General features: G+C 38.9%; 1 protein-coding gene and 1 long non-coding RNA gene across 2 annotated transcripts; one reads left to right on the forward strand and one right to left on the reverse strand.

The window, feature by feature from the left end:
• Nucleotides 1–22,098: 22,098 nt before the first annotated feature.
• On the reverse strand, nucleotides 22,099–58,064 carry gabra6b (gamma-aminobutyric acid type A receptor subunit alpha6b). The gene is made up of 10 exons (XM_044221993.1): nucleotides 57,829–58,064; nucleotides 57,553–57,677; nucleotides 57,126–57,193; nucleotides 55,926–56,146; nucleotides 54,715–54,797; nucleotides 54,026–54,169; nucleotides 53,432–53,584; nucleotides 46,370–46,647; nucleotides 34,024–34,280; nucleotides 22,099–25,627 (listed from the first exon to the last, which is right to left on the reverse strand). Exons 1-10 carry the CDS (start codon nucleotides 57,915–57,917, stop codon nucleotides 25,615–25,617), a joined length of 1,431 nt encoding a protein of 476 aa, XP_044077928.1. The 5' UTR covers nucleotides 57,918–58,064; the 3' UTR covers nucleotides 22,099–25,614.
• LOC122888069 lies at nucleotides 37,423–38,342 on the forward strand. Its single transcript, XR_006380648.1, has 3 exons — nucleotides 37,423–37,794; nucleotides 37,923–37,975; nucleotides 38,093–38,342. It is a non-coding gene; the product is annotated as an uncharacterized LOC122888069 (long non-coding RNA).
• Nucleotides 58,065–59,969: the final 1,905 nt, after the last annotated feature.

A 59,969-nucleotide genomic window follows, 5' to 3' on the forward strand; every position in this document is an offset into this window, starting at 1 on the left:
CTTTTTGTGGACAAAAACCTTAGAGATTAGCATGAGCCCCTCACCTCCTGTCAGAAAGAGCTGCCGTAATCCATGACCTTCAGTCAGGCAACTGTTTTGAAGAGCAGGAGAAAGAGGAGTGATGTAGCAGTGTTTCAGATAAACAGCTTGTGGGATGTACAGTTTACTGATGAGGTACACTACAATACCTCTAGTTGTGGAGAGATCAATAACTAGTGAAACATGTGTTCCATAAAGTAAAAGTTCTAATAATTTTTTGAGATGGTCACACACCCAACGCTGGCATATAAATAGCAGCTTTTGCTCCCTAATTTGAATTGATGAGAAAGCCAGGGCCGACCTGCTGCCGACTCAGTGGCAGGCATACAGAATCATAATATACAAACTTCCAGTCTCTGCACAAAAGCTTTTGCTTATGTTATATAGAGGCATCAAAAATAAATTGAGACTGTTAAATAAACACAAAAATCTAATCATAGCTGCTATAAATGATTTCTTGATTGTAGGCACACACTGCAGTACTTATTTCTGTGTTGACATGCATTACCGCCGTAATAGTCTTGTAAACAAGAAAATAACAATTTTTTTCTGCTGTACTGTAAGAAAGATGCAAGGAAATAAGTTGACATAAAAATGCAGCACGGCACAGTAAACACGCAAAATCTATATGAACACATATGGACACAAAATCACCTAGACACTTTCATTACTCACACACGTCTACTATAACACATGTTAACACAAACACACCCTCACTTACACACACTAGGTGATATCATCCATGCTTTGCCGGTCACATCCAAGGTCAAGTGCTTAATGAAGATTGATCTTGGTGTAATGTGGACCTGAATTGACAGCATTGACAGTGTGCCATTGTGTGTGTGTGGGTGTGTGTGTTGGTGTGTGTTTGCATGTAAACATGCATGAGAAAAATCTGGAAAGTGCGAATGAAAGACAAATGTGTGTAAAACAGCCCTTATGAGTTTTTATTTCATACAGAAACTGTATCATAAATTTAAATAAATTTCAGATCAGATGTCATATATTTGTAAACAGTACTTACAGGCTGTATGTTTAGACCACATTAGTTTGACCCAAATACTTTCCGACCCCCACCAAGCCTCCATTCAGCCGCTATAGCTAGTTGACCATGATTGATGAATGGCACTAGACCACATTTGTGAGGGAGAGGTGACTGCTGGAGCTTACAGTGGTAATAAGGTGGAATGGTGGTTGATATGGCTGCAGTGTATGTATTAGTGCCACATACAGTAGAATGTATTGTAGGTTCACGTTCTCTTAAGCAGATCTTATAGGATATGACAGTTTGAGAGTCATGAGAGTCTTGTGGCTTTAATGTGTTTAGAGAGCTCATCATTTTGATGATGTGAATGAAAAAGAGTTACTCTGCTGGTCCTCAATGCATGAAAAACAGCTCTTGCTGTTCAAAATAAGGACGCATATTTAAACTATGACAGGAATGCTCTTAATGGTATTGCTGAAACATCTATTAGCCCATGTAAATCATATAAAGCCATGCTTCATCAAGATTCTGGATGACTGGTCATATTAACATATCTGTAGGGTATTTGTGCACTTTGGTGTGCCTGTGACTCACACTTTTTGCGGCCCACATTTATCACATGTAGCCAAGCTAAAACAGCAACATATTTAACAGACACATGGGCCAAGCAATCAAATCCTTCAATGGAGGAGTTGTGTGTGTGTGTGTGTGTGTGTGTGTGTGTGTGTGTGTGTGTGTGTGTGTGTGTGTGTGTGCACATCCATCCATGCCTATACTGTCTTTGTTAAGATCAAATGTTGCATTTACAAGCACATCAGGGAGAATCACCAAAGTGAGGACATTGTTCAAGATTAGGTCGAGCACAGGAAGCATATGTATCAGTATTAGTTTCAAGATTAAAGGTTAGGAAATGAGACTCAATTAATTCTGTGTTTTAATTGCAAGTAAATGTATGGTTGGGGGTAAGGTTAATTCTAGGGTTTGGGTGTACAGCAACACTACATGACTCAGCGAAATAACATATGTGTGTGTGTGTGTGTGTGTGTGTGTGTGCACATGTGAATTCCTCCGCTTTGAAAACATTGCTAATAATAAAAGAGTTTTTTGTTTAGTGTCTGTCCCAAATTAATTATTTTTAGATTTACCAGCTGAGGAAGAACAAAGTTGTTTTGCTATGGAATATAACACACTTAGACACTTAGATTTGAAATGGCACTAGATGCCCAAGCCTGGGGTGCAGATTTTCTCTCAGAGAGGTGTTATGGTAAGTCTTGGTGTTCTTTTGTCTCTACTGATTCTTGTTTCTTAGAGTTTCAAACAGTTATCAAGCCACTGAAGACATTACATTAGATGCAAGACCTTGTACCTGTTTGCGTGTGTGAAAATGAAGGGAGGAGGAATGAAGAATGAAGGTCCCTTCATATTCTGATCTGGTGTTTTCACTGAGCCATGGTAGAATGATATAACATTAAACTCAGTGTCTTTGGATTTTTCATCTCATTCAAACTGACTTTAATAACATAACTGCTGTAGTATAGCATTTTCTTGGAGCAAAGTAGTTGAGATTAGTTGCTGATAGCAAAATGGGGATTTGTGGGTTTTCTACAACTAGTTAACCATAAAAAATAGGCATTTTGATCCCAACTTCTGATCCCATTTTCTGTGGAAAAGTGCAGAATCTGGTGTTTTTTTAACAATGAGAGACTGATCTAAACTAGTCATTGGATGCATTTTGAAATAAGAATTGTTGCTGCTTTGCCAGTTAGAACAACGCACTTTTAAGGAAATGTACATGTGTGAAAAATGTGTATTCCCTTTTCAAAGGGTGATTGACTCACCATATATCACATTGGCCCTCAAGCCAACACTGTAATCCTCTTCAGTTTTGTCCCCTGTGTCCTATCTGCACCTGTGGCATTTCTCAAGCTATGATTTGGAATTGTCATATTAATGCCTTTTCTGACCTCCAGGGCCAAGACATCAATCTCTGAAGAGGGAATAGAATTGTGTTAGACACCTGGAGCCATTCACTCTGCTAAGATGACCTGTCCACTTTATAGTGATGGCACTTGTTTCAAAATGGGTAGTAAATTCCAGGACACGGGGGTTAGTTTAGCTCCCCAGTTGATGGTCAATGCTTTTCTGAGGCAGTGTTGTTGGAATTTTTCACAGCTACCATATGGTTATGGTGATAATTTGCTCAGGAGTGTTTGGTTACTGATACCTTTTTCAAGCAGATTATGTTTTAAGACAGAGGATCCTAACCCCCAGGCCACAGACTAAAACCAGGCCATGGGTCTTTTCTACTTCCAAACCCTCTGACATTGCTGTAACAAGGTAGGACCCTTGTATCTATTTCTGTAAGGACATCACTGGAGAGGTGGCTGCCCATATTTATTTACATGTTGGCATGCAGCTGATGCTCTCACCTAGAGCTCTTTAAAATGGGCAGTAATGGTTCGGTGTCTTGCTTAATGACAGTGTGACAGAGTGAACACATCGGCTGCTGAGACAAAACATTGGAGTTTTAGATCTACAGACATTTGCTGGAGACAGAGCTGCTCTGGAGGTTAAACCTCTATAAACAAAACCAAATAATTAAAGTTTTCCTGACAAGACCTTTGTCCTAATTCTATAATACATATTAATTCAAAACAGGTTTTGAGTGTGCAATGTGTTCACACCGACAAGTAACAAACTTGCTAAAAACACTTGAGTTTTGACTGTGCTGTTGATGTAAGCTATTGGCCCAAGATGCAATGCACAAGTAAATGCAGCTGGACAGTAGTTAAATCAAATTACAATTGCAGGTGAAACAACTTGCAAAATGTACGGAGCCTCCTAAAGCTCATGGCAAGAATTGTTTTGAGGACTACTTTTGCGTTCCCTCGCAATATTTTGCATTCTTTCGAAATAAATGTTGTGTTCTCTCGCAATACTTTTGCGTTTCCTCACAATACTTTTCTTCTTCCATTCCTTCTGAGCCATATGTCTATTTCCGCTCAGCAGCTCCCACCGCAAAGCCCCAGCATACCAGCTCACTGAATTTTACTTTGAACTGGGCATTTAGATAGGATATGATATAGTACTACAGCTCAATAGGCATATATTGTTATGTAATTAGTGAAAGTAAACTTAAACAAATTCTTAGATCAAGAGGTCTCCCCAGAAGAAAGCAGTACGTTAATATGCAGGATGGTTTCATTCGTGAATAGTTACTGTACTCCTTACTGTACTGTACCCCAGAGGGGTTTCACTGAGGAAAAGGATACGTCTCCAGAGGCAGAATTACAGATGTGCAATTGAATCTACCTAAAAAAGCTGATGTGCTGTATTTTTCACAAAAAAACAACAAACAAGAAGGTGACTAAAACGCTGCACAGAGTCTGTGGTCCTGTCACAGAAAGAGCAGACAGCATTGAACCACTTGCAGAGATGCATCAGGACTGCAGACCAATGCAGGTTGGAAAGCTTTTTGCATTTTTGCACACTGTCCTCTGTTCTTTGCACAAAACAAAATAAAGTAAACTTCTAATGCTGAAACAGGTTTTGGCAGAAGGCCTGTTGCTATAAGTGTGGATCAATAATTGATGTTCCTTCTACATACAGCTCCTACCCAGAAGTTTGATAATGTTCTATCTGATAATTTCTTTGCAATGGACATTATGAGGTGTCCATAAACTTTGCTAGATGTATTAACTTGAGAATATCCACACTACCACTGCACCACTTCCATTCCAAATAGACATATGGCTCAGAAGGAATGGAAGAAGAAAAGTATTATGTAACGTAAAACATATTGCGAGGGAATGCAAAAGTAGTCCTGAAACAAATTCTCGCCGTGACCTATAGGGGGCTCTGTAAGAAAGAGCTTGGAAATATTAAATCTTTGCTGCCTCTTTGTGAACTTTCATAGGTCTTTTTCATGAAAGACATTTTGACATGTCACAGTAGGAAAAGCACAGGTGCAAATAATGAAATGAACAATGGCTGAAGTCCATTTAGCTGCTTCAATTTTAGGGTCAGGCAAAAGATGTGCCTGTAAAGAGAGAGCTGTTAAATACCAAATGGCCAATTAGACTGTACCAAACTGATAGACTTTTGTTTTATTTGTAGTTTAGTTGGTAGTGTTTGTCTTTGTGTTACCCATCTTGTCTCTAAAATGGTCTGATCAGCTATTATATATGTTCTCTTTTGTGTTCAGTTTATTTAGTCAGTTTTGTCTTTGTTAGGTCAGTTTGATCTGTTCAGTTATATTCAGTTTATGTTAAGTTATCATAGCCTGAGTTTATATGTCGAGCTACCGCCTAGCTTCTTTTTGACCATTAATTTGATCTCTAAAAAATGTTTAACTAGAGCTCCACTTTATGCTGAATGCATCAAACCTGTGACCTTTATGTTACCGGGTAGTCTGTCTATGTTAAATTGCCTGGAAGTAATCATTTTCAAGGGATCTATTGTTGGCTGAGGTTTTGTGGGATGACAGCTGTGCTTCTGAGGGCTATGGGAAGAGGAATGTTTTCTTTTGTTTGGGTTGAGTGTCAGGCCTAGATGATATATGCTGATGTGAAATATGTCAACTCAACATTGGCTTGAAGGTTCTCTTTGGAGCAGGTATTTACTTGAGCACTGTCAGCATATTGTACCAGGCTATAAATTGGTTGACGTAGAATACGGCTGCACATGTCCTGATTTGTATTTCTATGGAAAGCAATATCTGACAAGCAGGCCATGAAGACAGAGGATAGAGGGGTTGGACTTTATGAGGCACAGCATCATCATCATCATCATCATCATCATCATCATCATCATCATCATCATCATCATCATCATCATCATCATCATCACCTATTGCTCTATCCTGCATTTATGCACATACCTTATATCCTGCACTTGCTTATTGCACTTCTGGTTAGACCTAAACTGCATTTCGTTGCCGTGTACTTGTACATGTGTAATGACAATAAAGTTGAATCTAATCTAATCTTCTTCATCATCATCATCATTGTTATTGTTGTTTACCAATAAATGCACTGCATCTCTATACTCATTTTTTGTCACGTGTTTCTGCCCTAATCAGTTTCCGTTATCATTTAATGCTTGCTTCCTTCTCTAGCCTCACTTATCTGTTCAGCACACTGACCATGTTCAGATGCCTCCCTTCTCATTTCTTTTCGCTGGCAACACCCTATTTTCTCATTTACAACCTTCATCCATCCATCAATACACCCATCCAGCCAGCCATCCATCCATCCACTTATTTACCCATAGACATTCATCTGTCCATCCAGCCAATCCCTTATCGTCCTCCAACAGTGTCCACTACATCTGCCCCGCACCCCTTACTGTTATATGTCTCTCATCCTTCTGCCTCCGCCTTCACCCCCCCGTGCTAATTTGTCTTCCAATTCACTTTTGCTCAGCCCTCTGCCTTACTAAATTACTCTGGCTCCATTAATTGTTTCCTATTCTTCACTCCTCATGTCTTCTTCACACCATTTTTCAGTCCTTCCTGCTTTCTTTTTTTTCATTTCACAGGAGCGTGATTTTTTTTTCTTCCCCCCACAAAAAGACAGATTTCCCAGTGTCTCTAACTACTTCCTCATAATGCCTCGTCTCTTGTCCTCTTCCTCCACCTTCTCAATTCCTCCCTAACCCCACTCCCCGCAACCTTACCTCTTCCCCTGCCTTGATGCCCTTTTCGGACATTCCCTTGCAGGCCAGATTTTGCCTTCTCCTTCCCTTCTCACACATCTGTTACTTATATCCTTCTCCTTGACTATATCTCTTCTGCTCTACCTTTTCCTCTTCCCTTTGTTCCTTTTGGTGCCTTTTCCCAACTAATGCTTTCACCTTTAACATTTGCCCATGTCTCTGTCTTCCAAATGTCATTCTTCATCATTCCAGTTCATCCCCTCATTACCCCTCTCCTCTACCTTTTTCATGCCACTACCAGCCTCTCTCTTATGTAATATAATGGACACAAACTTCCCCTTCTCATCCCTCCCCCCGCTTTCCTTTTTCTTCAATGTGACATGCCCCCTAGTGTGCACTCAACAGTCTCATTTGGGGTAGATTATTTACAGATTTTATTTCCATGTAATATTAGTAGTACATTTTATGTCTGCAAATACAGTCTAGAAATAAATTCAGACTATAGCTAAATGCACTGGTATATGTGCGCATCTTCATATAAAGTCGTTAAGCAATATTTTTCAGTAACCTAGTTGGGGTACGATTCATATATTAACACATGAAAAAAATTTTTTTGTGAAACTGGTGTTGATTATTGTAAAACTCTATCACAAAATGTTGCCTGTTACGCAGTAGGACACGATTATGACACAAGCAATGTTTTGCCAGGAAAGAAAGCTGTTAATTAATGTGAAAAAAATCAATCATCACTCATACTGTAAACTCAACAGGGATTATTTAGGTTTTGCTTTCAGCTTGGTCATGCAAAACCACCCACCAGTGGGAAACACAGCTTTTATATAAGATTGACTGCATAGCCTGCAGCAAATAGTCAGGAATCAGTGATGTTATTGATTGAGCTTAACTCATTGACTTACACTACAGTAACATTCTTTATGCAGAAACTTTAATCATATGAAGTCTACAAAGTCCTTAGGGATATTGCTAGTCAGAAGCACATTATCATTTTGTTTCCATAGGTAACACGTCAAGAACAAATTAGCATACTGTTTTTCTGCATTGTGGGTGGTACAAAAAACACAATAATCACAAGAAATAAATGTGTGTATATCAGTGTGTTTTTAAGTATAGTTTGTTAAAACACAAACTACTTTTTAAATAATGTAAAAAGCCTACTTTTGGTTTCCCTTAACAATAGTGTTTATGGAACATTGTTCAAATGCTTATATTAAATATACTGGAGCATGCTGTGTAAGAGAAATCAGAGATACTGCCATGTATGTTGCATTATGGTTGATAGAAGTGCATAGACAGAAGTCCCTCACAGATTCTTATCATAACCACAATCTTAACTTTTGCCATGGGCGAACCACTACACAGATCCAGTGTCCAATCCCAGGTAGCAGTACTTCAAGCTTTGTCATGAGTTCCAACACAAGTGGCAGTGTTTTAAGTGGGAAGCCAGTGGGGGATCAGGGCAGTGACAGGGACTGCAAGTTTATAGGAAATTGGGTATATGTATTAAATCAAAGCAGTCATATGAAGCACTTAAATTGCTGTGATTTAATATATCACTGATAATTGTTTTGTGTCTCTCCTGTAACTGATCTGCAGTAGCCTGAATGGTGAAACACAGTCAAACACAAATATGATAATCTTAGGGAAAAAAAGGCAAAAAACTAGATTTTCAATAGGAAGCTTACTTGAATCAGTGGCCCACTATCTGTTATATTCTAAAGACACTGCAAATTATTGTTCTCTCTCTATTTTTGTTCTTTATTTGTTGTTTTTCTTCATGTCATCAGGGTTAGGCAATCAAGAGAAGCTGAAAGTGTCTGGACAGACAAGGAACCCATTCAACCATAACAACCATGCCTTGACCCACGTGACACAACTGTCTGGTCAGGGCTCATCCTTCATTTGAAGGTTTGTTATTCAGTAAGATTTGCTCTTGTGCATTTGTGGCAAGTTTTGCTCAGATATTTCAAATCGACTGCCATCTTGATCACATTCTGTCTTTCTATTGTATTTTTATTTGTAGGGGACAGTAAAATGATTGTGATGACAAAAAAATGTTTTCCTACAAACTGTCCATGGCATTTTGGTTTTCACATTTCCTAGATCTCTGAGCTAAAACCATCCAAACATACATCCACGAATGTATAAATCCATCCATCCATCCAGTCCTCTATCCACCTCTCATCCCTTCATCCAGCCAGCTAGCTATAGCTAGCCATCTGTTATTTTCTCAATTTTTTCCCTTGCTCCTTACGCTCCCTCTATTTCTACCTCTCTCGTCTATTCTCTCTTTCTCTTACTCGCTCTTTCTCTCTCCCAAAGTCCATCCACGATATGAATGCCCCGCTCCAGTGAGCAGTGAGCTTTTTCCCAGACATCCTGACGGAGGGAGACAACCTTGGAAGAAGACTTTATGTAAGCAGTTCATTAGCTTCACGGCTCTGGACCCCCCACACTCACATGATAATCAGAGTGGCTGCCATGGCGAGAAATTACCCAGAAAAATATCCATTTGACACACAGACTGAAAACACTCCAACCGGACATGTTATGCAACTGTGACCCTGGTCTCTTTGCGCTGCAGGAGTGAAGGCATTGTGGGGTAGAAAAGGCCAGTCCCATTGATTAAAAGGACAAATTAAAAGGGCTTTATTTCACTGCCCTTTTAAACTGGCACTTTTTTCACAAGAGACACCTCCTAAACTCAGGTTTGGGAAACCAGCAGTGCGTTATGATACAATTTAATTCCACAACAGAGGGTTGTTACTGCACCTCACCTGCCACTTGCAATGGTAAGCAATGATGCAGTTGTTCTGGTTGAATAGAGCATATGTTGCAGAAATGGCCTGCGCTGATGGGAATGTTGATTGACTCTGGGTGCACTTACTGTGGCAGTCTTTGCAGGAAGATGCTTCATATAAAAGCATCCACTACTTTTTATGTTTAGAATGCCTTCTTTAGTAACACGTTATTTTGCATATTACGATTTACATATATAACATATGACCCTATAAAATATGATGCATTGTTATAGACTGTACTACCAAACAGTAGTTAAAGAAGTTAAAATGAGCTCGCTCTACCTCAACCAACAACAACAGCAAGACATTTAATATATAATAGTCTAATACTCACAGGGGCCATGTTTCTGCATTATGAGTACTTTACCTTTGATTTTCAATGCAGGGATTTTATTTGCAATGCAATATTGTCACAGTATTGTATTGCTGCTTTTACTTGAAAATTGTTGGGTTTTGGGAGGGGAAATGAACCTTATGTTTCACTTAAAAAAAGCAAGGCCCTCCACAGCATTATTCATATTTGCTTTAACACTTTCCCCCCAATATCTCACAATGATATGACAGCATTGAGTTGGTACAACTTCTTTAACCATTATTAACTAAAAGAGGGGGAAGCATAAATAATTCCTGATGATGTATCCAAATTTAAACATTTATTATCTAACTAAAAAATGCATTTTCACAATATGTGCCACCAATACACATTAGAAGTGAAATTGGCAATTGCCGAATTTATGGCAAACAAATGATGCATCATGTTTACCAGCAACTATTTATCTTTGAACCAAGAGCTACTAAATCAACACATTACCACTGCCACTGAATATGTATAAGTGAGCACAGGCACCAGTATAAGGGCTTGAGAACTGTAATATTTTCACCTCACCCCTGGATTCCAAATAATAATAAAATAATATTGTAATTATATTGATGTGTTACCTAATGTGAGATTAGTTGCCTTAGTATTTGTCATAATTAACCCAATTAGGCTACATGAGTCGGAGTTGCATAACCAGACACGTTTACCAGGCATGTTTTGGCACAGCAGCCAGAGACTGGCTACATTGAGACTTACCTCTTTGAGTCTTTTCTCAATGAGGAATGTTTCCTCAAGATAGCTAAGCCAAAGATTGTACTGCAAATATAAAAAAAAACAAGTTAATAACCTCTTGTAAATAGTTAAAGTCCACTTCTCACCGACATGCAGGATAGAGGAAGACAACTGTATCTGACACACACTCTCACGTGTCCTGCTGATACACTCTTGTTTTATGCACAGCTGATTTGGATTTTTGCGATAGAAAAGAAGTGATAGATTTGGTTACAGTTCGTCTAACTGTGAAAGGTAGGATGCTGGAAAATCTTCTAGAATGCAGAATAAAGGAGGGACTGTTTAGGCTAGAAAAGAAATGAAGTGTTTGGATAATATTCAATGACTAATCACTAATTAGAGCCACACGTGCTGTGTTTCTTAAAATGCTCTCCCAAAAAAAATGAAAAATAACGTACCTCCATTTTGTTCTACTTTTCCTGTCACCAAAAAAGGAAGCATTATTTGTTTGCTGTGTAAAATAATAGTCAATGCAATGAATACTGTGTAGGAATGTCTTCTTATGCTGTTTTTGTAGTTTGTGAATACATTCTTCAGAATTGAAACTGCATAGCACAGTATGTTGCTGCTTGAGTGGACATGCAGATCCTGTATGACTATAACAACAGCAGCTGGTATGAGGTGTGGGAGAACCAACTCAAAGTTAGCTGAGGAACAGATGGACCAGCTGGTCTGTTCTGGTGGGTTACCATGGTAATGTGGATTTGACCTTATTTGTGTCTAATATTTCTTCTGCCCCCACACTAAATCCCTTCTTTAATAAGATATACATATATGTCCATATCCATATGCACATGTATTGACATGCATATCCACTTTAACACTCATTACTCAGCCATCAACAAAAAACACACATTTTTACCCATTTTCCCACACACCTATTTCCAGCAGAATAAGGCAGCACCTGCTGTGCTTGGAGTCACTGCTGCCTCTTCTCATTCAACTTGCTTTCTAAACCCAGGGGAGGTCTCCTGTGTTCCTCATTAGCATAGGTTCTGTCCACAGCATGCAGCCTGTCATCAATCTTCCACAAGATATGCAAACTTGGAGCAAAAAAAGAGGAGAAAATCAGATGACAGAAGAGTGTAGGTCAATTTTACAGTAGAGTCTAATGCTGGTTGGCAGACTAGACATGTGTACTTTGTGAATTTCCATGAATTCATTTAATCATATTTAAATATTTGTGTTTAATGTCTACTTTATGTTTCATATAATCCATAGGTTTTTGTGGCTACATGTAAAGCAATGCAACATTGGTTACAGTGTCACCTCTGTCCAGGTAGCCACAGTGTCTATGGCTAGAATGCATGCTAATGATTCATAAATTCATACAGGAGTCATTAAGTACTATTCTTTACACACATAAAGGATTTCTGTGTCCACAACAGCTTGTGATTTAAATTTATAAAGTGAGTGTATTTAAATAAACTGTAGTACTGTTACTGTTTTTGTGCAGTGAACCTGCACCTTAAATCTGAGTTGCTTAACTTTGTTTAGATTCCTACTTTACTGGCTACTGAACTCTCTCTTCCCTGCATCAGTCTGGTCCTTGCTCCTCCCAGTCTCAACCTGCCTTCTTTGTAGCCTATATGCCAAAATGCCACAAAAAGCTAAATGCATTAGGAATTCTAACAGCTATTAAGGCAGTCTTTCCTGCCAGTAAAACTCTTTTTTTCTTGAGTGCATGGAGCCAAAAAGCCCAGTTGATGTATAGAGATGCTTTAATGCAAAAGGTACCTAATATACTGTTGGATGCTATAAATTGTTTATGTAGCTGTTTATATACTATAAGTGCTGTCCAAGTGGATGTGTGTATATCAACATGTTTTTTTTTTCATGCTGTGTATGTTAATATGCTTCTACCAATGTAAAAACAAATACAAAAAAAAATATATGCAAACCATGTTAATAGTTTACATTCTGATATATGGAACATCAGCTTGTTTCTTATTTCATGTGGATTAATGGCTGAGTGCCTCCACAGTACTGTATATCTACAGTATAATCTAGATGCTGAGGTCACACCAAGGTGCTTAATAGCACTGGTTCCTCTGTACTGTAAGTACAGATCTACTTTTCCCATCATCCAGTATGTTCTCCTCTCTCTCTCTCTCTCTCTCTCTCTCTCTCTGTCACTCTCTCTCTTCCCTGCTGTAATCCTCACATGAATGTTGTTTGCCTAAATTGCAGTGTCAGGACAATATTCAGTGTCAGGACTCTGAATGAATGTGGGATTTAGGTGTACAAGTTTGTGGACAGGAGCAGAGTTTAAAACATACATTGTTGGACAGCTGAGCAACCAGCAGTACTGTTTAGTTGTAAGTTGTCGGGTTTGTCAATAATGTTTGAATACAATACAACCATTTAGAGATGAAGAGGTGAATATATGTCGTAAATACAGCCATTGGACAAATTAACAAGGACATATTAATGCAATCCTGTACAATAGCCATGCAATACTAATACTAAAATTCAATTATTATGATTAATATTTAATTATTCACTTTTTTTAGACTGTGTCAGACACTGTGACTCAACTCTGGTCAGTTTGTAGGCCACAGTTTGTGGCAGTGGAGTAATGGATTGTATCTTATTGTAAGGTCAGCCTTTTAATTTGTCCACCAATGTATCCTGTCATGCCTCCAGTGTGAGTCAGCATGTGTGGACGAGGGGTAAGACACAGACACTGTAGGATCACAGAATCAAAAATAACAAAGTCATTTTTTATGTTTTTATTTTTTCTGTTAACACAGTGTAAGTTGAAATTGTAGGCACAACTTCACCCACCAGCAAGATGTCTGGATTTTGCAGGCAACACATATGAACATTTGTCAGGTAATAAAGATCTAACAAGCATTTCTTTGATTGCTTGAGTTGTTTCCCCCAATTTATCCAGATAAAATACCTGATAGCACGGGCTACACTGTGATTAGTGAGGTGAGGTGAGTCCCCACAATGTGACTCTGTTTACAGACTTTTGTCACCATAATGTGATTACACACACACACACACACACATACACACACAAGCACGTATTTTGGGTCGCCCATGTCCAACGCCGTAACTGACTGTGATATTCTCTGAAGTTTCCTCTGCCACCTCCTCCAGCTTGTCAGCTGTCTCACAACCACAAGTGTTTCAGGCTCAATTCATCACATTTTACAGCAAACCTCTCATCAGTTTAATGCAGTCATGACTTGGAAATGACCCGCTGATTTTGTGTCTGCATTTTCTATTCCTGTATGCACCTACACTTCATTTAAAATGTAATTTCCAGGCATTTTGAGTGGACTGTAGACTAAATAAGAGGTAAGGTGTTTCACAGTTTCCTTTGTCTTGTATGTAGCCTAAAACAAACACGGAGAGATGTGTTTGGAGCCAATATGTGTTCATCAGTAATGCCTTGTTTAAATAAGATGGTTTTGATTAGAATTTTGTTGGCTAGTCGCCCAGGCCACAGAATTGCATCTATTAATTTCTACTCATAAAAACTTGTCGTACAAACTGCAGCAACTTCATTATTAAAGTGTAGCCTTCAACTCAGATAAATTTGTTACAAATGCAATTCTGTTACCCTGGTGTACACTGGCTATTTGTAATACTTTAGGTTTAATTAATTGAAAAAGGATTTTGCTAATCTGATATTTGTGAGTTGTACTCTCACAATGAAATGTATGAAACATGAAACTCTGGGGAGCAGATAAATGAAGACTTTCCTCTCTACAACAGTACAGAGTCTTGTGCAAAAGGCATTTGTGAAGATGGTGAGAAACACTGCAAGAACCAAATAACAAGACTGAATGTTGCATACAATGAGAGCTATTGAGTGTCTGGAAAATATTGCTAGGACAAGAGTAACACGAATGAAGAAACAGATGTGTACTCGTGAGTAATGTGTTAGAGGAGAGTACAAGCCTGCAGAAGTTGAGATGTGACCTTTCACCTGCCAGCGTGGGAGACCCAGCCGTTGGTACCCTGCCATTTTCTCTACAAGCTCCAACTGACCTCTTGCGATAAGTCAAACTTGGTTGCTATGGTATCAAGAGGAATTTTAATCATATGCTTGGAGATGTTGCTGTGTAGAGGCTTTAGAGAGACCAGTTTAATGCTGCAAAAGTGAGTAGAACAATGCTTTGTTTAAAGTGGGGCCCAGGTGGTGGTGCATGTTTCTTTACATTTTGTGTAGTGATATTGCAGTGAATACTATTTAGCCATGAATATACGCTATAAGCCAAATTAATTAAATATATATTTCAGCAGTGTTTTTATTGCAGAGATTTTGCACTCTGAACAAATGCGAACAGCATCCAAATTTCTTCCTTCCACGTCTGGTTTAGGCCATGCCCATTTCCGGTGTAGAGCCAAATACAGATCCAAATTCAGATATTATTGTGAAATAAGCAGAGACAAATAGTAGCTAGCGTCACACCCCTTTGTGACAACATGAGGCGCTCAGCCTCTTCTGTACCAGGCCAATATATTTCCATTTGATTCTCTGGGTATTTGCCTGAAAATACAACACTGGCAACACGCACTCAAAACTTTGGAGATGCACTGTATCCTTATAATCTTGTTATTACTATAACTTTCTTATTTGATATTTCTAAGGATTTTTATCTTTTTGAAGTTTAAATTTTAAACTAAATTTGACCAGTTGATCATATTAAGCCACAGGGTATGTGCCACTGTGTTAAAAAAAAAACAATGGAACATTTTTCGCATTGTGACTCTGTTTTTGATCTTACATTAAAATTCTCATGGAGGCTCCTCATCTGTCCAGTGTGGTGTTTCCATTCCAAGAGCATGTGAAACGCTGGAGTGTGTCGAAGGAGGTTGTTCGTCACTGATTCTATGGTTATTTTTAACCATCCCCCATGTGCAGGTCTAATCAGAACAGGATGTTCCTCATCAAATTAACCAGGAAATATATTTTCATGAACTGAGACTTGGTCTGTACATATAGCCTACCGTGATGTTCCAGACTAAGGTCAATTAAACAGGAGGGTTACTGGGGCTAAATTCAGATCAGGATTTTACAATTTTCCCAATAATAGCTTAGAATCAGAAGAGGTTAAGCTCATTAGTTATTTCATAATCGGGCAATAACCTACAGACAAGGTCCCATTTGAAACTAATGAAAAGTCTGTGCTCAATTTTTTTATTTCTTGTTTTCTCCTTTTTATCTTAACCAAAGATATTCCTTTTGACTTTTTGATTAAGATCTAAGTCTTGAGTTTAACTTTATATTGTGTCAGTAACATTTATTTTATATCACGATTGTGTCGAGACTAGAGCTCATGGTTTTCTCATAGATTTAAAATCATCACGTCATGGGAACAGAGTATATCAATTATTTTCCCAAAAACTTTCAGGGAAATCATTTATTCTTGCCATAACCTAAATTTGACTTTTAAACACAGATCTGCAGACAATTAATCAGAAAAGGTCCTGTAGTCTCATTTGTGTATATATATGTATGTAATTATATAAAATATGATAATACAACATAAATTTTGATGTCCATCTTCTTTTAAGGCTGAAAGCCCTCTGCACTCTGAGAAGGCCTGCCTGTCTGATCAAGTCACCTGTGCTCACCTGCACATCTTATTTGTTGTTAAAGTTTGCACCGTACTGGGACTGACATGAATTGAACATAATGAACATAATTCTGTCACAGGGGTGAACTGTTCTGCCATTTTAGCATGAAACATACATGAAAAAACAGCTGCAAACTGAAAGGTTAAGCTTAATCACTGCATTTTAAGTCTATAGTATTTCTGACAGTTGCAGTAATGAATTTTGCCCAACATTTTAGTAAACCACACTCCTCTGAAAATATAAAGTATGGTTACATTTCCATCATGTCATTTCAGTTTTACTTCCTATATTCTACCAGTGTAATCACATTTAGCAGATACCCTTCCTGCTGATGTGTAAGCAGTATTTTCCTCTTGCAGCACCCTAAGATTTTGGAAGTTTTTTACTGGACTTTATTATTTGTAACTTACAGAAGACAATCCACAAATGTGTACCATGATACACAAATATCTCACTAGCCACAGATGTGGATTTTTTTATTTGTGATGTGTAAAGTCATATCCACAAAAATATAGAGCGATTTGCACATATGCATAACTTACTCTGTAAATATGTATTTTAATTTCACATAAAAATAACAGAGGTTTTACAAATGTAAATAGTTTCACCACAACAAATACATGTAAAATGATATTTCCGCATTTGTGGATCCATTAATACACTCAAAATGGGTTTTGCACATTTGTGGACTTTTGTCCAATTTGTCCCGCAGTCAATCGACGCTGGACTCCGCTCTGATTTTCATCTCCATCTAAACTTTTGTGTACAAGTGTATAGTTTACTTTTGAATAGTTTATCACAATGTACTTGTTTTACATTTATATTTAAGTAAATATGAGCCTACCTTTTGAGAATTATGTCTTGTAGTAAACAGTCTTGTATGAACAAAGTATAATTAAAATTATGGCATAAGTGTTGTCTTTGACTTGTTTGTTTCCTAATTTTAAAGACTGCACTAACCCTACTTTTCTGAATTTATTAGACAGTTGTAGCTGTTCTGTTATTTGCCTCTTGCCACTACCATATCCGCATTAATAGAGGCTGGCCAGCTCTGCTGACGGTCCCTATTGAATTAACTGGTGTTATTATTATTGTTGTATTTCTTAATAAAACTGCCTTCCCATGCATTAAAATGCATAAATTTGGCACATAGCTTTATTACCATGCCAAAAGACATCTGCTAAAGTTTTGGGCAAATAGTTTTGATGATAGTGCTACAGCATTAGTCTGAAATTTAAAGTGTTTTAAATTGAATGTATGAATGTTGAATGTATTGTGATACACTATTAAGTACACTGTTTGAATGAACTCAAAGTCAATTTTAATCAATTAGTATTTGTTTGCACTAAAAAAGTAATTTGCGGAGAGTAGCAGGCTGTCAAGTAAGCAGGAGATGATCCTGAAGCACAAGGACACAAACGTTGGTTCAGGCAAAAAATACAAAGAGACCAACTTAGTATTAACTAGGGCCGGAGTTTAAGTGCTGCTGGACTGGAGCTGATGGATGGCAGGTGTGTAGGCAGGCAGGCAGGTACTCAGGCAGGGAGAGACAGGAGCACCACGGCCACAGCACAGACACACATACACAGAGAGAGACAGACAGAGGGGAAGACAGGAGACACGAGGTAAGGGGAGAAAATGTGAGGAAAAGACTGGAGTCAAGGCACTAGCCATGACAAAAATATACTATAAATTAACTGAAATTCAGTATTCCTGAGTACATATATATGCTCACCAATGCGCTTCGATAGCGCTTTGATGCGGACTGAATGAATGAGGAAATGAGACACAGAAACTCAGGGTTTGTTGAAGAGCAGGCTAGGTTCACAGAGTCAGTTGCCGTGGTAACTGATCCAGAGCTTAAGTTACCTTTCTTTCTGGAACTGAAAACCCAGAGTTTCTTTCAGTTTTCACGAAACCCATTATCTGAAACAGGGCCCCAAACTTAAATAAACTTAATGTAAACATCACTTTACATTGTTGTGTTAAGACTATTTACATTTGTAAAATAATTTTTGCATGAAATCAAAATACGTTTTTACAGAGAGAGTTATGGCATTTGCAAATCACTCTCTGTATTTTTGTGGATATGACGTTACACATCACAAATAAAAAAATACATGTTTGTGGATAGTGAGATATTTGTGTATTATGGTACACATTTGTGGATTTTTTTCTACATATTGCTGCGGTAGAAATTGTACAAAAATTCACAAATGTGCAAATGTGTAAATATCACTTTACATGTATATGTTTTGGTGAAACTATTTACATTTGTAAAAACTCTTATCTCTGTGGATATGAGTTTACACATCACAAATAAAAAAATACATATTTGTGGGTAGTGATATTGTGATATTTGTGTATCATGGTACACATTTATGTATTGTCTTCTGTGGGTTACAAATAATAACGTCCAATAAAAACTTCCATATAAGATCGGTTTAATTTCCATGTTTGTGAAGTAAAAAAGTAAAAAAGAAATAACACATTTATGTTGTCATCAACCTAAAGAGCAATCTCTCCCTGTTCAGAATTATTTTGCAACAAGTGACAGTTAGAAAGTCACTCCAGCTTTAATGAGCTTCTTCAGAACTCATTTACATTTCAAACAGTGACACATTGCATAATATCATGCACTAAACATTGAGATTTTCTACTGGGGTCAATAAAAGATAAACTGAATAAGGACCACAACAGCCTCAGTGGATCAACACTCTTCAAAACACACCAGGCCCATGTTTTTCCATATATTCAACAGCTGAAATATGATATGCCTGGTGATAGTTCCATTCAAGATACTCCACATGAAGTGAAACCTCCTAAGCATTGTTTTATGTACTGTACTGCCACTAAGCAGCAAATGGAATTGGAGATCTGTGTGCATGACACCACATTACATCCTTCAGAGGAAAAGGAGATGGAACAAAATTAAATGAGACTCAGCCGGCACCTCCACACAAAACACCACCGCTAGTGTGTCTGTGGCTCTGTCACACAAGGAGAGAAAAAGAGTCTGAGTATGTTTCCCATCTGTGTGACACTCGTTCTGGGTTATTGGGTGGTTTGTGCCGTCGTGTTTTGTTCTCGAGCACCAGCTCGGCATGTCAGGCATGAGAGAGCTGGAGTTGTGCCCCTTTTATTTATTCATCTTTTATCTGAATCCCATACCCCCCTCCATCTTTCTATTATATCTCACTCCTTCTGGTTCTTTCCACTATCCACCTCTCAGTTTATTCCTGACTATCCTCTCACCTCTCCATCTTTGCACCATTCCTCTCACCTTCCTCTTTCTGCCCCCTCCCTCTCTTCCTCATTCTGTCTCTCTATCTTCTTCTCTCCTGGGTTGACAGTGTGGAAAGTTGATGAATCAGTCTGCATGTGACAGTCTGGCATTTGAGTGAATGTGATGTGGTTAATATGGTGCCTGCTGACAGCGCTGTGGAAATCGTTCACAGTGGAGGAGCACTGAGACACAGCTACTCTTTGGCCCAGTTACCCTCAACCACTCTGCTTCTAGTGTGTCTGCGTAGGGGGGAGCATGTGTTCACTTGTGCATGTGTGTGTGTATTTTTGTGTGTGTACAAACAATTTTGCCTGGGGGTCTAAGGTCAGCGGAACAAGCCGCCTTCCTTTTTCTCTGCCCACACATGTCACCCTTGCTCTAACAGGTACTCTTCACCATGACAGTGAAATCCAAGGAGCTCCACTGGATAAATTAAAGTGATACTCACATCCACCTCTTGTCACGGTGCTGGGCTTTAAGGAATCAAAGTAGGTGCTCACAAAACTCATGTTACATGTTTGCTGTGGCTATGATAATTTCTAAAGAGATGGATAACTTTGGGCGTGTTTCACAGTCTAAACTTTTGCCTGCCAAAAACAAATGGCCTGCTTGACTACACAAACTGAACTAAACTGAAAATATTTGATTTACAGTGACACTGTAAATCTAATATTACCTTAACTTGAGCATTACATTAATGTTTTGAGACTTTTTTTTTTGCCTTTGTTGTTTCAGGTATACTAGAATTTGTCATTTTTCAAAGTTTTTGTTTTTGAATTCCATGAAAGGTGGTTTCATTTATGTTTTATTTAGATTATATGAAAAACAAATAACTATCAAAAAAAAAAATTCCCCTGAAGAATCACTATAACACCCTTTCAACTGTACTTATATTCCATTATTTTATTAAATTTAATAAACAAATAGTACAGGTCTTACATACTGAATAGATTTATTCTTAAATGATTAATAAACCTTGAGGCCAAACGTTATGCAACATTATTGAGACAATCTTTATTTTCTTTTTCATATATTTTTGGCGACATTTTTATGCCTTTAATATTGATTTGACAGAAGAGCAGTTACAGGAAATAAGGGGGGAAAGAGATGGGGAATGGCATGCAACAATGGTCCCCAGCCGGACTCGATATTGTGGTTCATGGTTGGCACTTTAAACCCCTAAGCACTGACTGTCCAGCTCAAATTCACTGTGCATGTTTGGTAATTATTGATGAGTTGAATGTCAGTTTTTGCATTGGCATGAATCTGTGTGCCGTGATTTTGTACATATTTGTGCATACATGAGCATCTGTGTGCATCCTCACATATACACACAGCAAGCTATTTCTACATGTCAGTCTTTGTGTGTGTGTATGTGTGTGGTTACTGTGTGCACTCAAACTGTGATTTTCTCCGTGCGTCTGTAAAAACATATGGTGAGTCAGTGTGTAGGAGTTGAGCGCCAGTGTGTCTGCGGGAGAAGGGAGAGTGGATAGGTAGTGATAAAGAGAGGAGAGAGGATTCAGTTTGTGCACCAATAGGTGGCACTCTACCCTTTTGTGATTGGCTACATTGACCCAGACTAAGACAGGTCTGGAAGCACATGCATTTGCTTTCAGAACGAAACAGGAAGTTGGATGATAAAACCTACTTTTTTTTTAGTCCTGTGGGTATTTCTGCCTGCCGGCTGCTCTTAGTGTAGAGGAATGAAAGAGTGAAAGGAGAACGTGACTGTGGGTGGGGGTGGAGGTTACACCACTCTGGATGGATGAATGTAGAGTTAACACTGCAGGGGTTAGAGACACACTTTCCTTTAGGGCTAAATGCATGCCTTCATGGTGTTATAGGTTAAAAAAAAAGAAATAAAAAAAAACTTCAGCTGACTGGTTTGTGAGTTGGCAGGTTTCTTTGCCTGGACAGCTTTTCATGTTCATATAGCTGCGTAAACATGGTTGTTTGTGTGTATGTGTTTGCAGTGCAAAGTGTCACTGAATGTCAACTATCACTCAGTGTCATAAGCTGTAGTTTACTGTAGTGTAACCCATTCACACAGTAGAACATATTGACACTGAATTATATAAATGTGTGAGTCACTGACCAAACCACATCCCTACAGTCCTCTCACAACATCTCATATCACATTATCACTATGATCATTGGGAGCGGTAAAGGAGTCACACAGCAGCATTCATGTGTGAAATTAGGATTACTGGCTTCATACTGTGTGGTTAAAAGTAACAAATGAAACTGTTTAGATTAAACCATTGTGATCTTCTACATGAGGGTAGACTGTAATAATTATTTCACTATCATCTGTTTAGATGAAAAAAGTTCACGTCATATAATGAAAATTGTGGCAATAATAATAAAATGCCCTGCTAAGAAGGGCAAGAGAGATTGCATCACCACAGACTTACAACAAAGATTGTATTTTCAAAATCCCATAATGAGCAGAGCCTCAAAGGCTACTGTAAAAGACTGTATCTCTCACTTTACAGTGGTAGTTTTATACAAAGTGGGAGAGAGAATATATATATATATATATATATATATATATATATATATAATAATCTAGCTTTATTGAACATAGGAATGTACAATCCTGTGGGAAAAGTGAGCATAGGTTCATTTATTAATGGGGATAAAAGACCTGAATATGCAACTATTGTTTTCTGTTGCAATAAAAACAGGTCATCATCATGACAATAAAAAACTAATGGAAAGCAATGTGTACAAGGAGCAAATGTGGAGGAACTAAACTGCTAAAATACAAAAGTTGTCTGTCATTCAAACCAGTATGGTTAATGCAGTGCAGCTGATCATCAAGCAGGGTCATACAGTTGGAATACAAATAGCAACCTACAGAAATACTTAATCATATTCACAAAATATACACATAAATTAACAATGTAGAGCTTTCATTGTCTTCTAAATTGTGTCCACAACTTCTGGCCAAATGAGAGTATAGAAATGAAGAACAAAAAGGATTAACATTGGCTAAATGAAAAAAATCAATAAAGCCCATGCCTCTGGAGTTAAACAAAATGAAGAAAGGGCGTTTTTTGGCCGCAGTCACCATAGCAATAGACTTCTATATTCTATGGAGTTCACAACCTTCTACATTCAACAACCCTAACAAGCACATAAAGGGTTGGAGGTCATGCAAGTGCGGTTCTCAATGTGGTGCGATGGAGTTGAGCAGCTAGGCCGGGGTCAGAGGGCAGATCAGTCGGGTCACTGATAAAAGCAAACGAGCTCAGTCATATAAAAAAAGCACACACACACTCACGCGCACACACATCCATACAAACCCTCTCACTGCAGTTTATTTCTGTTTGACTATTCGACTGGAGTTTATTCTGTAGAAACACACAGTCACCGCTGGAGGTGGGAGGTCGTTGGTGTTCTGAGGCTCCATTGGGGTTGAGCCAGCAGTTCTGTAGCAGTCTGAGTTCACTGGCAGTCAGGTTTTCCCACAATGGAGCCTGGCATACAGGGCAATTGGGGCTGAAATGCCCTGTCTCATCAGCCTCTGCCTCAAAGACAGAGGGGAGGAGGATGATGAATGAAGTAGAGGAAGAGGGAGGATACAAAGACAGTTCATACAATCTGACACCACTGTTCTTTTAGTCCTCTGGTACATGTGGGGAAAAAAACATGCAACAACAGGCCTTAAAATGAACAAATCCTTTGCACTCCATACATTACAACATTAGGCCATGGTTACATGTCATTTCAAAGTCAACTGACCAAAGATTTAAAGTAGGCTACACTCATGAGTCCAAACCTAGCACATAAGATTTTTCCTGTCACAGACTTGCAATTAAAGTTTGCCTTTTTATCTTTTAGTATCCTGACCCTAAACAAACCTTACCGTCACACCCATTGCCATCCGCAGATATAGTAGAAAGCGACAATTTAAAATCCTTGGCATTGGATGTAATCCAAGTTTTTGCAGAATTGTCCAATGTTGATGTTCTTGTCTGGTGATAGAATTGCTTGTTTACAAACAGTTCATGAAAGCTTTGCAACTTCAGAATATGGTTTTAAGCAATAGATCCCAACCTTGGGGGTCCAACCAGAGTCTATATTGCATTTTTTATTGCATTGCATATATTTATTCTATGTTAGTTTTAATCATGCATTGTTTATTTATTATATCAGTGTTGTTGAACTAAGCTCTACCATGCTGGTTTGTTTAACAAATCAAAGTGCTCATAAGAAATACACATAATTATAACAAATGAAGAGCTTCCAATATTAAAACTTTACAATATTAAAGAACCAGGAAATCATGTTACTTCTTGTTCAATAACGTCTATAGATAGGGCCCTCACTATGTGCAAAACTGAATAAGAACACAGGGGCAATTTACACCAATTGTGCAGCTTTTTAACAAAACATTTGTGTGAGAATTATAATCAAAATCAACTAAACAACCAGAGGAAGTGTACAGTTTTCAAGACTACTATAATCTTTTGGCACAGTGTGCAGGTTTGTCATTTCAAAAGGGTGCCAGTGTTGATAAGAGACACTTTTAATGAGAACATCTTCATGGATGATGAATGTCATGAGGAAGCATCCACACATCAGCTTATATTTAGACACCACATAGCTTTAACATGTTACCCTCTCTACTTAATTGGAAACGATGCATAATAATATGCAAATCCACACTAGTGGATTATTAATGAATATGTTTTGGCATTTCGTATAATTGATGATGATAGGTTTAGGTTTCTATTTTTCACTGCTTTTTAAAAATGAAAACCAGAATCTAGAGCTGTCACCTCAAGAAATAATTGTTATGTTAGCAAATAAAGGTCTAAATCTTCTCTGGGGAAAGATGGGTTTTTGCCAGGATACATAAAGACCTTATTGTATGAGATGCTAGCGAGTACATGTGCAGTCTTTTTTTATGAATGTCTGACATAAGACTGCCACACTTTCCATCCATTGTGTTTACATTCATGGTTGGACTGAAGTGTCTTGCATGTCATACATTTTGCACCTCAAACTAATTCCTCTGGATTACATTTAATGTCTGGCAAACTTAAACTTGAACATTTGTTTTCCCCACAAATTTGCAGAGTCTTCTGTTCCTGTAGGCAGGTACTATGTGTTTCTGTTATTTTTCCTAAAAATGTTACCAGATGGATTACAGCTTTGGGCTTTTGCTAGTCATTAAATCATGCACTGATGTTTCAAATTTAGTTTCTGTCTATAGGAAATTTATGGCATATAATCCTGTAATTGTGAAAATTATGGAAAACATAAAGTGTTAAGTGTGTTTGCATGTGCATGTTTCTCCATCCGCAGTGAGTATTCAACCAGGCCAGTGTATCTGTGGAACACACCATAAAAACCCTTTGAAGATTTTTCTTCACATCCTCTGTACTCCATCAGCAGATGGAAATTAAGCCAATGAACCAAAAAATGTTGTTGCAAATGACTGTAGTGGGGGGAAAAAATGAAGAGTGGAATGAAGAGCTGGGAGTGAGAGAGTTCATGTTAGTCAGTCAGTCACACTGGATCCAGTCAGGACAACGGGTACACTCATTCCGTTGAGTGTGTTCTAAATATCAGGGTAGGGAATGTGTCATTTCAAACACATGCAAAATTACTCTCATGTGTGGAAATGCATGCATGTTGCACGCATACAGAAATAAATACATACAACAAAGTAACGGCTCTGCCTCTGGCTCTGCAGCCTAGCTAGCTTAGCTATTACGTCTTGTCCCATCCACTCCGTCAGGGGATACAAGACAGACACTGAAAAAGTGTTCTAATGTGTAATTTTTAAATATTGGGGAAGTGAAATCAAGAAATGAGAGAGACAGAGAGAGATGTAGTACCTGTTTGAAATGGTTCCAGAGCATGGGGCCCACGGGCAGTGAGCTCCCGGATTGAGTTGGCAATAGGAGCTGGTTCATCTGCTCTCAAAACACTCACTTTCCAAGGGAGTACTTAAAAAGAAATACAATGGCGGCATAAAAGAGTGCTTGGCAAACGTCTGTCATCTATTTATTGTGTGTGTATATATATGTGTGTGTGTGTGTGTCCGTGCAGGTGTATGAAAGTGTGTGTGCATGTGTGATTTCCAGGAAGACGAACTCTTGGCTTAGACGGTATCCCTGTAAGACAGAAAGAAGATAACGAAAGGTAGAATTAGTGAAACAATGGCAGCTGTGTAGTATGTGAGAGACAGGGAGAAATACGGGCACCCTGGTATGCTGTCTAGAGTAAATAAAGGTTTTCTCTTCAAATTATGGATTTTATATTTTATCATATTCAAACATACAGATATATGCATACAGACACCTACACACACACCTACTCCATTTAACATCGGTCCACATCTGCCTGCACACAAGCACAAACGCACATTGGTATGATGTAACAGCTTGCTCTGGCTCAGTCTTGCTGTGAAGGTTGGCATCCATTCCAGGCTGAATTTAAAATTTGAATTTATTCAATCCCTGCTGCCAGTGTTGTTCACAAAGACCTTGTGAAACTCGTCTGGGAACCTATGCCAGGTAGTTCACACCTCCACATCCTCTGCCTGATGTGTTAAAGCAGGAGACACTTTTGACAGCGCTGAGAGCCATTTTCAGCCAGAGAACTTACATGGCTGCTGGCAAAAAAATTCCAGCTTTCTGTGTGTTTTTGGCTGGTAGGTAGGTGGGGAGGCATTCTGAGGTAGGTACTGTGTCCATGTGCTTTAAATGGCTAACGTGGGCCTAAAATTCAGTTAAATTCAATTGATTTGCAAGTCAAAACAATTTCTATTCAATTCCTGTTTGCAGTATCCAAATGTGCTGTATGTTTGTGTGTGTGGCTGTGTGCACTGACATTTAATTTTAGTTTAAACTCATGGTTTACTTTATGTTCCAGTCCAAGAATCTTGTACTGCATGTAGTCACTAACTGGTACATTCAAATTAAGTATTTAACATATGTGTATATACACATGTATGTTTTAGATTGTAGGGTGAAAATTTCAGCAGAAAAATAGGGAGTCTGGCCATAAGCTGAATATTGTATGTTGATTTATGTAGCCATTTGTGTCACCACCAATACTGTAACACTATATGGATGACATTGGTACAAATTGGATTCCTGGATTTAAATGGACCATTTAAAACAGCTTCAATACAAATGTGTATGTCTGTGTGACCATGTGCATATGCATTATAACTAACATTGTAATTTTTCCTAATAGTGCGGGAAGCAACAGCTCATATGAAATGGATGAAGCTTACCATTTTAATTTTAGGGTTTAAATCAGCTAACCACAGCTATTTTTCAGTTTTCTGCTACACATGAATGATAATACAATACAAGGTGTCCTGACATGTATATGAAAATGATACACACATTAATAGATACATACAATAATACATACTACAGTAGCTGGAGGCAAAGAATGCCATGACACAAAGTGCTTATACAGTATATGACTACCTACCATAGCTCTTACTAGATCTGTTTCTGTGAGACTTAACTGATGGCGCAATATGAAACAGAAGAATTGCTGAATTCATTACCTGCAGTTTTATTCATCTTATGTACTGATTGTATAAACTGTTAACTGAATCAGAAACAAGTAATTTCTGTAGCCATTCTGTCTGCCACATCCTCTATTCACAAGCTAATCTTTACTGTTGACAGACTTTCAAATATTACTTAATACTTTTGTTTTTATTTTATAAAAAGCCTCACTTGCAAGTGATAACTCATAATTCAGTGTGTTCAGTGTCATGCAACTGCTGACAGACTCATTGTGGCTCTTGCAGAGACTGAACTTGTGACCTTTTGGTTATTGGACCATTTCTCTTGGCCTCTAGCTGAGGCTGCCCTGCTACATTAAGTAAGTAAACAGATGGCCAATATTCATCTATACAGTCAGTAAAGAAGACTGAAAGACTTTTGTTTAGTCCTACAGTGACAAGAGTCCTCTTTGCTCTGAAATGGCTAGATGATTAATGCTGACTAGCTGAGGTAGAGGGACACCACTCTGCTTAGCTTGTTGTGCTGTCCTGTCTTATCAGAGAGGAAGAGGAAGCAGATAACAGGCAGTTCACCATGGGAGGGAGAGATGGGGGAGGGGGACTATAGAGGCAGGGAGGGGGTAGCAGAGAGAGTGTGTCTGAAAGAGTGACACTGAGATAAAGTAGAGAAATAGAGAAAGCAATTGAGTGTGAGGGATAGTAGGAGAGAGAGAAAGAGCATGTATATGTGAAGAGAAAGTCAGGGACAAAGAGCAGTTTTCTTGTGTGATAACAATTTATAAGGATTTGTAATTGTTCACATTTCTACGCATCAGTGTGCACACATGTAAACACAGGCAGATGTGTGAGAAATGCATTCATGCAAGCACACAAAAAGTAGGTGACAAAGGCAGATGTAGCAATTCCCACGAGCCCGCGGAGAGAAATATGATAGATAGGGGATCTTTGTTTATATCGGTCTTCTTCTCTCCCTGTCTGAGTGGCCTGTAATTGAATGATCATTACAGCAAAGTTATGGCTACGGCCCCGCAGTCGAAAAATAGGAATTGAGTTGGAAACAGCATTTAGTGGTTTTGATTTATGAGCAACAATGTGGAAGTTGTTTTTCAAGCCTGGCACTCTGATGGGCAATAAAGAGGAGCAGGGCTTATCACCTGCTGTACCCACTCTGATACACATACACCAGTCAGCCTGCCAGCCAGCCAGCCAGCGACCAGTCAGCCAACCAGCTGGGGCCCTTCATGGAAGGAAGTGTTTTCAGCAAATTTGCTTCCTTCATGTCTCGCCCTGAATAGTGCTATTCATTAAAATAGCCTCCAGTCAGTAGGCACTGCTGCCATTGCACATTTATACACTTGTACGCCTGTATCCTCACAGAAGTAGACACACACACACACACACACACACACACACAGAAATCCACCTTCACACACACTCACACAAACAGAGTTTTCTTCTGGTCCAGCTCATCTTTGCAGGAGGGCCTTCTATAATAAAAGCAAAGCTACAAAGGGAGAAAGGGGCCTGTTGCGTGCACTGCTATCTGCTTTCAGTTAGGACCACTGGAGCTGTATATTTATTTCTCTGGAGTGAAAAGGACTGCTCGCTTTCATTTAATGGATGTGATATTTGGATTAAGGTGGATCTAACTGAGAACCAAGGGGTCAATAGTGTGGGTGGTGCTGCATAAAAACAGCAATGAAATGTGTTAATTGTGGAAGTGTGAATCATTACAATACAGTGGATTGTGATTCAGCTGTGGTCCATACCACTGAGCAGGACTGCTTTCATTTTCACCAGAGCTGGTGTCTACAATGGCTCTGTTCAGACTCAAATGTTCATCGTCATGACATGTGGGCTACTGTTTTAGCTCTGGTTTACACCTACAGTAGTCACTCATATGCATCTTCATCAGCCAGATCTCAGATCTGATTGCAATACATCCTGACTTTACTGGGCTATATGCAAATCAGGGCATGCCATACTCAAGTCCAAAGGGCTTTGGTAATGCACTTGAAGTTTTTGCTCATCATTACAGGCTCACACATCTCCCTCACCCACACAGATGACTGCTCTCTTATCCATATAGATCATTCATTGCATTGACCAGAGATCAGACAGATGCTACAACAGTATGTTACGCCTCCTGTATGTTATGTGTTGAAATCACTGAGCCTATAGTCTGGTCAGTGAAGGTTGACATTTCTTTATTTCTTAATTTATTTTGTGGTAGGCCTGTTGGCAAGATATGGTTGGGTGAAGTTGATTACACTGGGACTTATTTGGTAACAAAGACAAGTAAAAATCCAATTTATTCATTAATATATAAATTGCCATTATGCCAACAAGGACATAGACTTAGGGCTTTTTCACATAGTTTGTTTGCTCTGAATCAGTTGATGAGTTCGTAAACTTGGAGCGCTTTCGCCTTGGTTCGGTTTCTTTTCACACAGAGAAAAATTCAAGCGAACCAAAATACATCACTACAAACCACGTGAGAACGTTCACTCCGCTTATGGTCAGATATGTCGTGCGGGAGCAAGTAATTAAATACAGGAAGAAGGTTCTGTGTTCTGGACTAGTGCATATTTCTGTGAGAGAAACATTGCTTTGCAATTTAATATGGAGCAACAGTTGGCATTTGCTCATAACCGTGAGCAGTAATTGTCTTTGCGATATACTAGGCAAAACTATACCAGCAGAATGCTGAATGTACTTCAAGGAAACGTCTTGAAAACAATATACTGCTTCAAACTTTGCAAAGAAGACATGCTGCCTTCAGATGACTGGGCAGAACAAGGGAGCTAATATTTAGCATGTACAACAACATGCTAACCATCAACATGTTAAACCGAAGATGTGTTCGGTAAACCCGATATGTTAACGGTAATTTATGGTAGTTGGGTCAGATTAAGGTCGGATCACGTTCCCACCACAAATGAACCACTTCAGAGTTCATTTGGGACAGGACCGAGACCACCTCCTCTCAAGCGTCTCGGTGCGGTTGTTTGGTCCGCACCAGAATTCAAATGATAGCTTTGACACCAGCCCAAATGAACCGTACTAACCAGGCAAACTGGTGGGCACTGGGGTTCGTTTTAACCAAACCAAACAGGTGTGAAGGTGCGAAAGCACCGTTAGTTGTTAGATTCTTAGGCTTGTTGGTATGCAGTCATTTTGTGAGTTAAAATTAATTCAGCTGTAAATTCTTCCGCACCATCAGTTTCTGTCCATGTTGACATCTTGACTTTTCCAGTGAAAATGATGTAACCACAATCAATAACAGTGACTGTGGTTGTACTTGTTCTTTGCACTGGCTGGTCAGCTACAGGTTCTAACACCACTGGGATTTTCAGTTATCAGACCTGAGGCATGTGTTGTATCACCTCCCATTTCCTTGCATCACTCCCCCCACTCACTACTCAGTCATACTCTTGGATGTATGTGCAGACATTTCTGTGTTTTGCACATATACATGCGCACACAAATTTATACAGAATCACACGTGTAAGCTATATTGCATGTTATTTCTAATTCCTTTTGATTCCCGGGGCCTGAAGGCCATCACTCTGCTGCTTTCCTTCAAGAAGTTTGTCAGGATCTGCCTCCTCGCTTACAGTCCCTATCAATTAATAGAAACAGTTAAGAGAGTGTCACTAAGGCCTTATTCAGACTGCCAGCCCAAATCCGTTTTTTGGCATATATTCAGATTGTATCCAGATTGATTTTAGAAAGTCTGGACAGCAACATTTTTGCAAATCGGATGCAAGCCACATTTAGAGGTGATTTGAAATGAGATGCCAATCGGATTTCTACAGATGCATCTCAGTCCATACGCTCTGGCCGCTCAAATCCGATTTCAAAGTATCTTTTGTGTCACTCGCAATGCGACACACAACGACGATGTTAAATCCAGAGTGACAGAAGTGCATCAGAAAAGGCAGCATCAGCCTCCTCCATCGCACCAGACAAACTCAGTGACGGAGGAGGCTGGTTATGGCTACGGCCCTACAGTCGAAAAATAGGAATTGAATTGGAAACAGCATTTAGTGGTTTTGATTTATGAGCAACTGCGACTTGAGAGTGCGGTTGTTTGGAGGACGAGATGATGGACCTCCATTTCTCATGCTTCCGTGTTGGAAAGCCGCGTCACCAGCGTACGTAGTTACTGACGCCTATGTCGTTACCACAGCAACCCATGCAGATAGGTTGGTGATGTCTGGACACACAAATCCAATCTGATTACTTGCAAATAACAGTGCTGACAGTCTGTCTTAAAGATCTGATTTGAGAAACAAATCTGATTTGCCTGAAGTCTGAACAAAGCCTAAGAGGGTTAGTCACACAGAGCTATCCTGATGCCTGCCAACACTGTCATGTCATCTGACATGTCTCAGCTCAGGCCTCAGGGTTTTCTCTTTTTAGAGAAAGAGCAAGGAATGAAAGGAGCTGAACCCACACAGTTGAAAAGCCCGAGTCAGAAGTGGTGAAGAGCATCAATAGCGTCCAATAAACGCACAACCAGGCATATGCATCTGTTTAGAGCATATGGTTGGGACAAATCAAACACACAAACTTGCATGCACACATCATAAATAGAGCTTTCTCCTTCAAGTGTCAAACCCTACAGGATCCGTAGAGGTAATGTATGAGAGCAACATACATATCTTGATGACATAAAAAAACTGCAGTGTGATTTCATCTGTTGACAGACATATTGCTTTGCTTTGCTACCATCAATATAAATGTCATATAAATGTATATGTCTCAGTTTATCACATGCATCTGAAACACACCACTTGTGAAATTGACATTAATGTGCCTCTGAGCCTTCACAATTCACCTTGACAACCACAGTAGCTATCTTGTTTGTTTTATGTTTTAAGTGATGTTCTTTGTATTGTATGGTGTTTTGATTAAAACCGTACACCAGATCATAGATATTATGTACCAAAATGGTTCAGCAACACACAGTAGATAGGAATGTGGCCAGCAGGTTCAGGGTTGATATTGAATCTGAATCCACAATCTAAAAATCGTATAGCTATTGAAGAACTAAAACTCAAACATTCAATTGATATCTTTAATAACGTGTTGTTGGCTGAGAATGCAGAAACACTACAGTTTTGAGTGGTAGCCTAATTAACGTACAATATGAATATTAATTAAATATGTGTCTAAAACAACAGGTGTACGTTGCTTAAGCTTGCACACTTTGTTTTTCACAAGAACTTGCTTCGAATATACCTCCCGATTCAGATGAGCTGATATGAGATAGAGTTGATAAAATCTGCTGGTGACCGTCATGATGACGATATGATGAAATTTAGTGTTTAGTGCAATTTAGCAAATATTATCTTGCTAACATGCTAAAGTAAGATGACGACCATGGTAAACATTACCTGCTAACATTTTCATTGTGAGCCAGCTGACCTTAGCATTCAGCTAGAGGTGGAAATCACAAATCACTTTTCTGATTTTAGTCACTTCGTTCAGTTCAGTTCAAAGATTTGTAGTTTGTTCAATTTTTTTCCTAAGCTAAGCGGTAGCATCACTGTTTAAATGCACTTCAGTATGTACGTCAGTAAGTGAACACATCACCGCTCAGACACGTCAGTACATACTACAGTAGGTGAACACAGCACCACTCAAAGGCACTTTAGTATGTACAACAGTAAGTGAACGCATCATGTCATGCGGCGCAACTTTCAGTGCTGATTCTGACTGTTTTCAGGTAGCACATTCAGTCTGATGCTAGTTCAAGCTGTCATGTTCAGTTCAGTATAAAACTAGGCAAGAAATGTACTGTACATATGGTTAATAGCTCAGCAGCCTATTATTTACGACTGAGTTGTCAGCCGTGGCTTTCGCTGTCTTTTAATAGGCTTTTAAGGAGGAAGTTAGGTACTGTGGATTACAGCTGAGCTGACAACAGTGGAGGGGAGCCCCACTGCTAAAAAGCTACTGATTTGAACATCCGTTGATGAAGATTGGTTTGTACGTACTAAACACCTCTACATTCTATCTATGTCTGACAAATGGCCCCCAGAAGACAAAAATATTTTGTTCTAATGCTCAGTTATACACAGAAGTTAGTGTGCATTAAGCTATAGTTCACTGTGTATGGAGAGCACAGACACCTACAGGCTATGAGTATTGCAGCCCGTTGGCACTGTACAGTGCTAGACACATTGAAAAACATTGAATGACAAATACAGAGCCTGCCAGTGTTGCCTGGTGGTCTTGTATTGCAATTATAACTCACCTACTGTATCAAGCCTGTGACAACTCTTCAACTCTGCTGACACATTTGAAAAAGCCATATGGTAAATAATTAGAGCTGAAAGTGTAAGAGCTTTGTGTGGCTCAGGCTGGCAAACATACATCTAAAAACAAACATAGAATGGAGACAGATACATACTGTACATTCCCATACTAGCCTCCATACACACACACACACACACACACTCATACTCTGCATTCTGCACTGAACTATGAGGTGTGGTTTAAAATATGGCTTTAAATAAATATAATATTATATATTAATTATTGCATTCAGAATCTATACATACATTATAGATTTAATGTGCCATCCAATATATAGTACAGTATGTGATGTGGGCTTTTTTGCCCAACAGTACGTGTGAACAAACTGCCATATATACACTGATAACCTACTACATGCCTACTTCTCTGTGAATATGTCATTATTATTATATTAATTAATAAGAAACAAATTAAATGAAACAAATCATTTTAAACTACCACAGTTACTGTTGCAAAAGAATTTGTTCACAAGATTTAGGAGTTTAGAGGTGGAAAGTCTGGCCCTGTTTCATTCCTCACAGTGGACAGCAGCAACCCATCTGCTGGGTGTCTAAACTGGCTGACTGTCTTGAACTTGTTCACATTTCCTATAGGTATAATTGGTTATATCCAACCTATTTAATATACACACAAGTACAGAAACTAATTATATTCAGTGAGGATTTATTTGTAACAACCATGCCATCTGTTCACCTGGACATCTCCATCGTGTCCTTGGTGAGATAGACGATCCAGTAGACCAGGTTGAAGGCGCCAAACGAAAGGGGGAAGAGGATGCGGGAGTATTTGTCAATGATGCTGGTGCCAGTCAGAACATTGTTGGCTGGTACAGCTGAACCCTGCTGCAGGAAGGCTTGGGCATTGACAGGTGGGTTAGGAAATGTTTTGGCAGGGCGGTCAAACAGCGGGGCAGAGTTCATCCTCTTCTTCAGCACACTGCTGGCATCCACCTTGGAAAGGCAAAGAAGAAAGATTTAGAATCTATAGGAGGAAATTCACATTAAAGAGAATATTGCATGATGTAATATGAATGTATTAATAATTAAACTGGTGATGTGCTGTTGTACCCAGAGAGTCATGAAATCATCATTTTTTATGTGCTAAGAATGTTAACACCATAGTAGAACCTGTTCTGCATGTAAAATGACAACATGTAATAGTGGCAAAGTGGAGGAATCTCATAACATCAACACATTACACAGAATTTAAAAAACAAATAAAGCCAAATGAAACTGTTAATGGTATATTTGCACAGCTGTGAGGTTGATCAGTGCATGTGGGCAATGTGCATGTGTCTGCAAAAAACTGTCTAGAATACCAATGAGTACCACAGTAATTAAGCTCAACAAAGGAAAGCAATGATGTTTTGTTTTCGATTTGATGTGATTTCAATCAACCCATTCCATGAAGATTGATGCAGTTGTGGAAAGCAAACAAAACATATTAAACATAAGAGGCTCACAGTATATTGGCACATGGTTATCATTATGCCTCATCAACTTTCAGTAAACCAGTGTGATCTCAGCACATGCTCCCTGCTCCAATAGTTGTAAATCAGCTACAGTATGTGCACAGAGAGAAAGGGAAAGTACTTCTGGGAAATAGGTTGTGAGTTAGCTTAGCTAGGTTGTGGGTTAGCAAACTGTCGCTTCAGTTGCTGCTGCGAAGCTAACAGCCAGAGAGGATGAGACGGTTTCCCAGAGCCAGCACACCAGCTCCAGACAGCGAAACTCACAACTCTCCTGCGACTATAGCAAACATCACAACAACGGCATATCTTGGCAAACTAGAAAGCAAGCTGAATGTCCGTGGGAAGTCATTTAACACTAGAACGGCCACAACGGTTTGAAATTCATCTGTGCAATAACTCCTGCTGGTACCTGACTTTTCCTAAAAGTGTCTGTATTTTTATTTACATTGGTTTTCATATAAATTACACAAAAGGCAAAGAAAATTTTTACCTATATTTATACCCTAGCCATACACGGTCATATTGACCGCACTGAATTTTGCGGTATTCTATTGTTCTATCTTTCGCGCAGTTTGTGATACATCTTGGTTGCTTAGCAACTATCATTGTCTCTGTCAAATAAATGTTGCTTGCGGTCTCGAGTGCTATTAGCATATGCTAATTTGCTTATAAGTACAATGTATTATACTAATTTGGCTATCATTGCAATAATATAAGAAATTGAATAATTTCCTAGGTTGGAGTTTATAAGGAGCCTTCAGAAAATGTCTGAAATGAATGAAAGAATGAAGAGAAAGATGACTGCTGCCATGGCCTTGGAGATGCTTCAGAACTTGGACATCGATGACTCTGATGCAGGGGATCTATCGGAGGTGGAAAGTGACCACAACCTTTCCTGGGTGCAAGAAAACACTTCATCCTCATCAGAGAGTCATTCAGAGTCCATACAGAGGAAAAAGAGGCAGCTTCTTTCATCGGAAACTAGGGATCCAGATGTTCCATTCACAGCTGACGTTCCAGGTGAGCTCGGCTGCCCTGCTCTGTCCTGTCTTGTGCTGCCCTGCGCTAGTTATAGCCTGGGCTATTCACTAGTTCTGCTGGTCCTATTATTATTAACATTATGCTATTATTATTAGGTTATTATTGTTGTTGCTGAACTGAAAGCCTTTGTAGCCCGGTTGTATATCCGTGGAGCACAGGGTGCAAAAAACATGGAGTTGGGCAGCCTTTGGGGCTTCCTGTTTTTCAAGGAAACCATGGCCAGAAATTGCTTCCGGGAGATAATGAGATTCCTGCAGTTCGACAAAAAAGAGACCCGCCGTGTGCATCTGCAAGATGACAGGTTGCCCCCCTCCGCAAAAGAGCAAGCAGAGCTGTTCAGCACAAAGATGCTGAAATGTGCAGATGCGACGCTCACTATCTACCAGGGAAAACCGAGGAAGAATGTGTGCATTCTGAGCTCCGTGCACACAAGCGTGGGCATTACTAATGGGCCGAACGCAAAGCCGCAGTTGGGAACATACTATAATAACACCAAATATGGCGTGGACGTCCTAGATCAGATGGCAAGGGCCTACTCAGTGAAAGACGGCCAGTGGCTATATTCTATAACATCCTCGACCTGGCTAGAATCAATGCCCACATCCTCTTCAAGGAGTGCACTAGCAGCAAGATAGCCCGGAGGAAGTTCATGCAGCAACTGGCAGAGGAGCTGAGAGCAGAGTTCAGAGGTCCCAGTCAGCAGCAGAAGCAACCACCGCAGCAGACACCAAAACGGAGGCAGTGCCAGGTTCGGAGAAGCTGCAAACAAAATAAAACACACGACACCTGCTGCAAATGCCGCAAACCCGTGTGTGGAAATTGTGCAAGGAGAACAGAGGTGACTGTGAAGCTTAAAGAGCCAAGCATGCTATTGATGTAATTAGTTAATATAGAATTAGTAGCCTAATTGTTTTATGGTTCTAAACTCTGTTCGTGGCTCTTTTTTTAACTTTAGATCAGCTTAAGACGGTGTAGTCCCTCATTCGTCCAGGAGTGTTCTGTCGTAGAAAAGGTTTCAGTCGTAGTCATCTGGACACTGTTTAAGATCAGCTTGTTTTCAGCTTTTTCGATTATTTATAGTTATAAATGTTAAAAAAAAAAAAAATTCACAATGAAATAGATCCTTTTAATTGTTATTTTCTTGTTCTGAGTTATGCTGAATAAATACGGAAAAATACAGGTGTGAATTTAGCTTATGCAATAATTACGGTTTACTATATGTGATTATGTGAATATTGATACATGTATAGTTAAACTTTTTTAAATGTACATTTTGGTGTTATTTGTTTTTTTAAAAGATACCCTAACACATTATTAATCTCTTATTTAGGTATTTATCACTAGGGAATATAGAGTTTGGAATCTAGCATCAAAATGACCACGTTCTATTAGTTATGGAATTCTGGCACTTCTAGTGTTAATGTTACCTGACACACAAATCATGGCTGGAATAGTGTTGTGTGGTTTGGTCTGAGATACTTTGTTTATTTCACATTTACAGAGCCAGGGCTGTGTACAAACACTAGATGTTTTTTTCAGCACACACACTGAACGGACAGCTAGTGTACTGTGAGGAGATATTCGCTGAATTTGACATAAAGACATATATTGGATTAGAATTGCATACTCCACCTTTAAGACTATAAAAACACTTGGATGATATTGCATGCGTTCAGCTTCTGAGTGGCGTACATAATATACTGCTCTTAGATGCTTTGGCCGTACAGGATTTATGCAGAGAATTGCATTAAAGATCGCACAGATCTATTTGCTGAGCCGTTTCAGATTGCCAAGAGCACTGCTTTTAGATTTGTGCAATACTCTGGAGCCTCAATTTAGGCGAAACACACACCTGTCAAATCCCATGCCTCCACACCTGCAAGTAGGTTAGGCTACTTAGCACACTTGGGAGTTTTAGCCACAGGATCCCTTCAGAGAGAGATAAGAGACAGGTGAGGCATTTCACAGTCTTCTTTGAGTCGTGCGTTTCGGTACAGTGCTAACACTGCTAACAGACTCTCCAGATCCATTCCCATTCCTCAATCGTAAGCTGTAACACTCCATTAATGTCCAAATAAAGCTCAGCTGGGATGCGTCTAGCTCAGGGAGGTGGAGGAGATGGGTAGCTGATTGGTAAGTGATTTGTAATTATGGAAAGCACTATCAAGTTTAACTTTATAAAAACTCAACTTAGGTGACCGAGGTTGTGCCCTCACTCCATGGCTAATGACCCCACTTGCAAACCCCCAGACCAGACAGGAGCGTTCTTACAACCACCGACACATGCACACTTGCTCCATGGTAGAGCACACAGTTGGAGTGCTGAAGGCCGGGTGAATGTGCCTTGATTCCGCTGGGGGAAAGCTTCTATACACCCCGGAGAAAGCTTGTCCAATCACAATGGCCTGCTGTATGCTGCACAATGTGGCCATGAGACGTGGTGTGCCACTCCCAGATCAGATACCCCTTGTGGAGAAAATGCCAGATGACCCAGTGGACGCACCTTATGGAGATGCCATAATCATTTGGCAGCAGTTAATTGACCGCTTATGAGGTAGGCTAGCACATGGTTTTGTGTAGCTGTGGGCCTGTAAAGCCCTTTGAGACTGTAAACAGCAATATCAGGCTTTAAATAAACTTGAACTTTAAATTGTGGTGAATAACAAATAAGGAATTCCACACAAGCAGTTCCAGTGTCACATTTTATTTAGACTTGCTTTTGAGTGTTTCATTAATCCTTTCAAGGTTTTCCGTTATATTATTTAACACAGAAGTCAATGTAATTGAAGTCGTGGAAATATCTCGTTAAGTTGAGAGAATCTGTTCTTGCTTTTGCAGGACCGTAACAGAGACAACTTGAGTCAGAGAGAAAATGTGGCGAGGGCGTTCAGGCTCTGCAGTTTGTGATGATGATGCACTCGCTTAGTCTTGTTCTGAAAATAAAAAAATAAAATAAAATATTTGAATGCAGATGTTTGAGTGGTCAATGAAATAACAGCAAAAAGCCTATAAACTACAACAGATAGAAAAAAAGTTATATGTATAAATTAATTTTAAGGGGTTTATAAAAACATGAATATGCAAAACATACCTTCAGCAACCGGTGTGTCTGTAAATGCATCTCTGGTGAGGGCTTGACTCCCTGATGTGCCTGGCAGTGGATCACTGTCTGCGTCTTGAATTCTTAGGTCTACTTGCGAGACCGCCATCTCCTCCTGTCCTCCCCCAGTTGTCATCATGGAGTGCTTTGCTTGGGCAATGCATTTTTTTGCTTTCATGTCTAACCATTTTCTTTAATTTCAGTTACTGTGCGTCCCTATGCTGACACGGCATTTACAGCATCACAAATGTTTTGCTGGGTTTTTGATTTTCCTGTAACGCCAGTACTGACACTCTGGGAAATCACATCTTTACTTAGTTTAAGTTTATTTACAGTACAGGTACGTTATTTACAGTACATCGATTTCACTACTGCTGAAGTCTTTCTTACAACATTTTTTTGGTGCCATCTCTTCAATTCTTGGGCATGTGCCAGAGTATTTGCACCTGCCCTTATATAGTGTGTAGGGGGCATTACCTATGCTAATAACAAACAATCGGCCACACGACTCCAATTTATGATCAAGTATCAAGCACCTGGAGTTGCCTTCTCTTATTTTTTCTCTTAACAGAAAATTAAGAGAAAATATAAGACATTTAAGGGAATGTTGCTGAATGAGGTCCAATGTTTACATATTTTGTCTTAGATTATTATGACCATTTTTAAACTGATTTAGTTAGGTAACCCATGCCACAGTGTAGAGTTTAAATAGTTGTTCACAGGTTGTTGGAAATAAACTCCCTACAGCTCACTGACTGGTCCAGCTTCCAGATGTCTGGCTTATTAAGCTCACAGTGGATGTTTTTCCAGACTACTGTCTTGGAGCAAAAGCTGAACTTGCAAGATTTAGGATGGATTTGTGAGGCTACAGGATTACATGCTTCTCTACAGGTTGAGAAACTATTAAACTGTTACAATCCTCTGGCTGAGAGGAACCCTTCCAAAAATGCATGATGGCCAATCTCAAAATAAGACAAGATTAGTCCCTGAGTTATTAATTTCACTGTACTTGACATATTTGCAGATGCAAGGGTTTCACCCAACAGTAAATGTACAATTAGGACCTGTACAGAATGTTTATTAAATGATTAAATTATGTTGTAGAAGTATGATTTGGTCGTGATGCTCATTGTATGACAGCTATCTTGAAATGTACAATTCATTCTGTGGATTAGATTTAGTTGAGCCATCGTGTCATTCCAATTCTGCATGAGGGTCTGACGCCAGTAGCATAACCATGGAAACATGTAACAAAGAAAACAAAAAAAAGATCCATATACAGTAGAGATTTTTTTGCTTTTCCATATCCGAACTGAAGGTCTACAGATAGAGGGTGTCTAAAATTTTGTGATTTTAGCTTGGCTTGACTATATATTATGGTAACAGACTCCTTCTCTTTGGTCTGAAACAAATACAGAATAACTTTATTCCTCTTTGTTAAACCATAAAACTGTAATCCTTGGTATCCCTAAAACACAAGATCATCCTTCACTGTGGTCTAGTATTGATAGTTGCCAAGTACAAAGTGTGACAAAGAGAGAGAGAGAGAGAGAGAGAGAGAGAGAGAGAGAGAGGGAAGAGAAAGAAGAATTCTGCACTATGAACAAATAATTTAAAAATCCTTCAATTCACTTCAGGCTTTATTAGTGTGAGACATTACTTTAAGGGACTGCAATCTACAGTAAAACAATGTTATCAGCATTTCACTCTTGACTGAGTAAAAATGTAATGGGGCGGTGTGAAAGGTCGAAGACGGGATAAAAAACAATAGATCAGGATTTGTAAAACCCTATAGCAACATGGCAGTGGGGAAGGGCAGTGAGAGGGAGTGGGTCCCGGTGATCTAACAGCTGGTCACCCTGACATTAAGCCTTCTTATCAATTACAGTGTGTGCCCCTATCTATCAGTTAGGTACGCTTCCTCCTGTTGAATTACTGCTCATTTGTAAGGTTGACGTTAGCTTGGCCTGTGTGGCATGTGTGCGCGGTGTACTGTACGTATGTGCAGCTGATTCGATACACAAGCTATTTTTGATAATGATAACATGCTTGTTATTCCTGGTCAAATCCCAGAGGGATCAGCTCCTCTTCTCTTTATCCACTGTTCTAGATTTCAACAGATCCACTTTGACACAGGGAGGAAGGGCACGGATGTATGGATGTTTTGTTTTTTTTTTGGTGTGGGTATTCATGTTTGGGGGTGGATGGGAGCTACATGTAAGTGTGTTTATGTGTGTTTCATAGTGTACGTGTAGGTGTGTGTATGTAAAATAAGGTTACTCTAACTGTGCGCTACTAACATGGCATGGGAGTAAGTGCATGGAGGTTCATCTATGTGGGTGTTGAGTGGGTGTGTATACACTTGAGGTGGTGGAGATGAATATGTGTATGTAAATGTATTTTTTATATTAATGTCTTTGAAGCATTGCATTATGTGTCCTGGATATATCATCTATGACTCTCTTTTTCATTGTTTAGATTCAGAAAGTGAGAGAATAACAATGGATATGGTTTGGGGTTAAAAATGCAAAATACACAGATTATTTTATTACTATGTGTTTCTGTGTCACCATCTACATTCATCATAAGTTGAACCAGTGAAAGCTGACAAGTGAAAACACAAACTACCTGATCATCAGCTGCAAATGAAATGTAATTTTACGCCTTTACAACATCCTCTAAATATTACACTTCTTAACATCTACTGTGGAAAAGTACTTACAGAATTGTGGATTGACATGCAACACTTTGAAAAACGTTTCTGATGATGCTCTTTCATCTCTTAGTTATACAAGTTCACACACTTGTAACAACATAGCCCCATTTGCGACTTAAGCAAACGATTTGGTCACATAGCGTTCCTTATGCAAAATTTAGGGGAAAATAAAAACATCAACAAAAGTCTTCTGGACTGATAAAATGGTTGCTCAGGGTGGTTTAACATTTTCAAAGGCTGAACCACTCCTCTATTCTTTTTCATTGCTAGAAAAAGGTGCCGGGGAACGCCAGAATCTTGGATTTAAACATTGGTTTTACATCATTCTTAGCAGAGAGATGACATCTGTTAGATCACGGAAATACCTTTGAAGATGCAACCCCCTGCTGGTTAACAGGTAAAAACTAGAACACTAAAACACTAGCGATGTTACGGACAATTTTTGATAAGCATTTCCACATTTTATTTGTGTCTTGTTCTCTACTAGCACACAAATAAGGACACATATTTAAGCACGTGAGCGAGTGGCTGACACAATACACTTTCCTGCTGACTGCAGAGGTCAGTAATGTAAATGTGTAGTGCACGCAAGCCATGAAACACGAAGAACAAGATCACAAAGACGCTAGATGCCAGACTGGCATTTATTTCAATGATTGCCAATGTCTATCATAAAAGGGGGTCTACATGGTTTCTCTTGCTTTCACACTATTCCACTGACCTATTGGTAGTGGTAGGCCTCAAATATATACACAACGTAAACAAGAAAATACCACAGGGTAACTTTAGGTATGTTACATGGAATATTTTGTTGTCACATCTTTCCTGAGCTTGAAAATAATAACATTTATTCAGTCTAATTATCAGGACACCGGGATGCCAGGTCTCTTCACCCAAGCAGTGATCACCAATCCTGTGATTGTTGGCACCTGTGGCTTAGCCTATATATACAGATCCCTTCTTTTCTTCTCTTTCTTCTCCTTTTTTTCCCTCCCACAACTATTTTATTTTCTGTTAATTTCCTGCACCACATACTGCACCACCTCCTCACACACACCACTGACAATGCATGCAGCACCCTTTACACACAACGATAAACACCCCGTTCCCCTATGTGCTTACAGCTAGAATATTTGATTCATTAAATGAACCATTTGTCTTATGTTGTTGTGAGGTTTCCATTCCTGTTATGGCTTTACCTGACATAACAGTCATAACAGGTTGTTGTAATCTTTTAAATCGTGACTGGTGGATGGCTATTTCTATTCCCAATGATACACCATTGTTTTTTTCCTTTTCTCTGTGTAATGAAGAGTCTTCCCTCCTACATATTTGCTGAAAGCAGTCATTTTCCATGATGCAACCCTCCCACTCTCTCTTTCTCTCAGTGTAACTCTCTCTCACTCATACACATATGCAACACAAAAACAAACCACAGTGGCCCCTCACATCCATCTCTCCATCTTGCTCCACAGAAATGGAATGGGCCAGCTTTCTCAGCCCCCACTCTGCTTCATTGTGGTGGCTGCCCTCCTTCTTGTGAGCCTGCAGTGATCTGCTGGATATTCTCTTAATCTATGGCTCTTACATAATCTGCAGCAACATCGTTCACAGAGCCACTGGCTGTCTCGTCGTGTCACTCTCTATGGTTATCACACAGTTACAGGGCAGAATAGAGGACTGGGCAAGAGGGATGGGTAGATGATAGATATACTGTAGATGGATGGATGGATAAGAGTGATGAGTGAAATGTATGAATGTGGGGGGATAATTTGCTGCAGATTACGTGTGTGCATATATACGCGCTTGTATATGTGTTTGGGTGTGTGCTGCAGATTATGTGTGGACGTGTGTTCTTGTGTGGGACAAGCGTGGATAAAGTGGAGATTGTGGTGTTTCAGTGTATATGTGTGGACAGCACATTCAAGCAAAAAGGAGAGAGAGAGAGGCAAAAGCGAGGTGGACAAGAGATGTGTGTGTGTGTGTGTACACAAGGGAGAGAGAGGGAGAGAGTGTGTATCAAGATGAAGAGCACAGCAGGGGGCTGAAGAAGAAGCAGTAAAAGAGGATAATGTTACATATTGGTGCATTTTTGTGTGTGAGGGGGAAGAAAAGGAAGGAGGGATGGAGGTATGGCTGAGATTTAAGCGAGAGTATGATTTTCTCTGGGATGAGGCAGATGAAAGAGAGATTGTATATAGTCTGCATTGTTTATATTGCACATGTTGCATGTGTGACTTGAAATAAGCAAATGGGTGAACAGGAGGGAAAAGCAATATTGTAGAAAGAACTTGAGAGCAAGTCAGAAATTATAAAAAAATACTCATGAGCGATATATAAAGAATGTAAACCATCAAAACCAGGCAGAACCAAACACAATTTAATACAATGCGCTCCTGAGTAAGCAGTGCTATGTGGATGTAGAATCACTGAAACAGCTGGCTATGACCTTCACCACAATGACCAGTACAACCAGTCAGCTTTAGAACCACATACCAGTCTTATCTATCAACATATTTGAAAAACACATTCAAGGAGAGTTCAGAACACAATGGAGAGAAGAAAAGAAACCACACAGCAAACAGACCTACTACCAATACCTTAACAGACACATTCAACTGGCAGAATATACATATATATATAAAAATATATATATATATATATATATATATATATATATATATGAATGTAAGTGAAATCTTAACAAAACAGAGAGTAAACATCAATGAACCGGAGATTGAAAGATGTTGCTACGTGAAATGATGAAAGCCATCAGAGGAATGTAACTGTAACCACTGCCACCTAAACACTGAAACAGATATCTTCTGTGCGTGCCCAAAATGTAAAACCACAAGAGATACATATTATACATGTTTTTTAAAAGCTATTCTAGGCTTTATGACTCTGCTTGATAATTAAAAACATTATTTTCTGTTGCAGAACTCAGCAGCTGCCACAAGGCAAGACCGACAGCTAACAAGTAACCTGTCAACATGCATCTTTAACGTTGTCTTTAACAACATGCTGTACACAGTATATGTATAATGTATAAAATTGACACATATGGAGCTTGTGACACAAATGTATTTGTACAGTCAGACTGGATGTATGCCTGTAAACAAGATATGTAATTATTATCTTCAATGTTAACAGTTCATATCTGTTCTTTCATCACCAGTTTGTATTGTAATTACCATTGCTTTCTTCTTCTTTATCCAATATTTACATTATATGCTTATGCAACACAGATATGTTTACATGTCATGCCAATAAAGCTAAATTAAATTTAAAAAGAATAGAACATTGAAATTGTTATATAAATTCGAAGAGCTGAGAATGGATTTAGACAGAAAAAGAGACAAACAGAATAAGACAGACAGGAGGAGGAAATAGAGACAAGCCTAGCAAGAGACTAGAACTGAGCAGGTCAAACCAGAACAATGAATGGCATGATGAGTGTGAAACAGAACCAGATATAGAGAGATGATCTTGACAGAAAGATTACATGTAAACATCCAGAATACTACCTAATCTCATACCGCAGGCAATATTCTGTTTTATTAGGGTTAACCCTTTGCACCCAAATGATGCATATTGCCTCAAAAATGACACTCCATCTTCTCTGAGTCATAACTCAGTCAAACAGGAATGAATAATAAACTGCTGGAATCTGTATATCTGTGGTTACAGTGCAAAAAGGAAGTGCTTTTAGCTAGTGCAATTTCACAAAAATGTAAACAAATATAGTTTAGCTTCACATCAGCCAGATGTGACCGATCCACATAAAAACTGCTCTACTCTGTTCATTTGCTGGCATTAATTCATTCTGATGTGAAAAGCTACTGCCACCACTTTCTCCATGTGCTTCACTGAATTTTAATGTAAAGTAAACGGTACATCATTGCTGTGATTGAAATCAAAAGTGTTGGCGGTTAGCCAATGTTACCAAAATTGGACTCAATATAGCTTTTCTAATTTAGACATTTTATGTCAGTAAGTTGTTTCGAAACATCACATAGACAAAGCACATTTTATTACATGTTTAACGAAGTTCAATAAAGGCTCAGACAATGAGTGCTGACGTTACAACGACCAACTTTCAGCAAATGGAATTAAAAGCCCTGCGGAGATTTACGTTATTTAGCAGCTCAGTTTAGTTTCATGAGAAAAAAGACAGAAGCACACATAGTGAGGTAGTTTGATGAAGAGATGTAGAGGCATACGTAATGAGGCCAAGCGAAGCCTTTGTGTAACCTACATGTATAAGACAAGTTGGAAGTGATTGTGTGTCTGTCGTTATGAGGTTAATACATAATGACACAATTTCATAAACCTTCTAAACAACAGTATTCAAATTTGCACAAGCCCTAAAAGGAGGGTATATGAACGTTTCCACTTATAGTTAAGAACTGATGCGGAGTTACAGCCCCTGTTACCTTAAACATACAATAATTATCTTAATCAGTGCCACACAGGTTTATAGATTTTAGATTTTAAAATAGAGAAAAAAAGGGCACTGGTAGTGGATAAGTATCAGGGGAGAAAAAGTCGGTGTGCATCTGTGCATCCCTAATTTGTGTATCATGTTTCCATCCTACCTGCCATCCTCTTTGACTGATCAGCAATTTACATGGAGCATGGATATTAGTAACCCTTGCATTTTGTCAATGCATGTAAACACAATAAGTGGGAAACAGTGGGGCGGACTTACTGAGGAAACCTCTCCATCGTTCCCTGTGGCTGCAGCCGGAGCTGCAGCTGCAGCTGCTGCCTCCTGAGCCGCCGCCTTCATGGCTGCTGCCTTCCGCAGCTCCCGGTTGGCCTGCAGGGTGGAGAAGTAGTTGACCGCCGCAAACTCAATCAGGGCGGAGAAGACAAAGGCAAAGCAAACGGCGATGAACCAATCCATAGCTGTGGCATAAGAAACTTTGGGGAGGGAGTGGCGGGCGCTGATACTGAGTGTTGTCATGGTCAAGACAGTGGTGATACCTGCATACAGGGAGGAAACAGATGTTAGTAATGTGTTGTTCTTGATTTCACATCCGGTATAACTGCCGTACATATTTCTTTCAATTAATATGTTCTATAATTTCCATACATATTATTTCTGTCATTTTAACATGTTTTTTGTTATGTTTGTTTAAATTAATTCATGCATATTGAGTGCTTATGTTAAGTAGGAACTACAGTACATATGCGTTACACACGGACATTTTTGAAAGATGCAACAGGAAAATCACAGACTTTTGGTGAGAAGTTAATATCTCTGCATGTGAATTTAAAGTTGTAAAGAAGTTGCAAAGAAGAAAAGATGTTTTTCATTTTTGTATTTTGATCGGGGTATTTCAAGAACTCATTCCCTCTTGGTTATATGCAGCCAGCGAGGTATGTAAAGTATGTTTGTGTTTCCCGAGTGTATATGTATAGAGTTTTTTGCAATATATGTGATTGTGTTTATGTTTTACATTGTCATACTGTAGTTTGACGGTGGATTTCATTGACGGTGAACGTGATAGCGGAGAAAAGAATAAGAAAGGCAATAAATCCATCAGTATCCAGAACCATGGCGTCATTTATTTCCCGGAGGGAGTGATATCCGGCTTGTCTTTATTCTTGTGTTTACTGTTTTGGAATACTGTGGCAGTATGTAAGCTGAGGATTTTTTGTCTTAAAGGAATAGTTAGATATTTTGTGAAATATGCTTTTTTTGCTTTATTGCCAATAGATTCCACTCTCATGTCTGTGCATTAAATATGGGCCTAGACCAAGGAGGCAGTTAGCTTTGCTTTGGATAAAAAACTGGAAGCGTGGGGGGTGGCGGCTAACCTGGCTCTTTTCAAATTTAAAGATATTCCTACCCTATCAACGTCTGTAAAGCTCACTAATTAAGGGGAAACTTCTGTATTTTTCAACCTGGACCCTATTATCCCATATTTTTCTGTCTACGTGACTAATGGGGACAGCGAGTTTTGAAAATGGTCCGGTATTGAGTTAGAGACTCAATGTTGCAATGTAATCCTTCTGGGCAATTTGCGCAACGTCAATGTACGTCCACTAAAAGTGTTTGTTTTTGCCACTGACAGGCTCAGATTGGTATTCTAAATGTTTGACAACATTATGGAAAGCATCCCTACAGAGATAGACCTTTTGGTTCAAGAGTAAGATCCTTTTTGTCTAACCATAAACAGCCGTTATATTGCTTTCCTCAAAGCCACCAGACTCTGTTGACAAATACAGTAATTTTACCTCGTAGTTCATCATAACATTGTAACAATTCATTCAAACTTGACAGAAACAAAATAAAACTCACCAAAACCGTCTTGGTTAGTCTTTCCAATGTTCCAACAATCACCAACTCTGGTTTGGTCGAAATACACCCTTAATTCACTGAGTTAGATGTGAAAATATCTGGAGAGGAGCGAGAGGGAGGTTGGGCATCAGAGAGGCAGTGGGAAGAAATAGCGTGTAGAGCCAGAATATTTTACGATGATCTGAGAGGTAATAATTACTGTATTTGTCAATGGAGCCTGGTGGCTTTGAGGAGAGCGATATAATGGCTGCTTCTGGTTAAACAAAAAGGATCTTACTCTTTCACAAAAATGTATATATGTGTAGGGTCCTTTCCATAATGTTGTCAGACACTTATAATAACAATCTGGGCCTGTCCGTGGCAAAAACAAGCACTTTTAGTGGATGTACATTGACTGTGTGCTATTGCCAAGAAGGATTACATTGTTTCGCTGCTGCCAGCTGCAGCGCTCTCACTCAATACTGGACCAAATTCAAAAATGGTTGTCCTCATTAGTCACTTAGACACAAAAACATGGAAAAATAGGGTCCAGGTTCCCTTGAACACTGTTTAATCTGCACACAAACAAACAAGACTATGAGAAGTCACCAAAAAATAGTATGTAACTCTCCCACAAGATACAACATGTTAATTAGTGAGCTTTAGAGATGCCAGGCTAGCTGTTTCCCCCTGCTTACAGTCTTAATGCTAAGATAAGCTACGCCCGCCTGACTCTCCCTCATATTTTTACTTAATGCACAGACATCAGAATGGTATTGATCTTCTCATCTCACTCTTGTTAGGATAATGAATACGTGTTTTTCAAGAAATGTCGAACTTTTCCTTTAATGCTGTTTTGTTAAATGGCTCGATCAAGCACTGTGGTACAATGAAATCTTTAACAATTTTTAGTCATTAGTCTTCCAGTCTATTTATTTTCTTTTTTTCCTACGGTGACCCCTCTCTGATGGGAAGAAATATATCAAAGTCCTCTGTACATGATCTTTACTGTTTCAGGATGTTATTATTATAAACACTCTAGTAAAACATGCCACAATCCTGCACAGAATAATATAATTCATGGCTTGACAGTGGTTATTTACCATGAACTTTATTCTGAATGTTGTGAATATGTTGTATATATCTATACATCTATTGCATGTCTGTCTGTCCTGGAAGAGGGATGCCTCCTCTGTTGCTCTTTCTGAGGTTTCTTCCATTTTTTTCCCTGTTAAAAGGCTTTTTTAGGGGGGAGTCTTTCCTCATTCGAATCGAGAGTGTAAGGACAGAGGGTGTTGTATGCTGTAAAGATTGGAAAGCCCTTGAAGCAAATTGTGATTTGTGATGTTGGGCTATATAAATAAAACTGACCTGACTTGACATTTTTTCTGTTTGTTTTTGAGAAACTGTCACAGGACTCAACATCTGGGAATGTTTGTCAATGAATAACAATGTAGAGGCTTGATTATGAGAGAACATTGCAATCAGCTTGATTTGGACACACAAACACCCCAGACGTTCACACATACACAAATGTAATGTTACACTATATATTAGAAAACAACAATTCAGCCTGCCATTTGACTTCAGAGAGTCTTTTCTCCAAATCAATAAATCAAATCTATCAGGTCTTCTTACCAAAGCTATTTTATAATTTAAGTGGCAAACAAAGCTGCAGCATCTCTTTGGAAATTGCCATTTTAACTCTCTTAGCAAAATATACCATCTGGCAAATGACGTCTGTGATCACTTCAGCATTGCAGAGATGATAGCAGTTGAAGCACTCGTGTCTTCTGTATTTATTAGACCACAATGCTGCAGAGATGATTCAAGGCTAGTTCCTAGCGAGGTCTTAGCATGTACGGTAGTGAATCATTGGCACACAAGTTTGAAAGCTATACAAGTGTTTATTTTCCAAAATATTGGTGTATTCCTGTCACCAGTTTACTGAAAAGACACATTTAGATTTTCTGAAGACTCAGTTTGTGAATAAAAATGCACAAGATGCACAGTGCATGAGATTGAAATATTACTTATATAGTGTAGATGCCAATTAGATTTGTTTTCTTTAAGGGGCTAAATATGAGTTTTCTACTCTTTCACTGGAATACCGTTGGCATGCACAACGTAATTACACACAAACTGAAGCTTTGGATTGAGTGTTCTGTGTTGATAACGGTAATAATATGATTTTATAGGTAATAGAAAAAAGTGGAAAAAGTAACTTTTACAAGATGATACACTATTAAAATCAGCTATATTACTTATGATCCTTATTCAAAATGTAAACATGAATGTTAGTGTTTGCACATAATATTGAATCATGTCTAATGATTTGAACACACTATGAAAATGTAAATTGGAATTGAAGGCAGCATATTAATCACTTGGATGGGAGGGTGCCAAAATAAAAATTCTTGTTTCTTGTCTAAAAAAATTATATGATTACATATAAAACAACACGTGTAACATTTTGCTGTTTATAGTGTAACATGGCAAGCTTTTAATGTAATTTGCAGCTCTGTTTAATGGCATATAACTAGAATTACAAGCCATGTGGCATTTCAGCTCAGTAAGGTTTGCCAAAAAGTCATTTCAGTGGATGCTAATCTGCTGTTCCCCCGCACTGAGATGCCAATAAAAGAGACCAAATATCTGTAAACATTCTAATGAAAGCCATCCAGTAAGATGACCAGACACAAGCCACAAAGCATTTGCTAATATTTGTCTATCTGTTAAGTATCTCACAATACAAGTTACGGGTGGGATGATAAAAGATAAACAGATGGAAGAATGGATGTGTGGAAAGATGAAGATAATAGATGAAAGAAAGAAACAGATGTTTCAATTGATAAGTGGGAGAGTGAAAACAACATGGTTTTTGATATCTTTCTCAGCTGAAATAAGACTGCACTAGGCTTTTTAAAGTTCTTCTGGCCATGGCTCCAGATGCATAGACTGCAAGGACCCCTATGAGCACACCCTTAAAGTTTAGAAAACCAAGAAAAATACTCTGAGGATCTGAGGCTATTCATACCTTCTCTTGGATACATGATAGTTTGAAAGTATAGTTTGGGCTGCACAAAAGGTCCATGGCAGATGCATTTTAGAGGCACTTTTGAACTGTCAAACTATCAAAACATACCACAAAAAAATAAAGAAGTGCAATTTTGCCTGTAGAAGATCACTGGAAAGGGATTTCCCTGTCTTGCCCTGATTCCATCCTTATTAAGTAAGAGAAAGATGCTGACAATGAACATCTCTTTTTATAGGCCCATTAACAAAGTACATATCTAATTCACTTTCATCAAGCTAAAACAAGCAGGGAAAAAGGGCCATTGAACACTGCTGTCCATGCTTTTACCAAATGCGTGCTGTAGTTGTGCATATTTCATTAGCAGTATAGGACTGTACAGGGGATTTAATACACCTAATAATGTCTCAAATGCATTTTCTACACACCACTTCAGCTGTGAAAGCTAACAACTCTCAAATACAACCTCCTCCGATACCCAAACAACGCTGACTGTCTCAAGCTCAAGCACAAGTTAAATGATTGCAAAGGGGAGGAGGGACATGGGAAGAAAGCCTGTCAGGGTAAGAGGGAGAGGCAAGAGAAAGAGAAAGAAAGAAAGAAAGAGTGTAGGAGGGAGGGGGATGAAGTATAAAGACAGGATAGAAATGAAATGCTTGGGGCATTTATGTGCTTTTATAGGGAAAAAAAGCAAGGTACAAATTAGGCCACACTCAATTAAGTTTGTAAGACTTGTGCTCAAGGGACTTTCAGCTCTAAGAGAGGTAGTTGACAATCCAGCGCACAACATACTATGACTTAATGTACTGTCAGGGTGGAGCACATCCACATAGCAATTTGTCTTCTCTTCAATTCTCTTCTCCCACATTTTCAACTTTCTATCTCACATGCACCATCAACAGCATTAATGGAAGCAGATAATGGCTTTTTGGACATACCGTTTGTTGTCCTTTATACCAGAAAAATATGGAACTACATAATGTAACTCCAAGTACTTTAAGAGTTCATAAGCATGGCGCTTTAATTTAAAAAACAAACTTCATCACATTTCTAAGATAAAGTTTGGTCTTTTGTCATAAAAAAATCCAATATGTGGTATTTGATTTTTTAAATATAACCTCTTCTAAAATACCCAGCGTGCCCTGAGCTCCTTTTTAACAACGGCCAATCCAGAGAATGAGACGTTTTTTTATTCTATACCCAATATTGACTGAAATGAAAACAGCAGGACGTGTGATGTTAATGAGTTGCCACAGATGTGCTTTTCCGCACGGGGCCTCAAACGCCAACACTAATGATTGGGATCTATTCTCTGAAGAAGTGCACAGGCTCGTTGGAGCGTTGGCTTGCTTCCAAAGACAAGCGCAGACTACAGAACCATAACCTACATGGGCCAGCAGTGTTACTCCACTAAAAATTAACATAAGGGGAAATTAAATTAAAATCAAGAATTTCTATACACGTATCCCCTTTTTTTTCTCTTTGCTTTGTCTCTGTCTTTTTGTCTCTCTCATTCCTCTCAGTCTCTCTCTCTCTCTCTGTGTCTTTGTGCAGTGTCTCTCGCCCTCTCTGCTCCCGAGGCTAGAGCTTGATGGCAACTGTAGCGTAATGTAATGTGAGCAAGCAGAACCTGTGAGTGCTCGGAAGAGGGCCAAGTAAACATCCTCCCTCTCTCGGCCATTGCATGACCAATTTCAAAAAGGACATTTATTCCCAATTAATTCAGCTCCACCACAGTGGAGGAGGAATAGGAATATAATGAAGAAAGGTTAAAACATACTGTGATGACTGTGTCTGTATTTGTTCTCTTGCGGAAGGTTGTATTTTAAGGACCACTCTGTGCAGTTTAAACCAATCAGAGTGCAGTAAATACAAAAAAGTCTGTTTGATTAATGTTCACAGAGCTTGCCTGATTAAAGTTTGCATTCACACTTGGGTCAAGCAGTGGGTGGTGAGTCGATATATCCGGAGAATTTTCATTTGAGTTTTGGATACTTGAAAAAAATTAGGTTGAGTTTTGAGAGCTGAAAACTTGAGAACAAAAACGTGATGTAAACTCCTGCAACATGTACAACTAAGACTCATCAGAAAGTGTAAGACACTACACCATAATGGATGATGCATCAGAGGCAGCTTTAGAAATTCCTAACTGACTTGTGTGATTTACATTTTCCCCAAATTATAGTCCTCTTTAAATGATTGCAATCATGCAAAATGACAACTGAGAAGACTGCTTTTTATGAGGAAAAAGCCTTCATTATCTGCAAGATCATTTTGTTGCAAGTTTTGGAAGCTAAAATGAGAAATTCTCCAAATGATTCCATTCCAACCGGAAAGTAATGTGCAGCATGTGTTCTTCTTCCATTTGCTTCGGTCTGCATAAATGTCCCTTTTCACTTACACTGGAATTTATACAGCATATGAGTAAAGTGAATTTAAAGAAATCTTACCAAACACAGTCCGAGCTGGAACTGATTCCTTATTAATCCAGAAAGAGACTTGGGCCAGGATGACAGTCATAATACAGGGGATGTAAGTCTGAATCAGGAAGAAGCCCATTTTCCTTTGCAGGTGGAAGTGGACAGTCATGATGACATATTCACCTGACAGAGTAAACACCAAAGACATTTGTGTATCTAATCAGCAATTCATAAACACAAAAGTAGGACTGCCGAAATAACATTTATTCAAAAATGTAAATTTGTGGAAACATTTTGATACGATGATGATAACTGTTTAGTTTAGTCTTAAAATTGCTAATAACTACACTAATATTTGTATGTTTTGCTTGCATTCAAGTTATTTTACATAACAAAATTGTATCTTTTTAAAGATATATTGGTTTAAAACCAAAGCTCTCATTTAGTATATGAGGTATTACAGAACCCCAGAGAAACCTCATTAAAACATGTCACACATTACGTCAAAAGGTGAAACCACAAGCTGTGAAGTATGGACCTGAAAGGGTTATAATCTCAACACATACTGCATATTGGACTAGATTCAGCACAGTTCTGAGAACATTTCTAAGAATCTCTGCTCACCTGTATTGGACTTTAGCCTCTCGCTTGACACGGTCTGACCGATGAGGTCGTACTGCAGCAAACTGGATGATTCCTGTGGCACCTCCACAGAGGAAAGAGGACCTTTCTTCCAAGTGTACACAATCTCGCTGATGGGGTAAGCATCTAGACAGGATGAATGAAGAGCTTTGTTAAAACTTAGACATCGGCCATTTCATAAAGTGGTCCTTTGTTAAAATAATTTAGGGCAGTCCAAAGAAACAACTATCCACTTTGAGAGGATAACAGACAAAGGGAAAAATATTTTTACTGCTTACTGGTTTCTGGCCTTCAAAATGTACCTTATGGTCTGCATTCTCAAAAATAAGAAATTAAATAAGTAAATAAGCATGCAAACAAATAACCCTGAAAAACAAACTGAAACATCATTGAGCCAAAAAAAAAACAACTTAATGACACCATCATTCAAGGAAATAGGAGAACATTGCTAGTATTATTACTTATATAAAATGATGGGAGTTGGTAGGAAAATTGGCAGGCCTGGTCTTCTGACACATATTGAATGAGGAACTCCTGGCATAGATTTTTTTTTTTTTAGAGTTCCCCAAATGTACTGTATGTAACATTTCAAATACTCAGTGACAGAGTGATCATTTGAGAGTGACACCATCTGTCAGATCAGTGAGGCTTAACAAAAAAAACAAACTCACAACTCCCAAACTTGAGTGGGCAGGCATGGCCGTCCATCGGGAAGTTCATCAGACGCATGGGGCACTCTGCATTTATAGTTAATCTGTCAGAATAGAGAAGAGTTGAAATGTGTGAGAGTGTTTGATTTATATTTGATACACTGTTACTGGCTAAGTAATGACTACTGTTTTAAGCTGGATCCAGTCAGTGTGGTGCCATGCTGTACAATGCCCAATGCACTAATTAAAACTAATAAATATTTGATGTAAGATGGAGGGGTGAACTTTATATGTAGTGATTTAGTATTATATTATAGCAATATGTCATATCCTGTTGGAGAGAAAAATGTAACTGTACACCTACACAAGTTAACAATATGGATTAAATAAAGCTCTTGAACTTAAAGGTGGAGTATGCGATTCTGGAGAAATCCAATACCATGACAAATACCATGATATAGAGTGAACAACGACACAGCAAGCAATGTAACTAACGTTAGTTAGGTTGTGAGATAGTTTAGCTAGGTTGTAGGTTAGCAAACTGTCCTTACAGTTGCTGCTGCGAAGCTAACAGCCAGAGAGGACAAGACAGTTTCCCAGCCAGCACACCAGCTCCAGACAGCGATACTCACAACTCTCCTGCTACTATAGCTAATATCACAACAACATCATATCTTGGCAAACAAGAAAGTAAGCTGAATGTCTGTGGACAAGTCATTAAACGTTACCTGACACACAAAGATGTCTGGCCCGGTCTGAGCCACTTTGTTTATTTCACATTTACAGAGCCAGGGCTGTGTACAAACACCAGATGTTTTTTCAGCACACACACTGAACGGACAGCTAGTGTCCCGTGAAGAGATATTCGCTGAATTTGACAAAAAGACGTGTATTGGATTAGAATCGCTTTCCAACCTTTAATCATTAAATGTTTTAAAGTAAAGGCGATCCATTTAAATAATCCAATCATTGTATGTCATCAGTAACTGAAAGGGAATTTTTTTCATGCTACATATCTCCTTTTGGAACAAAGCTGGAGTCATGTTTGTTTGAATTGCTTCCCAGGCCTGTTTTCAGTATCAGATGGCACATATCTTGTTTTTTGGAATGGCACTCATTTCTTTTCATGTCTGTGCATATTCTTGGATGCCTGTTTGTTTGATTTGCTTTCCAGGTCTGTGCTCTATTCCGGTCTTGGCTGGGTTTGGAGATCACTGTCCAGCACTGTTTACCTCATGGTGTAGAGGATAGTTCCGTTCTGCATGATGCGGAACAGCTTGTTGGGGGTGGTCATGTTGTGAGAGATCGACCTCTTGCCATTCCGGAAAAAGGTGTCCGGCGTCCAGATCTTGCTGACCATCAGGTTGTTGAGCCGCAGGATCTCGATGGGGCCCTCAAATTTTAGCCGTTCATCAATCCATGTCTGACGGAAGAACACGTCCATGGTGTATTCCTGGATGGGGTTTAGAGTGTGGGTTAAGGATTTTTTTTACTACTACTACTACCACTCCTACTGCTGGTGCTGCTTCTGCTCCTGCCGCTACTATCTCCACTACCCCCGGAGAGAATGGCAGATGGGTTTGTGAGCCATGGTTTCATTGGGCCTGCTGGATAGAGTACTGGCAATGATTAGTTGTTGTTGTTTTTTTCGTTTTTTTAATTTCTGGACTATTCTACTATTGCTGCCAGTACTAATGAAATTAAAAACTTAGGTTTGCGCTTATTTTTAAATTTTACGATCAAGAAATGTGTTGTTTGTTTTGAGGGAGATGGTATGGGATTTTTAGATAGTCCATGCAGGACACAGCCATACTGTAATTTTCTCAAAATAAGATTATATTTCTCTATCATGTATATTAAATTCAAAAGACAATGCAACTCAAATGAGACATAAAACATCTTTTTTCAGCATAAAGTCTACAAGACATCTATACAAGTCTGCCCTGAATGATTTTAGATCAAATGGAGGGCCTTGCTGCCCTGTAGAGCCTTTTACATGCCACCAGCATATCACATGGCAGTTCAAGTAGGCAGTGAAACAGTATCTCAAGCCTAAAGCCTGAACAGTATAGAGTACAGCAGACATGCAGAGCTCAGCCTATCCCATGACAGGAGTAGCAAATCTATCCCATCCCAACATCAGCCACATCTCTCTCACTCCCTCTCTGGCAGGGGGATTGTCAACCAGATTAAAATCCTAAGCTGCACTAATGACATGCTGCCCAAATGCTGGAATAATGAAGGCTGGGAGAACCATGACTTGAGGCTATATGCACAGAGTTACCGGGGAAACTGTACATATTATCTTTTGTGTTCATACATTGGCATTGACTTTGTTAACAACTAATGAAACACATGCATATGTATGACAGCCAGTGAATTAGCCTGTGTATCCTGTATCAGTGTTTCAGCCGTCAGCATGGTTTACATACCATCTCGACATCTGAAACAGGTCCAAAGCTGGTGACAAAGATGTCAGTTTTGACCTCTGTAACTGGACCTACAGCAGAAGGATAAGTAGTTGCTTTGATACAGACAAACACAACAACTTTGGATTGCAAGGTTTTAAAAGATAAAGCTAAAGTATAGCCTATACACAGAGCAAAATAGTCACTGGAAATAAAATTCGTTTAAACAACAAAAAATAACATGAAAATGATTATAAGTTTATTCTCAAACTCAGTTTGTATAAAAGAAAATAAACAGTACTATTTAGCCATTACAGCACAACAACTAAATGAAAATGAGGCACACACAGCTACTGGAGTGAAACTTTATTATCTGAGAGAAGGAACATCGTTCCAATAATTTATGAAGCAATATCGTATAAAATACAATATGACACGGTCATTAGCATACCTCCAAATCCAGGTCGAAGCCTGTTGTCATAGCCATCCAGTAATCTATCCAATATACGCGTGATGTTATCCAAATATATACTGGTGTCACTGTGCTGGTTTCCCCAAACACTGCTCGTACTGTAACTGAAGTACATATGCAATAAAGAAAGCTTATTTCAACAGATAAGAAAACAGTTGAAAATACAGAGTTTCTCAAATGCACATCCATCCACAGTCTTTGGTTGCAGTGCGTAAAAGTCCGAGAACATGCAGAGAAAACAGTTGTCATACTCACCAAGACAGAAATAAGCAAGTTAAAAGGAAAGCCATCCCTCGCAAACACCCCACAACTAGAAATCCCTGGTCAACTTTTAAAATCAGCATATTCCATCATTTAAAAGCATGATTAAACGCGGGTCAGGTCTTTTAGTTGTGAACCGTGCGAGGATATCGCGCCAGTCCAGCACGACTTCACTTCCCCTCTAGTGCGGTTGCGCCCGCCTCAGCCTGAATCGCTCAGTTGGAAAAACCTGAAGAGTTTTTAAGAGAGTGAAGAGGAGGGACGAGGGGGGCATTAACATTAACCGAACAAGGCATTTTACAAGAAATACACTTGTCTCAAGTGCAACTTGGATATTTTGAAAATGTTTCTGTTTGATGGAAATAATGACCGTTACTGTACCTATTTGATTAAGGGGGTTGAAGAGAGAAGAGCGATGGAGAGAAATAGAAACAGAAAAGAAAGGAGAGGGAGGAGAAGAGGAAGAGAGCTTGCACAAATACAGTACCATCATATCAATGGACAGTATACCCAGTGACCTTTTGAATGCAGTATAATTTTTAAATGATATAATTTTGCTATGCCTTCTCAGCTTTTGTTACCTATGTGTGTGTGTGTGAAGCCACAGGGCTTGGCCATGCAAAGGCAGCAAATTGCTACTAGAGATAAAGCATGATAAACTGTGATTCATATAGTGGTTATGTGGTTGAGTGGAGTAGGTGGTAGATACATTTAGTGCAACTTCAAACTCACAATATCCATAGACCAGGAGCAATGGCAAAATACCACACTGTCAAAGTCGGCTTCCAGGCTGGCATGAGTTTATTTCTGTTGCAAAAACACAATTCAAGATTTTCACTGGTGCTCAGTAAAATTGAGCTTTGAGTGGCACACCTAGCAGTGTGCACAACCAAATGTTAAATCTTGCTGGCTGTGTAAAGTGGAATTTGTCACAATCTTCAGTTGTGGTAGTTTAAAGGTTGGGTGAAAAATATTGCTCCAGTGGTACATTCAATAGGATGATCATTTGATCAAAAGGTTGGTGAACAAGTAAGCGTTACAGCAAACACTGTGTGGGAAGGATCTTTTGACTGCACTACCATTTGTGACTTAAAAGCTAATTATAACACTTGCACAGAACATAACTTACCTTAACCTAACTTGACCCTTAAACTGAAAAAAATGTTCCTGCAATAGAAAAAAGAAGTCAATGATCTAATGTCTTCTGATGTTCCAACTTCACTGAGTGTCTTCACTAGATTATGTCTCCACTGATCAATTAACTAGAATACTGTTGCTGTATTATAGTGTATTATATTTTGATTTGCTTAGTACTTCTATTCCTGTGTGCATTGACGTGATAGTGAGCAGCTGTAACAAAAGAGTTTCCTCTCGGGGGATCAATAAAGTATTTCTGATTCTAAGTCTGATACATTATTTCAGCACAGCATTACTTTTTCGTTATACATGGTATCATAGTCATGGTATCAATAATGTGAGGGAGAAAAATATAGGATATTCGTCTGACAGCATTAAAATGTGGAGACTGATTACGCAACATAATCCTTCAACTCTGGTCTATTTGTACTCAAAACACAAGTTATATAATTATCTCACAATATGATTTAAATCATATGTAAACAACAATGGATCACTTTCAGATCAAGTGCACCCAGACGTACACCCTGCAAAGAAGATTAGACATTGCTGTAATGTATCTGATGAATGGAAAGATTCTTGACATTCACTGACAACGTCTGGTTAGTGCTGGTATATTTACCTTTTTTATAGTCATAGTAGTTGTAAGTAAGTACAAGGTTCAGTAGGATTTCAACTTTACATGAGAGTTGTAGCAATAGAAGAAAAAGAAGTAGTAGTAGGAGTAGAAGTAAAAATAGCAGGTGTAACATTAATGTAATAGCAGTATAGGGGGAATAGCAGTAGGAATAGTACGAGTGGTAGACATAGTAGGGACAGTAGTAGCAGTAGTAGTAGCAGTAGTAGCAGTAGCAGTAGCAAGCAAGTAGGAGAAGCAGAAGCAGCAGTAGTCATGTCCACATTAAAGTAGTACTGGAGTAGTAGCAGTTGTAGTGGCAATTGAGAATGAATCTTATATAATTTGTGAACAAGTTGCTGTTTCAGTTTCTCTTTTGGCT

This window comes from Siniperca chuatsi, linkage group LG14 (genome assembly GCF_020085105.1).
Source record: "Siniperca chuatsi isolate FFG_IHB_CAS linkage group LG14, ASM2008510v1, whole genome shotgun sequence".
Lineage (NCBI taxonomy): Eukaryota > Metazoa > Chordata > Actinopteri > Centrarchiformes > Sinipercidae > Siniperca > Siniperca chuatsi.

Coding starts and splice junctions, on each gene's coding strand:
- gabra6b (XM_044221993.1), bottom strand. CDS start 57,917: ATGCTGATTTTAAAAGTTGACCAGGGATTTCTAGTTGTGGGGTGTTTG. Junction 53,585..54,025: donor GAGGCTAAAGTCCAATACAG/GTGAGCAGAGAT, acceptor TTACTCTGTCAG/GTGAATATGTCATCATGACT. Junction 34,281..46,369: donor ACGATGGAGAGGTTTCCTCA/GTAAGTCCGCCC, acceptor TGCCTTTCCAAG/GTGGATGCCAGCAGTGTGCT.